Raw genomic sequence first — 52,481 nt, forward strand, 5'->3', positions numbered from 1 at the left:
TTTTTCAATGTTGCACGCAATGGAACGTTTTTTTTTTGCCACTGGACATGTATCAAAGCAGCAGTGCACATGCACGGTGATGAATTAGTGACGCCGGTCGCAAAGACGATTTCTTCGCAAAGCGAGTGACGCATAGTTTGCATTTGGGGGAGGTAATGGGTATGGCTAGAAAAATACAGGGGTGTCCGTATCGTTTCCTGGGCAAATTAGCTTGCAGCTGGAGAGCTTTCTGTGTCTTAAGAGAGCAGCTCTGTCTGAGAGAACATAGACTTATACCCATTTTACACCAGAGCTAAAACCCGGGTTATTGCAGGGTTAACCCGGGTTGGTTCTAGGTTTAAAAGGGGCCAGGGTTGAAATTCCCTGGTCACGTGACTCCGCAATACAACCCAGGTAACTTGCAGGGTTTAACAGGGGAATGACCCGTGAAACCCTGCAGTGTAAACGGGTAACCCGGGTCTTCCGCCCCGGGTCCCATTTACAGCATGGGGACTTCCTGGTCACCTCCAAGCGCCGCGAGAAGTGTTCCACTGCACCCATGTGCAGTGTGAACGGTGCCGATCCAGGAATAACCCATTTTTGTACATTGTTTTGCAGATGTGAGATGCCAACAGTGGGCATCTCTATTATACTTGCCGACTATTTTTTTCTCCTCCCCGGGAAAAGTCCGGAGAGGAGAAGCAGCTGTGTCGCAATGGGGGGCTGGGAAATGACAGTCCGTGTCATTAAGCCCCACCCCTTCGCAGTAAATTGCCACAATTCGCGCAGATTTAAATAGGGGGCAGAACCAAATGACGCAATTATTGCAGATTTGCATAATTAAGCCCCGCCCCCTACACAGGGATCTGAGATTGCTGCGGAAATTCTCCCCATTCTGCCCACTTCACTAGGAAGTGGGCAGGAATGCGCGAGAAATGCATACTCTACCGGGTGTGCGGGGGGTTACCCGAAAAATCGGGAGCCTCCCGCGTCTTCCGGAAGAGTAGGCATGTATGATCTCTAAGCTCAAGATGGCATGTGAGTCATTACCATATTTCGCTATTGCACAGCGAGCAAAATCACATCTACAAATGCATTTGCGTACATTTCTGAATCAGGCCCATAGACGGCAAATACATGCAGATGATGACTGGTTGGCCTATTCATCAATACTTAAAATTGTGAAGTGATAAATTAGTTTAGAATTCGCTTAGTTTTTTTCTAAATTTTCGTGTGTATTCATCATAGTCATTCTACTTAAGTATCACATTCCCAAAAAAAAAATGTTTGCGTAAAAATTCTTTCTGATGTGATACTTTCCTACCCTGATATCTATTATCTAACGCTGGCATCGGGCTGCAGTGCACATTGCGCAGCCTCCCCCTTCAGAACAGGAACCGGAAGTGTTGGAGGATAAAAGGAGTGTAAAAGGATAATTAACTAATACAGGTTGAGTCTCCCATATCCAAAATGCTTGGGACCAGGGGTATTTTGGATAACGGAATATCCCGTAGTTTGGAATATTTGCACATCATAATGAGATATCTTGGGAATAGGACCCAAATATACACACAGAATGCATTTATGTGTTATATACACCTTATACACACAGCCTGCAGGTAATTTTATACAATATATTCAATAATTTTGTGGCTCAGTTTGTGTACATACATTAAATTCATTTATGTTTCATGTACACCTTATACACACAGCCTGAAGGTAATTTTATACAATATTTTTAACAATTTGTGCCTTAGACAAAGTTTGTGTACATTGAACCATCAACAATCAAAGGTTCCATTATCTCAGTCATGCCAAAATTATTCCGTATTTCGGAATATTTGGATATGGGAGACTCAACCTGTAATTGAAATAATGAAAAGAGGAAGAATATATAGGTTTAAAATAACAGTTTTATTAAACAATTACCTGTTTTTTAAAAATATATAATTTCAGTTAGATAAATACATACTATACACACTTACTAGTGCCCCATAGGATAGCAGCGTCCGTCCTAAGCAAGCAGCGGCGCCAAATTGAAGTGACGGGCCCCGCAGCTCAGAGGGGAGACATCAGGAGACGTGCAGCATTGGTGGGGGTAAGATTTCAGCTACGGAGGAGAGGGCACTGCAGTCTAAAAGGGAATCGATATGAAATAACGGCGGCCGCATGGCCGGCAGCTCGATTCCCGGCAGTGGCAGCCCGACAGATGGACAGATCCCGGCAGCGGCAGCCCGACAGCGCTGGAAATCCAGATCGTCCTCAGGTAAGTATATACTAACCTAAACCCCCTAACCCTAACCCTCCTTAGGGGTGCCTAACCCTAACCTCCCCCCAAGTGCCTAACTCTAATCCCCCCTGTAAGTGCCTAACACTAACCCCCCCTTCCCAGCTGCCTAAACCTAAGTCCCCCGGGGCGGTGTCTAACCCTAAGTCCCCCCCCGGGTGCCCTGAACCTAACCCTCCCCCCTGGCGGCTGTCTGCTCGCGGCGCCTGGCATCCCTTAAATCGGGATGCCAGGCGCCTGTCTCCCGGCATCGGGAAAATGACAGGCGTCTAGTTATAGACGCCTGTCATTTAACCCACGCCAGGATAAAGCAGTCGGGAAGCCGGCTGTCGGGATCACGTCAGCCAGTTTCCTGATTGCATCCCGTCTAAACGGCAGCTTGTGAGGTCTTTCAGAGGCTAAACGCCATCTACAGATGGCATTCATTAACAACATCAAATACACATACATAACACAGACACATACATAACACTGTACGTACCTGAAGCCCCGCTCTTGCACCCGCTGCCGTCTGACAGCTCCTCGTGCTTGGCACTGTGGGAGAGAAGTCATAACACCCACTGTGGGAGCCGGAAGGCAGAGCTCAGGATCGAACCCCAGCTACAGGAAAGGAGCTGCCGGGCGCCCACTGGTAAGAAAATGTCAGCGTGTGCCTGGTAAATTGAGAAGGCAGTGGCGTCTCTCCAGCTGGGCACCTCCCTGCTGTGCAGGGTTGGCTGACCGCATCGTGTCGGCCCTGCATGTAATGTCACCCTCTCAGATCACAGGGGTTGGATCTCTCTTTGGCCACACATGTCCATTTATGTGTCAGAGGTTCTGCATTTTCAGTTGCACTGTGGGCCTGACTCAGAGATAAACCAATGCCGATGTTTACCCAATTGAGCGATTATTCATGGTCTGTGCATGCGTCAACTACCATCGCGCATGTGTCAAGTTTCATGTCCGATGTCCCACACAGTGAGGATTTATTTCCAAAGTAATTGTGGGCGGCAAAGGGGGAGTGGTGATGAAAACTCAGGCATGTTGTAACGATGATCATGGTATGTCTCTTCTTGCAACTACGATCCTTTACGCTGAAAATATGGCTCTGGTGTCCCAGTTCCGGCGACGATTCTGCACAACCATATGGTTACTCAGAAGTTCGATAATTGACTGATCTGCGACCAAGCTGCCTACGGCATCTCAATACAAATGCTGGCAGCTACCACATTTGCATATTTTCGCACAGCCGCTGCATTCATAGCTGCGCTGAATTAGCACACATCTCTGAATCAGGCCCTGAGTTTAGATAGTGACAAATAACCAAGAGTAAGTAAGAATGGACATTAATGGTCCATTTCCATGTAAGCACAGAGGAACCTCTCGTCTGTGCTCTCAGAGGCATTGGAGAGGATAAATATTATCAAAGAGTTAAAGGGATGTTTCACCTTCAGCTGCTTTTAATTGATTAGTTTCTACATGCCCTGCATAAATAATATTTACTTATGTAATGCTTTCTATTCTGCTATCCTTTTGTTTTATCACCTGCACTTTTCCAAGCACAGATGTTTATTTTGGTTACTGGTTTATATTTGTGTTTCCTCATAAGTTTCACTGGCCGTGTAAAGCCGGGATGTAGTCAAAAGGTCAACATTGACAATGCCAACACCACAGTGCCGACAGTTATGATGTCGACATGCAATGTGTTGACACTGGAGCCGAAGCAGCCGCCTGTTGATATTCTAACATGTTAACATTTCATCACTGTCTACATGATGAATGTTGACATGGTCAACGTTGTCATTATGACCATGTTGAAATTTTCATATCAACATGATGAATGTGAACATTATGACTGTTGACATATCTAACCAAACCCATAAAACCATGTCCCACATTTGGACATAGCACATTTGGCATGTCACGAAATGCTCTCTGACTTGAGCACTCTGCATTGACAGACTCTGCTAAAGATGTTTGAGTCTGACCAGCTGCAAGGTCATTAAACAGACCAAAGAAATGTATAAATGTGCTCCAGTGACTCCTCAGTAGAGGGCAAGTTACATCTGCTGGGTCATTAACCTCTTAATGAAGACATCGCCGGGACAGCAGCATGATTTGTAATAAACAATTACGGCAGTCAGTATACCCAAAATTGTTGTTTATGGGCTACTGTATTAGGATTTTTCTGAGAAGGATCCTCCAGATTTCTCTCTGGTCCCCTCTCCCACTGATGCATGCACCGGCAAACAACGCACATGCTCAGTGCGCACAGAGGAACCCAAACCAGGAAGCAGAGTGATAGCGTAAGCCATCATTCTGCCTCCAGCTCTACAGAGCCCATCTCTCAGTTACAGCTTCTTACTAAATTTAAATTTTTTCATTGCAAATTTGGGCATAAAATATTTATTACATCTGCATTCATGAACCTGTAATTGCACCTAGATTTCCACCAAGGATCAAGATGGTTTGTAGAGGAGAAGAAGTTTATATCAGCCAATAGGAGAAGTTTTATGGAGTGTGGGCAATTCTTGCAAAGCGCAGAGTAGAAGCACACGTGCAATTTATTTTCAGTGGCATAGCCAGCTTTTCACATGATGAGTAACGAAGATAGAAAAATCAGCACCCCGGGCCCATCCCGACTGGACATTAATGAAGGTTCATGCATCCTCAGAATAATGCATTGGAGCCAGCTATACAAATGTCCTATTACATCTTCTATAAATATATATATTTACAACTAGTAAAAGACCCAGCATATTCCAGGTCACTTCAGACTACCCGCTATTCCATCCCACCACGCTCTATCCTGCCCACTGCTCCGCACCCACCCCCTCTCTGTCCACTGCTCTGTCCCACCATGCCCCCCGTCCCGCTCATCCCCCCACTCTGTCCAGCTCTGCTCCCGGCTCTGTCCCACTCCACACCCAGCTCACTCCCGTGTCTATACATACCTTACCCATTCACTGCAGGTCCTCTCTGGCTAGGGCCTGTACCATCACCCTAGAAGTGATAGCTGTTGGAGATGGGACCAGGGCCAGATTAACAATGGGGTGGATGGAGGTACAGCTCCAGGCCCCCCAGCTACAAATAGGCCCTTCATCATTATAGCATGATGATGGCCAGCCACCAGCTGGCCATAAATCATAAATATTAAAATTTTATTTTTATTTTCCTCACAAATTTTATACTTTTACATATTAGAGAGATATTGGTATTGATAGTGTAAAACACCCACATGGCACTGGCCACACCTCCCCCACTTGTCATAATAGGCCCTTGAGCATATTCAGCCCTAGGCCCATTTGGCCTTTAATCCGGCCCTGGAAGGGACAGACTATAGGAGATTATTATAAAGATTTAGTTTTGTCTTTTACTGATTTCTAAATTCTCACTGTTGACTGTACTGTTATCTCTGGACTCTAAGACCTCTTTCCTCACCTCACAGTGGAAGCAGATCTTGAGCTATTCTCCAAGTGAATATCTCCTTGTGAAAGCAGCAGCAGCAGAGGGTCTTCTCGCGAGAGCTGCACTTGCTCTGCTGCATTCTACCACCACAACCTCACGTGCCAAGCAGCATGGGGCTGCCAGGACCTGTAGTTTCTGTTTACAGCTCACATGTCACTGAGCACAGGCAGACAAATCGGCCTTATCAAATACAAAGTCACTTTTGGGCCAGCTGCACAAGCACAATTTTAAAGACTTTTTCACTACCACCACCCCCAGGCTACGGCACAGCTTGTTTTGTGGAGCAGAGCAAACACAAGGGGCAAAATGTACTAAAGGTCGATTTTTGGTCGATGGCAATTTTGGGTCAATTTTCGGCCGATTTTCCAAATAGGAGATTCACTAAAGTTAAAAATCAACATACAATCGACCTAAAAATAGGCTTCACAACCAGTTAGAACACAGGTTCTCAAACTCGGTCCTCTGGACCCCAATTTCCATTTCTCCTCACAGTGGGCTCGATTCAGACCCGCTCGCTGGATGCGTATGCAAATTCGGCTGAGAGCAAGGTAGGCGATTGCACGGCAAGGCATAAGCACGCCCACTATGTCTTGGTGTGTGATCACTCTGTGTATGCAGACGCCCACCAGCCTGTCTTTAGCTGCCCAGTAGCCCACGTCATCTCCAGGAAGTGTATGTAACCATGGGTACATCGGGTACCATCGGATGTGAACGCAGCGCTTGTGGTTGACTATACCCTACCACAAGCACTGCAAGCTCTTCAGTGTGGAATTCAACCAGGTGACGTGTACTATGACGATGCCTGTTAATTATGCACGCCTCTGAAGCGGCATTAAGATGCTCAGGCACGTCTGCGTTCGCACCTCCACTCCCCCGTTTCTAGTGGCCTGCCCCTGTTACCACCCACAAACAGTTTCTCCTGTCACTCACTCTGCTGGGCTGTCTATGCACAGCGAGCGAACGCTTCCCGATCCCTCGCAATGGTTCGCGCACGCGCACAATGTGAAAATCGGCCAGGTACGAGTGAACGCATCCTATCGAGCGGGTCTGAATCAGGTCCAGAATCACAAGTGAAATAATTAGCTCCACCTGTGGATCTTTTAAAATGTGTCATTTAGTAATGAATACACCTGTGCTCCTGCTGGGGGACATGGAAAATGTGACCTGTGTGGGTCCCTGAGGACATCGGCCTAACTATCTATACTTTTACATAGACGACTACCGGGGCTTTACTAACGGTCGGTTTGGAAATCAACCAAAAATAGACCACAAAATAGACTTTTAACTGACAGGTTCGTATTTTTGACTTCTAAACCAGCTTCTATTGGGCCATGCTTCATGTGGTACACCGTGGCTGTAGGAAAAATTTAATTTAAAGGCTATGATCTGTTCTGCACTTTCCTGCAGTAAGCATATCACCCCCTGACTAAGAGGACCCAGAAGCCTGATTCAGAGGAACAACTGCAGAGCCTAAGCAGGCCTTTGTTCTTACATGTGTGATTAAATCTCTATACATTATCTGTTGGCGAGGTCATACAGATGTTCCGTCCAGGGGCGTATCTATAACGGGTGCAGGGTTTGCGGGGAACACGGGCCCCTGTGTCCAGGGGGGGCCCCGCACCGCACATCCTGCACCCATAATATTACTTAACTCTCCGGAGTCCCATGTTGGTGCGGGGGTCCGGCCATGTAAAACGACTGGAAAATGTCCCGGGGCGGCCATTTTGCCATCAGTTGCGCATGCGCAGTACAGGGAAAATGGCCGCCACGGCCATTTTCCCGGTGACCTGTGCATACACTATAGACTCTGGGCACACTCTAGTGCCCAGAGTCTATAACTCCGGCGCTGGCCACGCACAGCTCAGTGCGCTGCTGGCCGCTGGGCGGAGAGGAGGGGCCCCTTGTCAGAGACTGCATACGGGCCCCCTGCTCTCTAGAAATGCCCCTGGTTCCGTCACGTGGTCACATGCCGAATCAGGGCTATACAAGCTGCTCTATGTTCTGGATTTTTTTGCTATTGTCAGTTTCAGGGAGTGCTAGAAATATTGCAGGATGCTTTTACCAGGCACCTCACACAGGTTATGGATGTCCCCTCTGTAAGACCTACATCTGCTTTCCCAATCAGGAGTCACAGTGGCATGAACTAAAGGTAGCCTTCTATAATCTCGCAGGCATGCCTAATGTCCTATGAGCTATAGCCTGCACACACATAGAGTTGAGAGAGAGGCATAGGACATTTATATACATGAACAGGCACTGCACCTATTCTGAATGTGCAAGTGGTGTGTGATGCAATCCAAAAAATTATGAGTTAGCTATCCTGGTTCTTGTCACGATACCTTCAACCTCAGTACGTCTTCCCTCTATGCAAGGTTTGAGGCAGGCCAAATGCCTGAGAATTGGCTGCTGGTTAAGAGAAGTACATAAGACAGATTGCCAACCAGGATGAAACACATGTTCGCCAGAGTATACAGTATGTGATGTTAGATGTGTTTGTGCAGTTGTTTGGTGCTGGTGGTGGTTATTCCACATTTGGTACAGCTTAACCAGTTCTTAGAGTTATTGAACTAGGTAGAACAACAAGTAGCAAAAGACACAGGGAAATAACAGGTATAAGTGAAGAAACAGCCTGGATCTTAAGGGCATTGCTGGGTGTAGTAGTGCATCAAGCATCTGGGTGGTAAAAGTACTGGTGGTTGTTAGCACTATGCCCCCTCTCTAATAAGGTGGTGGTGTGGTATACTTGAGGCAGCTTTACAGACTTTGCACACAGCAAACAGATGAAGAGACTTAGGGCTTCATTCAGAGCCGGCCGTAACGGTCTACGACCGCATGGCCGCCTCAATGTTTGTCCAGTGTGCATGCGCACGAGGGAGCCGGCTCCTTCGCGCGCATGCATGAGACCCGCTACGACCGACAGCGCCGGTCATAGCGGGTCTCTTTCCAAAAGGGGCGAGCTGTCGATGTTGATTGACAGCTCGCCCCATTTGGAAGGCGGGCCGGGGGGGTGGCAGCCCAAACGGAGGCGTTCCCATGGGAACGCCTGCTGTTTGGGGGAGGCCCCACTGACATCACTAGTGATGTCAGTGGAGAGCTTCCGGCTCTGACAGAGCCAGAAGCTCTCCAGGACTTACGACAAGTGAGACCCTACCCTAGGGTCTCGTCGTAAGCCCCGATGGTCGCGATGGTCTATGACCATCACGACAATCACCCTAGCGGTCGTTAGAGCTGTGGGTGTAAACCCAGAGCCTAACAACCAAAACAGAGGCGGCCGGTCAGGATGCAAGCAGCCGCCCAGTTTCTGAGCGACCGCTTGCATCCTCCGACCGCCTCTGAAGGGCCTTAAGGTGTCTACACACTTGGCGATTTTTTACACAATCCGGCCAATTCTGACGCATTGGAACTACAGATCGTGTAAAAAATGCTCAAATCGTGAGTCCCCACTCACGATCACGATGCGATGCGCATCCCCGCTGGTAGCACATCGCATCTTCAGATCTGCCGTGCTGTAGGGCAGTTTTGCCAATCTGGGACACAATGCACTGGATGCACGATAGATCTTAAGTCAGATTGGACATTTTTTACTCGAAATCATGTATAGGACTGCCGGGGAGCTACCGGGGGAGAGTTCAAGGGAAATCATACATCGTGAGCAGATCGCCAAGTGTGTAGGCACCTTCATAGTTGCATCTGTCCATGAGGAATGCCAGGGAAAAAGATGTGTGGAAACGCTGCATATGTGCAGTAGCGCATGTCAGAGGTTGGACCTCTTGCTGAGCTCCAGCAGGTCCTAGAGACCACCGGCTCAGTTACCTGTCTGGAGATTATGATTTTTGCACTAATGCTAAGCTGGCAAGGGATGGATGTTGTTGTGAGGCTTACCTGTACAACACTTGTTCATCAGTTTTCCCAGTACTTATTCACTTTATTGGGTATCAGATCCACATGGGTGCATGCAAGTTAACATGACTTGTTTGCATGCTCCAATTGGTGCACCTTGTATATTTAATGCTTGTTCTCATACATAATCATTGTTATAGGTAACATTGCTGTTACTTGAGGTCTCATATTATTGCTGCTCATCTACTGTATGACAAGGGTCATCCAGCTTCATCAGAAGCATAGCTTGAATAGTCGACAAAGGCTCCGTATATACCCCATAAATTAGGGGTATATATGGAGCCTTTGTGGACTATTCAGGCTATGCTTCTAATGAAGCTGGATGACCCTTGTCCAGCGAAATGCGTTAAGAGATATATTAACAACCTTAAATGGATTTTGGAGGTGCCCCTGACTGTGTGGATCTAAGCGTCAACTTTTTTGTCCTATATGGACTTTGTTTACAGCTACAAGTGGACTCTAACTGCAGCCCCATTACATGCGGATTCAATGCTAAGAGGACTGTGATTTCATCTTTGCATAAAGCCACTTGGTAAATATTTGCTGCACATGAACTTAGTCGTCTGGTAGCAAGTCCTAATTAATACAACTGTTCCACAGGAGGGTCACAAACCGTTTATGATATATTTATACATGTTCTTATATTACCTTATTTTTCATATTGACTTTTTATTGTAATAAATCAGAATTCATTTTGCATTGGCACATCCATTTCTCAGTTTTTAAACACCTCATTAGAGTTTGTTATAAGTGCTGGTTTTCATATTTCTCTATATCTTGTACTGTGTACTTAGGGTCTGACACTTCCTTACCAGCTGCTACATGATAGCGCACTGAGCTACTTTACTAATAATTGAACTGCCTCCTCTCAGAGGCATCACCAGGTCTGGTGACACCTGGTGCGCGCTCCGTATCTCTCTCCCGAACAGGGGGCGTGACCTAACAAAAGGGGGCATGGTCTGGCTGGAAATCCCTCCGGAGGTGTTCCCAGCATCCCCAGTTATGCTGGGCTGGCCCCGGAGACTAGTTCCTGCACTGTCAGCTCCTCCTCTGTGACAGGAGCCGAGTGCTGCAGGAGACTGTCACACTGCAGCAACCAGCTCCTGTCACTGAGGAGTGTCACCCCTCCGAGCCCCTCCTGAGGCCCGCGCCCTGCCACACCCCCATTGTGAGGCCACTGCCTCCCCTGAAGCTTAATCTAATGAGAACTTTATACCGACAGGCTGCTTTCTGAACTGGTGCTCATCGCAACTCTAAGCAATGGACTTATAACAATTTCATATATTAGCACTCTCACTTCAAGAGCACACAAGATTCAGACCCTGCTTTACAAAGTAACACAGAGCAAGAATGCCAGCAGTCCCTCATCTGTGGACTTGGGGGCTGATTCAGGGATGGACTCTATTTTGGTTATTTTCACAGATGTCCGATTGTTGTGAATCTGCACGTGTGCAAGGGCTGCACTGCGCACTTGCAGATCACTGGATGCAGTTTGCAGTATCGCTCGCAGTGGCCCAAAAGGCGCAGCATGATTGACATGCTGCTGACGTTTCAGGGCCGCAACGGGCAGCATTACAGAAAACAGGGCATGTCTCCCTGTATTTGGGTGTGCCATACCCCGTGGCTACATCCTAGGATGCAGCTTCACTGGCCCCGGCTGTGTGATTACACTGGACATCCTGAGTCACCGGAGCATACCTCCCAACATGACCCTCTCCAGGAGGGACACAATGCTCTGGTCCTGGACTTCCCTGGTAAGAGGTGGGGCTGCAGCACAGTTCAAAATTCAAATAGGGGAGACACACCAACTGTCATTTCACACGCTGCCAAACATCACTGGCTGGGACTCACTGGCAGTTGGTGTGACTCACCTATTTGAATATTGGACTGTACTGCAGCCTCCCCTCTGGAGCCTCCACCAATCATAAATTACCAGGGAAGTCCAGAACCAGAGCATTGTGTCCCTCCTGGAGAGGGTCATGTTGGGAGGTATGCCGGAGGGTTACTCAGATGTCCAATGTTCACGGACGCAGAAGTGGATCAGAGAAGCCGGCAGTGGGCGTCTTTTTACTCACTTGGTTTTAGCGTAATTATGCACAGCCGCAGCATACAAAGACACATTGGCTTGTTCTATAGCGTCCACCTCTGCATCAGTCCCTTATTCCACAACACGCTGAATTTGCTAATATCACATAAAAGCAATTTCATTTTGTTGCTGATTTGTTCAATTTTGAAACCATAACACGTGAGGTCTGCAGATTCTTGGCAATATCTTCCCTGGCTAATCTGCTATGTTTGTCACAGCGCCCAATGTTCAGCTCATGTTCAGCTGGTTGCTTGGCAGTTAGTGTTTTGTTTTTCTGCTTTGCTCACCAGGCTTGCACTAGCAAGCAGGAGCCGATGACTATTTCTGCTCAGCTAAAAATATAGTGCAGCTCCTCTCTTCAAAAGCATGTGTTCTTTGGCTTATATCGCCCTTTAGACAACTTATGCCTGAAAAATATTGACCATGCACTAAGGCATTTGTGGTCTGTTTATCATTGGTGGCAAAGGGGCCCATTAAACTTTTGCTTCTTCAGAAAATTATTTTTATTGTCAATTTATTAAAATCCTCTTACCAAGGCAGTGGCTATGATAAGAACCCATCCCAGGGAAGAGAGAAAAGTACAGAGATAGTTCTGGGTAGGATGTATCAGACAGAAAAATCTGGTAAATCTTCAGAAAATGACAGAATTCTGCAGTTTAACGCATTAGATATGGATGTCATATGTATAAATAGAGACCGCGGCAGAAATCGGAGAAGCTTACCGTGGGCAGGAGTCAATACAGCAGTCCCCGCATGAATCACGCTTCAGAGCTTGAGCACCCTAGCTATAAAAGCATACCTGCCAACAATCCCGATTTCTGCTAGACAGTCCCGCTTTTGCGCACTGTCCCGCTGTCCCACCTGGGCACACAGTGTCCCATGGGTAAGGGGGAAGGGAGGTTGGGGGGCACTCTGTCACAGTATAAGAAGAAAGGTATACAGTGATTGCAGTGAGTTTTGTGGAAGTTGTCTTGCATACAAACATAAAATTTGATGGAAGATAAGAATCACATGTCCCATCCAGGCTGCCCTTTTAGGGTTTTGGTATTAGAAGTTAGAATTGGATTAGGGTATTAGGGTATGTTTAGGGGTTAGAGTTGGGTTAGGGTATTAGGGTTAGTTTAGGGGTTATGGTATTAGGTTTAGGGCATTAGGGTTGTATTAGTTATTTGGGTTAGAGGTTAGGGTATTAGGGTGATGATTAGGATGAGGTTTGGGGTTAGGGTTGAGTAAAGGCCCCCATTCACGGCACAATTTTTTACAAGATATGGCCGTTTTTGATGGATTGTAACGACCAATCGTATAAAAAGTGGTTTTCATACATGATAATGATGCCCATGTGCGTCCCCGGCGTCGAGTATCGTCATCGTAGATCAAATGGTTTTGCAGAAAGAATTTGACCGATCCTGTACGATATGGCACACATATCTTTTTGCTGATGTACGATGTGATGTACGATGTGGCTAGAAGGGGGCCCCCGCAATTTAGTTGCCCCGGGGCCCTCACAAGCTTTAATACCGCCCTGATCATATCTCAACATCTACTTAATAAAATTTAATTTGCAACAATACTTGGATTATGTTTTGGGATGGATAACGCAAAAAAAAAACAACAACAACAGTTTAATCTGGTGGCTTTCTAACAGATGGGTGGTAAACTATGAACTGGGTATTCCCAGTTACTGCAGGTCAGAAGATCTGTAGACTGTAAAAGGTAATTTACTGTAAACAGGAGCGGATTGGCCATAATACCCTTCAGGAATCTTCCCGATGGGCCAGTCAGCTATTGGGCTACTTAAGGATTATTTCTGTTTTAATTAAGTGATGGCATTGGTTTCCATCCTGGTGGCTGTCCCCTCACCAGGAACCAGCCATTCTATTACATGTGCTGCCTGAATCAGCCCTCGGCCTATCTATTCGGCTCCTTCCTGCTCCCCAGTCACACAATACAGGAACAAATATGGCCAACGCTCATTAAATTCTGCATTAGCCCCTAAGTATGAATAACAGTTACCCAGCAGAAATGTGATCATGGGGAATTGGACAGATATAAAAGATTTTCTTTTGCTCTTTTAGTGGTGTCAAGTTTTTACTATTGCCATCACTACATTTGTACAGTGATATCATAGAACAGTGGTTCACAAACTCGGTGTTCAAGACCTCAAAAAGTTCATGTTTTCCAGGTCACCCAGCAGGCGCACAGGTGTAATTATTACTCACTGACAGATTTAAAAAAATATCCACAGGTGGAGCTATTATTTCAGACCATCCAACATGACCCCTTACATCCGGTACAAATTGTTCTGCTCTGGACTTCCTTCTTAATTGATGATTGCAGACACTTGTCTCATCTATTAGCTAGTTCAACACAGGTGTCTGCAACCATTATTTAGGTGAGAAGTCCAGGAGCAGAGTATTTTGTACCGTGTGGAAGGGGTCATGTTGGAGGGTAGGTTATTTCACTTGTCATTCTGTGGGAACATGCACTATTTGGGGTCCTGAGGACTGAGTTTGAGAACCTGTGTCATAGAACATCTCATTGTTTGAAAAGTGGAATCACCCAGCTCAGCAATGCAAAAGTTTGTTTTAAAATTGGTTTGTAGTGCAGATGGTTTAGACATTTGTATATGCACATATTACATGATATGCTAAACTATATACAGACTCATAAACACACATTCTTTTCATAAAAAATAAAGATTTGATAGAGCATTGCCCTGAGAAAACTGAACATTTGCACACGTCACTGTCCCCGCTGTTCCCCACTGTCTTTCTCAGCCCTCCATATTGCATATTGTTTCTGATACAGGGCCTCCTGAAAGGTTTTCTCCACTTGCTTTGTGAATTCAGGTTTTCCTTCTTCCAAAGCGTTAATGAGATTCAGTGGAAGGGGCGTCTTCTCTCTTGGCAGGTTATTGTCTTTTGGTCTTAAAGGAATCACAGTGTTATGTTTATGATACATGTGAATGGAATTAATCAATGTCGCATGGGACTGAAACTCGCACCAGGTCTCCCTGAGGAAGTTTTCTGTCAGTAATAGAATAGTCCAGGCTGAACCATTCACTGCATTATCCAGGTTATTCAGAATCTGCTGACCTGCCGGCATTTCTCCAAATATGAGTCCTGGCTTAATGCAGAACTTGTCTTGCAGCATGTTCTTCACTCTTGTTGCCTCTAGTATATCAGTTTCTGCATGCAAAATGACAAATTTATAAAACACATTCTCATTTCTTTCCTCATTGATGTCCTCTGTTTGTGTTGCAGTTGCCATATCCTCTGGAGAGCATTTACTAACTGCATTAGAGTGGGTAGGTTCTACTTTAATAATGCTTTGCTGTTTATCTCCTTCACAAGTCATTGGGGGAGGTTTTCTTTGTGGACTTCTATTTCCCATAACACTCATACATATCACTTGCAGTTGCTAGCAATGAAAGGTGGAATACTGAAATACAAATAAAATTGGTTATTTGCATCCTAGCCGTAAAACTGAAGTCCATACAAAAACTTTTTAATTAATCTCCACTAATTATGTGCAACTGTGTTATGAATTTTTTTCATGCCTTCTGTTGCAAAAATAAGGATTCAAATCAATCTATTTTTGTGCTGGAGATATCAGTTTACATGTATCAAATCAGTTTGAGAAGATGGTTTCCCCTCACTACTATGAACAACTACAGTATAATAGAAATGAGCAGATAACCAACTCTAAGAATAGTTTGTATATGCTGCATTGCTATAACGTTGCAGAGAGAATCAGAGCAGATACAAGGCTTCTCTGTGCCCAAGGCAAAACTTAATTCTACCACCCACTAATACCCACTTTCCAAACTTGACTTTGTAAATATAACTAATAACTCTTACCCCTTTTCTGGCTGGCTGACGAGGCTGCAGTCCAGATACATTGATGTCTGATGAAGAATGCTGTACAGGCTCTACTGCTGCCCAGGGGCACATGTAAGGTTTCTAGAGTGGGGTTTCCAAAAGATAGATATATGTAACAAAGTAAAAAAAAAACTTAAGGTGCCCATCCACTAGCAGACATGAAAACGACTGCACGATAATTACATTGTAATCGTGCAGTCGTTTGTCAGTCTGTGATGAGCCTACACTGAACAAGCAGTCATTCAGTGCAGGGTCATCAATCATCTACAAACATGCTGAACCTGACATTATCATCAGATTGTCCAGCATGTTTGCACGATAATAGATGCCTAAACAACCAGCGGGCATGCGCATCGCTGGTTGTTTAAGACATTTTTACAAACGATTTGCAAGCGATTTATGAACAATTGAACGATAACGATATCACTATCGTTCAATCGCTCACATAAATTGTCTAGTGAATGGGCACCTTTAATGCATTAACCCAACACTGATTTATTTGAGCCCTATTATGCACTTGTTAAAAGGCACTATTAAAGTTGTATATCTGCATAATATATAAAGGAACCAATGCAGTGTTGACCAGTAGTTGGCCATAATTGCTCACGGAAAGCGTATATATGGAACTAAGGGCCCAATTCAGAGCCGCTCGCAAGCGGCCCGATGGTTGCCCACAGCGCACGCGCCGTGTCTGGCGTGCGCGAGTCCCGCTGAGCGACTGAAGTTCAGTCGCTATGGGGCTCGCAACAAGACGGGGAGGCTGTCAATGTTGATTGATAGCTCGCCCTGTTTTGTGGGTGGGTAGGGGGGGTGGCCGGACAAACGCAGGCATCCCCTTAGGAATGCCTGGCGTTTGTAGGAGGGCTGACTGACATCACTACTGATGTCAGTAGTGGACTTCCTGCTCTATTAGAGCAGGAAGTCCACTCGGGCTTGCGGAAGCTAGACCCTACCCCAGGGTCTCGTTGCAAGCCCGATGGTCGCGATAATCGCGACGGTCTCCTGGCCGCTCACACAAGCTGTGGGTGGTCTCCCACAGCTTTGCGAGCGTCCAGAGGATAAAAAAAACCTCCCACATTCAGAGCGAGCGGCTCTGAATCAGTGCCTAAATGCGCATATTCACCCCGTATGAAGCAAAGCTTCCCCTATTTGTACATTTGGTTTCAATGTGCATTTTCAGCAGCCCTAACCTTGGTGCAAAAGATCCGTCTGGTAACAGATGTAATTATGCATAACTCTGCACAGTCCGCAATTCTGTCTACATGACCTCTCTGAGCTTAGCTTATGTAAGAACACCGTTACCACCAAGTGAAGTCCCTCCAGCTGCAAGTAGAGATGTGACTGAGATGCGTATGATGCAGCATTGCCCAGATTTGAGGGAATTCAATAAGCTGCATTTTGGCGAAAAGTTTTCACCTGCGCTAAATTTTCGTCCAAAATGCTTATTGCACAAACCAATTAGCTGCGACTTTTCGCAGGTGTAAATTCTGCATAGCATAAAGTCGCAATAAGTTATCACCACCTCCTGAGCAGTTATACTGCAAGTTGTGCAAAACCCTTACTTTTGCTAAAAAAAGGTCACGACTTGGTTCAGAACCACTAGGACCCCCCAGTGCCTAAAGTGGTCCTAGAGTAGTGGTGGAACTCACCCCCCCCCCCCCCCCGCCCTCGGTGCTTTTGAAAAAAAAGGGACACACCACATAGTAGTGTCCCTAACTCATGTATGACACTCAGCAGTGCCCCTTTTACACAATGCCCACATTTGTGTCCCTTATACACAGTGCCCACAGTAGTAGTGCCCCTTTATACAATGCCCACCGCAGTAGTGCCCCTTACCCATAATGCCCACAGCAGTAGTGCCCCTTATGCAATGCCCATTGTAGTGGTGCCCCTTATGCAATGCCCCAAGTAGTGGTGCCCCTTATGCAGTTCCCCCAGTAGTGGTAGTAGTGCTGCTTATGCAGTGCCCCCCATAGTGGTGCCCCTTATGCAATGCCCCTTATTCAGTGCCCCCAGTAGTGGTGCCCCTTATGCAGAGCCCACAGTAGTGGTAGTGCCCCTTACGCAGTGCCCCCAGGCGTGGTGCCCCCTATACAGTGCCCTTTATGTAGTGCCCCCAGTAGTGGTAGTGTCCCTTATTCAGTGACTCCATTAGTGGTGCACCTTATGCAGTGCCCCCAGTAGTGGTAGTGCCCCTTATGCAATGCCCCCAGTAGTGGTGCCCCTTATTCAGTGCCCCCATGAGTGGTGCCCCCTGTAGTAATGCCCCCTGTAGAAGTAATTCTCCCAGTAGTAATGCCTCCTGTAGTAGTGCCCCCTGTAGTAATGCCCCCTGTAGTAGTAGTGCTCCCAATAGTAATGCCCGCTGAGTAATGCCGCCAGAAGTTATGCCCTCTATAGTGAAGCCACTGACACATAAAAAAAATACTTACCTTAAGCCCCGCTCCTGCGTCCGCTGTCTTCGGTCTGCCTAGCTGCTCCTCTGAACTATGGGAGAGACATCATGCACACTATGGGAGCCGGAGCTCAGGGGTGAGCTCCAGCCTCCGGCTGCTGCTGGCTATGCGGAGAGGGAGCCGGATACCTGCTGGTCACAAAATCTCAGCGGGATCCCTGCGGTGCCGGCTGAGCTGGGTTGGAGGAGACGGAACTGGTTCCGTCTCCAACTAGAAGTGACATAACGCAGTTCCTCTATGTTCCGGCCCACTTTAACCCCTGGACACCCCCCTTAATGACAAAATGAGCAAAAACATTTTTTTAATTAGCTTCATTTGGCCAATAATGACATGTAATTTTTGGGGTAAAAAAATAAAAAGTGCTGGAAATATCTACATCTAATAAAATAAATAAATATTGTTTTCTTAGGATTGTTTAGCTGTGTTTGTGTAAGAGAATTTGTCATGGCAACCATATAGACAGTAAATGAAAGTAGCGATTGTTCAGTACTTAAACGAGCAAAAGGTTACATTAAGGTTATATTAAAGGCTATTTTAACAGTGTAGAATTATTTATTATGAGCTGGGTCGGATGAGACGGAACTGGTTCCGTCTCCAAATAGAAGGGACATAAGGCAGTCCCTCCATGTTCTGGCCCACTTTAACCCCTGGACAACCCCTTTAATGACAAAATAAGCAAAAACCTTTTTTTAATTAGCTTCATTTGTGTTCATTAGAACACATTGATATCATACTTACCGATTTGTCATTTCTGCAACTGATTGCTGCTGATGGCGGGGCTGAGCATCTCTCATCACGATGCCTCCTCCACCACATATTGCTGAAAATGATGAGTATTTGAAGAGGAGTCGGGGCCAAAATGGGGCGATTCTCATAAACTCACATAATATTGGCCTACTCCATTCCCATGGACCCTCGAATTGCGAGTATGCTCCCCGTCCTGCCCAATTCAATAGGATAGGGTTGGAATGGGGGAGGACCACCTACTCTAAAATTTGTGAGTCTTCCAGATGTTCCAGGAGAGTAAGTATAATTTACACAGGTCAGATAGCTTATTGGACATGTTTCAGCAGGACCTAATTTAGTAAACATATTTCTAGTGTATTCATCAGTTGAGAATGATTTTATAGTAAAGAGCTCAGTGAAAGTATTTTATTATTAAATATAGCTTAGTGTGGTAGAATCCAGCATGGTATAGCTCAAACTTACCTACTTTTTAATGGTGCCCTCCAGGACATCTCTGTGTGGGGAGGTCCGGGTAAGTTGCGTGGCACAGTAATAGTGTAATTGCAGTTCCCCCACACCCGTTGCATAATGCCATGATTTAGGGACACAATTATACGATTTAAAGCGTCATCAAGGCCCCATCCTGTCCACCTCATTAGAGAAGTGGGACGCATCCAGGGGGGTTGTCTATTTGCCTGGAAAACTCCCCCAAATTTGTGAGTCTTTTGGACATTTCAGAAGAGTAGGCAAGACTGTATAGCTTGTGGGACTTGGTTCATTATAGCAGCAATGTCTAGCATGTTTTGCTATACTCATGTGGTATTATGGTATACATGAGCAGTACCTTCTTTCATACACACACCTGCACACATCTGGACTTTCACTCTGAGTAGGGCAATATGGGGAACATAAGGATAGGTGGGCTTAAGGTCTTGGAAATGAAGTGCACCTTAGTGTGTATGTGTGACAAGGAATTTAGACAAAGTACTACTTCCAATGGGGCAGGCACTGATCTGAATGATTAAATGTTCTCTTTATAATATGGAAATAAACAGGTAGTAAGCGCTGTGTAGCTCACTTCCTGTGGCACATTCTGTGGCTGCCTGTGTCCCTCCTCTGCAGTAGTAGACTAAATTGCATGGGATCCTTGATGCCCGTCTCACCAGGTGCCCTGATGGCATCCTCCAGCTACTTGCCAGATCCCCAGTCAATTTGCTGGCACTCCTTCTCTGTGTGATTCAGGACCTTGCTTCCTGCCGTCTTAGGTCTCAATGCTTCACCATTATGTCCAATACCACTGGAGCCCAGACTGCCATCCCACACTGCCAGGTGTCACACCCTGCTGGAATCAAGTCCAGTGAGATGCTGGGGGATCCCAAGCATCTGACACACTACCGCTGCTGGGAGGTTGTCTGCACTAGCCTTTGAAGACTCATGATTATAATCAAGGCCTACTACAACAGGTATTACAACTTCCATGTCAGCTATTGTGTCCTCTACCCAATCTGGAGGTAATGTCTTCACAATCTAGACCCAGGAACCACTCCTGAGGCCCTTGAGGCACTAGATTATCCCAGATCTGGCTATATGACTGCACCACAGCCTGTAACACATGTATCCTGCAGCCAACTAACATGACATGCAAAGACTAAATCCACACTGTCTATATCCGATACTTGCAAACTACAGGCCATGGCTCTCATATGTTAATGCAGATTTAACATGGTGGAATCTCAGCTATACTTACATCAGAGTCTGTACATGCAGCACAGGTAATAAAACAGTAAAAATATTATCTCTGCACTTATTATGTCTAGCATTACCCATGTAAAGTGACATTTTAGATGTACTTCTGGAAAAATGAATGTATCATAAACAGTTGCTGCTCACTAAATGTTATTATTATTATTATTATTATTATTATTATTATTATTATTATTATTATTATTATTATCCATCATTTAGATGTATAAAACTAAACAAACCAAATAATATTGCTCTGATTTTGATAGAGAAGTGTGTGTAATAGCTGCTATATAAAACAATATTTTTATAGATCTCTGCTGAAAAAACAAACGGAAATTCTCCTGTTGCTACAGTCTACATATTTTCCTAACATGCAATTAAATAACAGGTGCAGCCTATGAGTGATTATTTGATTTAATATTTATACTCTAGAGAAAAATAATTGCTTTAAGTTTTAAAACTCAATATTATGTGCAAGCCAATACCATGTGCTGACATTTTCCCGATCAGGGAACAACCATACTATACAGGGGGAATTACTAAGAAATACTTTACAACTAAATTATATTTTAGAATCCATCTGCCCTATGCTATTTTCCAGTGTTCCTATCTTAATTAGATAAACTCCCTATGCTATTTCAAATACCATAACAAACATGTAGAGTAATTAGCAGACCACAGCTTATACTGTATTATGTGACACTGAGGATTGCTCTACAGGCATTCAGCTTAGCATGGGCTGGTATGGGACGATCTAGGTTAGGATCTCCACCCTTACATACAGTACAAGCCTCTGTCTTATGGCCTGAGTCAGCAAGGATCGCAGTTGCTAATAAGCATGCAATCGGACAATTTTTGCTTACTGCGTATGGGTATACATCACAGTGCGTGTGCGCGAACTGGCCACTGCGATTGGGACTGCGATCACAACGGCTACACAGACCCATCGCAGAGTGATTGACACCTCCCAGTGTGAGAGTAAATACCATACATGTAGAGTAAATACAATATTCAGCCTGAGGCCTCATAGCGTGTGCTGAAGTTAGCAATTCCTGAGTGAGGTCTGACCTTTCTTAACTGTACGTAAGGGTCCGATGTTACACAATGTTACATATTATTTTGCCATGTTGCTAAATTATAATGATGTGAGTAAGGGGACATGGGCGTCCTTATGTTAGGCTGCGATCGCAATGCAAATGCAATTATTTGCATATCACCGCTGTTGCATTCGTATTAGCAGAATACCGATCCCTGCTTAATCAGGCCCTTAGCCATATACCAATCCTGTGGGCAAATTGGCCAATCAAGATCACATATATTTGAGATAAATATCAGTGATTCTCCTGCAAAACATGGGACCACAGACATCCAGAATACTTCCCAAGACTTCTAGGACCAGCTCGCAAATGCAAATGACGAGTGAGCAAAACAACAGCACACTTTATGCTGTCAGTGATGGAGCATAGATATCTTGGTTGCTGGGTCCCGTTTCCAAATGGATGGAGACTAGAGGGCAACTTGTCTGCAGGCTGAATCGGAGCCAGTAAAAGTAGCACCATACAGCCACCTGGCCGATGCCATATATATATTATAATATATATATATATATATATATATATATATATAGTGACATTTAGTGTGTAATATAAGGGCTGATTTACAGTTGTACGCAAACCTGATGATTGAAGATCTGCACATGTGCAGAATCTGTACTGAGCATGTGCAGTGCCCGGACGTTGCAGCCTGTTTGACAGGTTGCAGCTGTTTGGGGGCAGTGGCAGACAGCATTCCAGAAAACGGGAGCATGACGGCCCCGTTTTTTGAGTGTGGCTGAAGCCAGTGAAGCTACGTCCTAGTATGCAGCTTCACTGGCTTCAGCTGCCTGTAAATACCGGTTATCCTGAGTAACCTGTAGTTTACTCAGATGTTCATGCAGAGTGATCCCATGCTGCAGCAGCGAATCACACAAGACGGATCCTGTGGCATTAACATATTTTAGCATCGTTGTTGCATCCAAATCCGGTTGCACTGAGAGAATCACATGACAGAATTTTATATGGCCGCGCCCATGCAGCCGAAAGGTTTGGTTACAATTTGTGACACAGTACTTAGCAATGCCGCATACGACCAAGGTATGCACAGATGACTGTGAGATTGCACTGCTGGACATGATAAGTTGTGCTAAGACCACGATGTGTAACACAAACCACACTCAAAACAAAATCCCCACCAACAAGGTAGCAGACCTGAAAGAATGTGCAGAATGGGTCCTGAGCACCATTACTAGAAGTTTTAAACTCACCTATAGCTTTACCAGAAAACGTAATGTGACGCTCTGGCTAAAATGATTCTCCGCCACGAGATTAGAAGACGTGGACCCAGGTTTAGGAGGGAACAGAAGGTGAGGGGCCTGGATTAGTATCTTCCTCATCCACCAGTACCGGATGTTGGCGAGACCTGACCAAAGACACGGAGTCTAACCTACTGGGTTCAGTGACCACTCCAAGCGGTATTTGGCCTTAAGCTGCACCCAGTAGGCAGGTCGCGGCCTTTTGGTCAGGTATATGGCAAGCACAGGAGAAAGATATTGGAGGTTTGAACTGAAGTGATGGACAGAGAACACACTTAGTGGTTTCAGTCACAATACTGGCACAGGAGATGATATACTAAGTACACACACTGTGGCTTTAGACGCAGCACTGACACAGGAGAATGGTATCACAAGATGGTACTTGAATGATGTACTAAGTACACACACTGTGGCCTAAGACGCAGCACAGGAGAATGGTATCACGAGATGGTAGTTGAATGATGAACTCAGTACACACACTGTGGCCTCAGGGCCTGATTCAGAGGCGCTCGCTGTTTGCGAGCGCTCGCTCTGAATCAGGGAGGGGGCTTTTGTTTTGTTTTTTTCGGCCTCCAGGCCACTCGCTAAACTATGGGTGACCACCCACAGCTTTTGCGGGCGGCCTGGCTATGGTCACGATTATCGCGACCATCGGGCTTGTGAGGAGACCCTGTGGTAGGGTCACAGCTCTTGCAATTCCGAGTGGACTTCCTGCTCTAATAGAGCTGGAAGTCCACTACTGACATCACGAGGCGACGCCTGCGTTTGTGCAGCCACCCCACTTCCCCGCCTACAAAACTGGGCGAGCTGTCAATCAACATCGACAGCTGCCCCGTCTTGTAGCAAGATCCATTGCGATGCAGCTGCCATCGCAGTACGGGTCTTGCGCATGCCGGTTGGCGGCGCATGCGCAGTCGGAGACCACCGACCCGCTTGCGAGCGCTATGTGCTCACGAGCGGGTCTGAATCAGGCTCCCAGACGCAGCACAGGAGAATGGTATCACGAGATGATGATGAACTCAGTACACACGCTGAGGATTCAGCCGCGGAGCTAGCACAGAGGATGACTCTTAATAGATTGTACTCAGAAGACGTTCTGACTACACACACCATGGAAAACACTAGGAGCAAGTCACTAGAAGGAAAGGAGCTTGGAACCTGGAATGCTGCAAAAGCAAGTTTACACTGGAGGTAACAACGTTGTACAGGCAACTTCCTGTTGTTCAGAGCCCGGTTAAATACCCTAAGGTAGCAGTCCATTGGAGAACACTGTCAGCTGACCACAACCAATGCTACCATTGGGTAGAGGGTTAGTCAGGTGAAAACAGACTGTCATGGCTGCGTCCATGATGGTAACTGCAGAAACCATCACGGAGCAAGTACATGGATCTCCTAGCAGACCCCAGGTATAATCCTCAGCACGTCACTCGCTGCCGCACCTGGCGTTTGACCGATCTAGAGATCAGGGGAAGCCAGCACTGAGGTGAGTAACAGCCGATCCTAGGCCGCAACCTGACACATAATTTGCATTTCTGATGCTCTGTGCTCACATCTATAAAGATGGGTGTGAAATTCATCCAAATTTTTATCATTTGTATTCAAATGTTGGCTCTGACCTTATGGGCCTGAATCACGGGTACACGCAATGTTGATGTCTGCGCAGTTTAGCAATTTTTTGCTACTGTGCATGTGCAAAATATTCTAAAAACCCTTACGGTGTATGCGTTACCCTGTGTGTATGCACCAATGTGCTGTTGCATATGGTACTGGTGTGATGTGACTGGGAGGTGGCCTGAAGCCAACGCAAAGAAATTTGTCGCATGGACGCATTTTGGCAGTATCACGGGCGCGTCAGTGAAAGCGGATGCGTTTCCCAGACGCACAGCCACAGCCACAAAGGCCATGTTTAGATGAAGTTCAGGAGGAGACACTGCACCTGCCATAGGCTGGTGCAAGTGTCAATGGTGAACTCGATGCTGTGCTGATGGTGAAGCGTTTAGAACAGAGTGCACAGACATTGAAAGTGGGCATCTCAGGGCTTCCACATTGCGGCGCACGCTAGTACACAGGAGGCAGACCATCTAGTATTTGCATATTATTGTCACTGCCACTCTGCAAGGAGACGCAGCCAAGTCTGCATTAGCATCTACCCCTGAATCAGACCCTATGTCACTTTCACACTAGGCGGTTGAGGATCCTATACTGTCATCTGGGATTGATCCTTCCTGCATCAAAAGCGCAGTCAATCGGACCACTGGACTTTACGAGGGTCCCCATAAAAGGTAGTTTGAGCTTCTCAGAAAGTGATATACAGTACATACGAATGTGCAAGGTCTGAGATGTTCCCGCCAGCATCCGTAGACGCTGCAATGCCGCTTGGTGTGTCTTTCATTCGCACACTTGAAACTTGCACTTGCCTTATGGCAGTTGCAGTTCCTCTGTCTTAGTATGGCCTCCTCTGTAAGTGGTTGAGCCTGTAACACTCCCAGAAGCAGGATATATGTTAATCTTTTAGCCACCCCCGTTACCTCCCAGCCAGCGTCCAGCAATGCCCCTTATATTTCTGATTCCGTACTTCCAAATCTGTACGGTGACTCTGTATGTACAAAATCAGGACACATGCGTGGGGCATGGAATATCAGTATAGCGTCCAACTAAGCATCAGACCCATGATTGTCTATTTGTCATTTAAAAAACAAAAAGTAACAAAAAGTAACATTCCACAGCTGTTGTTCCTTTGTCATGTGTCCGTAAGTTAATGGATATTACAAAACCTTTCTGTATAAACATATAACATAGCACACTGTACTCTAAGGAAGACACTGGTTATGTAACAGTCTATAAATAAAAGCAGTATCTATAGTCTTATGTATAACCTATACTTAGTGCTATAAATTATAATTAAAGTCTGCTCCATTGACTCATGCTGCTAGATTTGTTATGCCTTCTCATAAACTTAACCTTTATGTAATTTAAAAGTACATAATATATTTGTAGAATAAAATGATTGGGTTTTTCTCTGAAAGCAATCATAGACCATATTTTCATGGTATCTGTATGTAAATTGTCATCAATTTCAGTCATTTCTGCTAAAATATATGGCATTTAACAGTAATAAGATTTTGTACATATCTGGTCGATTGGTCAACAGTAAAAAAAAAAAAAGGTCAACATTTGGAAGGTCGACACATTCTGAATGTCAACAGTCAAAATGTCGATATGGTCATTAGGTAGACCACCAATATGTAGACATGTATTTAGGTCGACATGGTTAAATTGTTGACACACTCAAACTGTCAACATTTAACATGTTTATCATGTTGACACTAAATTGTGACATGTTTTTTTGATGATTTTTTGGGTGAGGGTTAGGTTTAGGGTTAGGCTTAGGTTTGGGGTTATGTTTAGAGGTGTTTAGGGTTAGAATAAAATAACAATAAAAGTCAAAAATGTTATCTCAACATGTTAAATGTTGACCATTTGAATGTGTCGACCATTTAACCATGTCGACCTAAATACATGTCTACATATTCTTGGTTGCCATATTACAGGTATTGCAGCTGCTAACGTGTTAGCAGCTGCGATAGCATATCCGACAGCAGCTGAATCACCCCCTCTGTTCTGCAGTGATGTCTGAAACTCAAGTGATTTTGGAAGCTATCTGGATTTCTGTTCTGTAAGTCAGTCTGCTCCAGATACACCCCATTCCAAACGGTATGAGAATACGCCTACGTGCACTGTCATTTACTCCTAATTTCCATAGTTATCCAGGTTATAGGCGAGGACAATATTAAAAAAATGAAGACTGCAGGTGTACTTCAGGGTACAGTCTTCAACCTGGGCAACGCCGCGTATCCCAGCAAGTAAACAATAACACCATACTTTGCATTGCAACTTTGAATGTCATACAGTCAGGTGCATAAATATTGGGACATTGACAGAATTTTTATATTTTGGCCTCTATTCACCACCACAATGGCTTTGAAATGAAACAAACAAGATGTGGTTTAACTGCAGACTTTCAGATTTAATTTGAGGGTAATTACATCCAAATCAGGTGAACTGTGTAGGAATTACAACGGTTTCTATATGTGCCTCCCACTTTTTAAGGGGCCAAAAGTAATGGGACTATCAACTCAAAAGCTATTTCATGGACAGGTGTGGCCTATTCCCTCGTTATTTCATTATCAATTAAGCAGGTAAAAGGTCTGGAGTTGATTCTAGGTGTGACACTTGCATTTGGAATCAGTTGCTGTCGACTGTCAATATGAGATCCAAAGAGCTGTCCCTGTCAGTGAAGCAAGCCATCATTAGGCTGAAAAATCAAAACAAACCCATCAGAGAGATAGTGTGGCCAAATCAACTGTTTGGAACATTCGTAAAAAGAACGCACCGGAGAGATCAGCAACACCAAAAGACCCGGAAGACCACGGAAAGCAACTGTGGTGGATGACAGAATAATTATTTCCCTGGTGAAGAAAAACCCCTTCACAACAGTTGGCCAAATCAAGAACACTCACCAGGAGGTAGGTGTATATGTGTCAAAGTCAACAATCAAGAGAAGACTTCACAAGAGTGAATATAGAGGGTTCACATCAAGATGTAAACCATTGGTGAGCCACAAAAACAGGAAGACTAGATTAGAGTTTCCCAAATAACATCTAAAAAAGCCATTACAGTTCTGGAACAACATCCTATGGACAGATGAGACAAAGATCAACTTGTACCAGAGTGATGGGAAGAGAAGAGTATGGAGAAGGAAAGGAACTGTTCATGATCCAAAACATACCACCTCATCAGTGAAGCATGGTGATGGCAGTGTCATGGCATGGGCATGTATGGCTGCCAATGGAACTGGTTCCCTTGTATTTATTGATGATGTGACTGCTGACAAAAGCAGCAGAATGAATTCTGAAGTGTTTCGGGCAATATTATATGCTCATATTCAGTCAAATGCTTCAGAACTCATTGGACGGCGCTTCACAGTGCAGATGGACAATGACCCGAAGCATACTGCAAGAGCAACCAAAGAGTTTTTAAGGCTAAAAAGTGGAATGTTATGCAATGGCCAAGTCAATCCCCTGACCTGAATCCGATTGAGCATGCATTTCACTTGATGAAGACAAAACTGAAGGGAAAATGCCCCAAGAACAAGCAGGAACTGAAGACATTTGCAGTAGAGGCCTGGCAGAGCATTACCAGGGATGAAACCCAGCGTCTGATGATGTCTATGCGTTCCAGACTTCAGGCTGTAATTGCCTGCAAAGGATTTGCAACAAAGTATTAAAAAGTGAAAGTTAAATTTAGGATTGTTTAGTTTGTCCCATTACTTTTGTCCCCTTAAAAAGTGGGAGGCACAAATAGAAACCGTTGTAATTCCTACACTGTTCACCTGATTTGGATGTAATTACCCTCAAATTAAATCTGAAAGTCTGCAGTTAAAGCACATCTTGTTTGTTTCATTTCAAAGCCATTGTGGTGGTGAATAGAGGCCAAAATATGAAAATTCTGTCAATGTCCCAATATTTATGCACCTGACTGTATATTGTGAATACTTTCCATGAAACAATACAGGAAAATCAAGCTCTTCTGCAAAGAGGAAACATAATTTACTACATTAGAAGATTTCTATTATTTTTTTTAATATTGGATACATTTGCCCAGCATTTTACACCTGAGCAAACAACTAATTTGTAGTCATTTAGGGGCCTATGTATCAAGCCATTATTTACATAATATTATGCAGAAACTGCAGTTTCTACCTAATTTTATGTATTGTTCCTATGTACTAAAACACAATGCTGGAGATTTCACAGAAATCTTTGGCAAAGTCCTAATTAGCGCTGCAGATCGCAGTCCTCATTATTATCAATGGGATCTACAATCTGACCCCTATATACTAAACTCCAAAAAGTGAAGCTTTTTGGAGTTTAGCCCCGGTAGTTTACAGATGGTGTAAACTACTATAAGCATATGGAGGCTCCAGGTGCAGGAGAGAGATTTCTTGATCTCTCCCCCGCAGCCCCCGGCCAGTTCCGGAAGCTGATGCTGTGTGCATGCGCAGTGTCAGCTTCCCCCATGGGAAATAACTCGCGGGGACAGCAGTTACCGCAACCACTGACCCAGCAAGTTCCCCATTGTACATAGTGGGGATAGTTTTATTAAAAATTAAAATATCCCCGGCGAGTTAGGTAGGTAATAATCGCAGCTGGTCTGTGATTATTAGTACATAGACCCCTTAATATGTAACAGAATACTCACTTACCAAAATATGTAATATACATTTTTCATATCTTGTAACAAATTCATATGTGCATGTGATATTATATCATATTTAATGTGAATATTTACTTCTTGTTTTAGAGTTTGATTATATTCTTTAGTGCGATGTAGAGTTTTATGCTTCTGGCTGTCAACTAGGTCTAAACTTCACACAGCTACTTAAAAGAAGCCATGTTTTCAACACCCAAATGTAATATTTCATCACTAGCAATTATCTAATCATGTTTTTCTAACACACTTATCTGTTTATCAATGCTACTGTAGTTAATAAGATAGGCAATACTCCCTTCCAAAAGATCCAATTCATAATATAAACAAACTTATCCTACTTATCAAATTGCTTTTTCAGTGTTTGTTTCTCTGGATCCACCACTGCTTCCTTTATCATTTAGAGTACCACAAGGTTCAGTCCTACTAAGCTCCTTTGGATTTCAGTGTCATCTCTATACAAGTGAAATCCAAATGTATCTATCCTTTATGGATCTTTCTTCATCTTTGTTAGCCCACATTACTGAATGTGTTTTTGCCATTTTAACTTTGATATCTTCTCGCCATAATAAACTCAATGTTTTAAAAACTGAGCTAATATTACCACCATCCAAATGCAGCTGGCTATACTCTTCTTTTAGACAAATTCATAGGTGACAGCATCCAGAGGATAATAACACTTGTCAGTAGCCTGTTTTTCTAATCTACTGTAATTATACTTTGATTCTCTTGATTAAACTCTTGTTTGGAAATGTACTAATGGTGAGGGCACTTATAGACAGGTGAGATGTACTTTCTTCAGTGGCATAGCTAGGGTCTTTGGCGTCCAGGGAGAGATTAAAAATGGCGCCCCCCCACTGTGTGCGCATGCCACAAAAGTGGGCATGGCCACATGCCACAAGGGCGTGGCTACAGGAAAAGGGGGCATGTCAACATCACTATGGGAACATTGGTTTCCATTCCATATGCACAGTAGTGCCCCTTATGCAATGCCCCGAGTAGTAGTGCCCATTATGCAATGCCCACTGTAATAGTGCCCCTTATACAATGCCCCCAGCATCAGTGCCCCTTATGCAATGCCCATAGTAGTAGTGCCCCCAGTAGTAGTGCTCCTTATGCAGTGTCTCCTGTAGTAGTGCCCCTTGTACTGTGCGCCCAGTAGTGCCCCATATACAGTGCCCCCACTAGTGCCCCTTATGCAGTGCCCTTTTAATAGTGTCCCTAATGCTGTGCCCCCCATAGTGTACCTTGTACAGTGCCCCCAGTAGTGCCCTTTGTACAATTCCCCAAATAGTGCCCCTTGCACAGTCTCCCCAGTGGTAGTGCCGCTTACACATAAAACACAGACACACAGAACACAAAACTATACTTACCAGAATCCCCGCTCCTCCCACTCGGCACTATGGGAGAGATGTCATGACATCTCTCCCTTCACCCACTGCGGTGACCCAGAAGGCGGAGCTCAGGAGTGAGCTCCAGCCAGGCGCCAGCCCTGAGTGCAGCAGCCAATAAGAGTCTGTCTGACTCTTATTGGCAGCTAAAGCACACATACCTCCGGTGTTTTTGTTTTAGTGTGTAGATGGTGTAGTGCCGTGGACCACACTGACCTGGACGGCACCCGGCATGCCCCCCCCTTCCTCGCCAGCCCTGGGTGCAGCAGCCACTAAGAGTCTGTCTGACTCTTATTGGCAGCTAAAACAAATGTACCGGCTGTGTGATTGTTTTAGTGTGTAGACAGTGTAGTGCCGTGGACCACACTGACCTGGATGGCACCCAGTGTGCCCCACCCACCCAACCCCCCATCTCCCGGTCCAACAGCGCCCAGGGCACGTGCCTCACTCGATCCCCCCTAGTTACACCACTGACTTACTGTAAATAAATTAAATCACTTTCATTGTGTAAAACCCCTTTAGACTCTGTGATATTTAGTGTACTGCAGCCCGTAAGTGTGATTAAGATTAATACCTTTAGTTCAGGATTGAAAGATAATTGGACAATTTAAAAATGCCTATGGGGCTCTTTTGTTTATGTCCGAAAGGGTTTAAAGGGTCACAGAGAGGTCTTATCCTGAACGATAGAGGAAACCTGTTCCTGTAAGACTAGTGTCCATGTCAAGGACAGGATCAAGCCCATGGCCATAGGCTTAACCTTATCTAGTGGTTGCCCACTGTAAGTTGACCCAAGCAATGACAGCAAGGAACGTTAGAGTTGGAGTCTAGAAAATGCTGACCAGAGTCCTGAGTGGGAGACTAGTGAGAGTCATGTAGAGCTGCAGACATTAATACATTAACAGGCATGCTGGGACCAATAGTGCTTCTAGCCTGAGACAAGCTGCTTAGTGAAGCTGGGAAACCCAACCTGTGTGGGTTGGGCATGCTGGGACCAATAGTGCTTCTAGCCTGAGACAAGCTGCTTAGTGAAGCTGGGAAACTCAACCTGTATGTCTAGTGAGGAGGGTGACCTGACATTAGGAGATCACGGGGAGTTGCTGTGGAGGACATATGCGTACCCAACCCGTACAAAGCTGTAGTTAGGCTTAATTTTTTAGGGGTTTGCATCTAAAAGCCAATATAGGCTTTCTAGTCTGTGCATTATATACTAAAGAATGATAGGATCATCCTGTCACAGCTATGTATATACCTTGTAGTTAGAGACTAGGGATGACTATCGACCATCGATAGTTAACATACATCATGGTTTCCTACTGATGGTTTTGCCATCGATGGCAGATGGCAAAATGGAACCCGATGGGTTTTCTTTTGCTCCAGACATGCTTAGTCCCGCCCTCTGGTGGCCCGCTAAGCCTCGCCCCCAATTCTTGATTGGCCCTCGGCCTGCCGAGTACCCGGCAGTGGTGGACATCGAGTGGTGCAAACTATCACTGGTTCACCATAGATGGTTATTGTACATCAATGGTTATCACCAATGGTGACACCTCACTGATGGCCATCCCTATTAGAGACTCTGCTTTCAGTATATTTATGAGTATGTATGGAAAGAAAGTCTGATATAAAAAGGTAATGAAGTCATACTGCAAAAATAGCCAGTTCCCAGAAACATGACAGGGCATACTAGTCTGATTTAACGGAATCGGTATCATTTACCGCCGGACGCATGGCCGGCGGTTTGAATCCCGACAGCAGCATCCTGGTAGCAGTGAAAATCCCGATCGTCCTAAGGTAAGTATTTGCTAACCTAATTCTACACCCTAACCCTCCCTTAGGGGTGCCTAACCCTAACCTCCCCCCCAGTGCCTAACCCTAACCCCCCTCTGTGCCTAAACCTAACCTCCCCTTCCCCGCTGCCTAAACCTAAGTCCCCCGGGGGGGTGCCTAACCCTAACCCCCCCTTCCCCTAGCCTAACCCTAACCTCCGGCGGGGGTGCCTAAACCTAAGTCCCCCCCGGGAACCCTAAACCTAACCCTCCCCCCACTGCTCGGTGCCCAGCGTCCCTTCGATCGGGATGCCTGGAGTCTGTCTCCAGGCGTTTGTCTAATGACAGACGTCGTGATTTTGACGCCTGTCTTTAGACCCTTGCCGGGATTAGACAGTCGGGAAGCTGGCGGTCGGGATTACGTCCGTCGGCTTCCCGACTGCCACCCGATTTAGCAGTTCTCTACATAAATGTAACTGATAATATGGTGATCATTTCTTTGTACAGTATGTTCTGATTTGCCAAAACTGACAAAAGTTTGATCTACTAGTCCAATCATTTCTCAAGTATAAAATAACAATAATTACATTAGCATGGCTACAATTATATCATATACTGTAGTGCTGTCCATGAAATAATGCTAAATAATGTACCACACAGTACATACACATACAAATCAGTCTGAAGTTACTGGCTATACAGAACATATTACAGAAGACTGAGTACATACTTCTCTCTGCCACTCACCTGCAGTTCTGTAGCTCCCTGTAAATAGATTACAGCTTCATTAAGGCAAGGCACCACAGGCGTCCCAAACTCTCATAGATACACAGTAAATGGGAACAAGAAGAGTATCATTGGAATATAACAAAGGAGTACGTATAGAGAAATAGTCATGATACTTAGAAATGTCACACTAATGGCATTTCCACTTACATCATGTGACCACAATGAGGAACAGGAAGCGTACTGATGTGGCATTACGTTTAAGGTTTCTTATTCTTAATTTTGCTCTTAGCTCAGAGGTTCCCAAACACAGTCCTCAAGACTCCTCAACAGTTCAGGTTTTAGAGATATCCATGGTTGAGCACAGGTGGTTAAATCAAATTGATTGAGGTACTAATTAAGTCACTTGTTGTCAAATATGGATATCTCTAAAACCTGAACTGTTGGTGAGCCTTGAGGACCGTGTTTGGGAACCTCTGTCTTAGCTAGATTTTTAAAGACACATATAGTTGTATACACTGTTTTTAACCTTTTTAATTTTCTGTTATCAATGATAGCAGCGTGTTTTAAAAGAATAATAACAAATATAACAAAAATATATGTATACATATGTGGCTATGCTGCCACCTTCTGGTGTAACAGAGGACTGCTAGGTAATGGAATACTGCCTTAGTACTGTAGAAAATGTCTTATGCATGGTATTTTTTATCAGCTCTATAACTTTAGCTTTCACTTTCTTAGAATGATCTGGTCCTTATTTTCACAGCTTCCCCTCAGATTCAGTATATGACTAGCGTTATTTAAAATAGGGGGTCTTTTAAAGGTGACCTTTAGTAATGATTCTCTGGTAGAGGGTAATTTAAAGCAAATTGTTAGGGCAATATATTTCATCTGTGTGAGCTTCCAAACCACAGGATGGAATACTTATGCAAGTAGAATTGTTCAGTTTTTATTTTATTGAAAAAACAACTCTGCAAATAATGAACTGGTTCACAATAATACGGTTTGGAACATGTATGTAATACAGATGTTTTAGGGGATTGAATACTTTTGCAAACCACTGCATTTATCTATCTACATACAGTTAGGTGCATATATATTTGCATACTAAAACAATTTTCATAATTTTGGCTCTGTACACACCCACAATGGATTTGAAATTAAACAATGGAGATGCAATTAAAGTGCAGACATTCAGCTTGAACTCAAGGGCCCGTATTCAATTAGCCACGGTAATTTCGCCACCGCCAGCGGAATCTAGTTTTCGCCTACATCACGTGTTTGGCCGTGGAAACTTATCGGGCGTGCCCCCGCTATTCGCCGTATTCAATTCCAAAAGACGCGAAAACGGAACCCAGTGAAACTCTAACAGGCGGAAAGTGCTCTCAAAAACGGGGAAATCAGCCTGACACCCCCCCAAAAATGCACTAACATTGGGGATCAATGTAGATGCCCCCGAATAACCCTAATAAAGCTGTTCGGGTTTCCTAAGGTGTGTCAATTTCTTCTAATTAGTGTCTTTGCACAAGTGGTGAAGAATGGCATTAAGCAGTGTTTTTCCCTAAAGTGAAGTTTTAAAAAACTTGAAAAATGCACCTGTTGCAAGGATCCCGCAATCCAAAAAACACCTGTCCCATACTTGGGGACCCCCAAGAATCTATTTCGCTAATTTTTAAGTGTGTACCCCCTCTTTGAACTTTTTTGCCTCCATTTTCATTGTCTTTTTTTGGGGTATTCCTCACTTTTTTAAGGGATTTTTTGACGCAGTTATCCTCTGGGGGGCTGTCCCAAGTGTGCAGAGTGGTTTCCGCACCTTTGCACCTCAAAACCGCAATTCTGCACTTTTTTCCGCCTGATATTCATAGGCAAAACTTTTTAGCCTATTACATTGCATTGACTTTCCGCGTACGCGAAAAGTCTTTGCAATTGAATACGGCAAAATGACGTCATCTGCGATACTTTTTCGTGGATTCCGACATTTTGCTGCTAATTGAATACGGCCCAAGGAGTTGAACAAAAATATCATATTAAAGTGCAAACATTTAGGAATTGCAACATTTTTATACGCAGTCAGGGGCTTAAATGTAATTGGACAAATTAACATATCATAAATAAAATGTTAATATTTAACACATTGTTGAGAATCCCTTACAGGCAATGACTGTCTGAAATCTGGAACCCATGGACATCACCTAACGCTGATTTTCCTTCTTTGTTATTCTTGCCAAGCCTTTGCTGCAGCCTGCAGGAGTCTTTAGTAGTTTGTTCATGGGTCTTTCTGCCTTTAGTTTTGTATTCAGCAAGTGACATGCATGCTTGATCAAGTTGAGATCAGATGATTGACTTGACCACTGCAGAATATTCCACATGTATACCATAACAAACTCCGGGATTGCCTTCCCAATATAATTTGGGTCATTTTCCATCAGTACTGTGAGACGACATCCGATCAACTTTGCTGAATTTGGCTGAGTCTGCGCAGGCAGAAATTGGACTTCGCGCTTAATGCCTATTAATTAAATGGACACAACTCAATCATACATGTGTTAATATACAATTTAATCATAAAACACTTAAAGTATCTATTATATACCTATAAAACTAATGACTATTAACTTACATATATGTTATTGTTTATACATCTAGTTAGCATTTTACAAAGATAAAAGACCTTAATAATATATATAGCTACAATAATATAATCAGCATCACACATACAAATTATACTAAATAGCCCATAAAGATGTGTGTAATCAGGATATGTCCATACGGCAATTCTTTCTAAAATAAAATCTTGTATTGAAAAAGGTTTTGTGTGTCTAGAAAAATAAGTATGAAGTCACGTCCAGGTGATTTGTTCCTTATCCAAGATGGATGGTGATGTATCACCTTAAATAAACGGCAATGCCAGACTTAAGATCCAAATCCACACTGTAAGCAATGAATAATATCGGATAATTGTATCACACAACTATATCAGTCATTCCTTGTTTAGAGGGATACTTGTCCGTTTGGAATGTAGAAAGCGTGATTTATGTATCTAAAGAACCACGGCTACAATAGTTCTGTGCACTGCTCGGGATACTAACGGCACAGCTGACGTATGACGATCTCTCTCTTTTTTTCGTTTTTTTTTTAGTTTCTGTTGAGTCTGTGCAGACAGTATATCCCTAAACACTTCAGAAGTCATCCGTCACATCATCAATAAACACTAGTGACCCAGTGCCATTGGAAGCCATGCATGTCCATGCCATCACACTGCCTCCATCATGTTTTACAGATGATGAGGTTTTCTTCATATCATGAGCCATTCCAGGGAGTATATTTACTAAAGGTCGATTTTAATCGATTTATAATCAAACAAAATCAATGTTGTGTTTCTGGGGCTAAATTACACATATACTATTACTAATAGACAATATTTGATTTGGTTTTTAAGTATTAGTAATGTGTGATTTAGCCCTAGAAACATCGATGTTGATCAATTTTCATTGATTTGAAATCTATGATAATTGATTAAAATCAACATTTAGTAAACACACCCCTAAGCCTTCCACGTATTTTTCTCTTTTCATCATTCTGGTACAGGTTGATTATAGTTTGATCTGTCCAAAGAATGCTGTTCTAGAACTGGGCTGGCTTTTTTAGATGTTTTTTTTTACAAAGTCTAATCTGGCCTTTCTATTCTTGAGGCTTATAAATGGTATGTGGTGAACCCCTGTATTTGCAGGTAGACTTGGATAATGATATGCCTACTTCCTGGAGAGTGTACTTGGCTGGATGTTGTGAAGGTTTTTTTCTTTACCATGGAAAGAATCCTGCGATCATCCACCACTGTTGTCTTCCGTGGACGTTCAGGCCTTTTTGTGTTGCTGAGCTCACCAGTGCTTTCTTTTCTATCAGAATGTACCACACTGTTGATTTTCCACTCTTAAGGTTCCTGCTATCTCTCTGATGTTTTGTTTTATTTGCAGCCTAAAGATATCGTTGTCTGATCGACCAGCATGTGCTGGATGATCTTTATCAAACATCCAGCACATGCTCCATTCGCCCAACAACGATCGAGGGTCCCTATAGTAACCAGGCTAACCTGGTCAATATCGACCAGGTTGGCCTGCATACACGGGCGAAGGTTGATATCGATATCGACCATCCATGTCTGCGCATCGTTTGATCGTTTCAGAGGGCAAAAAAAGGTTGATTTAAATGATCAAACAATCAACCAAGAAATCTGACCGTGAGTATGCACCGTAAGGATGACCTGTGTCATTTGCATTGAGCGCTCCTTTGACCATATGTTGTGGGTTCACAGCAACAGCCTTTTGCCTTCTTAATTGATAAATAAATAAAGATTGAGTAGCCCACTCCTGTACATGAAACAGCTTTTGAATCAATTGTCCAATTACTTGTCCCTTGAAAAAGTTACAGCTTCCTAAACTCTTTCTCCAATTTGAATGTGAATACCCTCAAATTTAAGCTGATAGTCTGCATTTTAAAATCATATTCACAATATAACTGTAATTTGAATAAGTTTTGGCAAACAGTTAAGATAAAAAAATTGTGTCAGTGTCCAAATATATATACAGTCAGGTCCATAAATATTGGGACATTGACAGAATTTTCATATTTTGGCCTCTATTCACCACCACAATGGTTTTGAAATGAAACAAACAAGATGTGCTTTAACTGCAGACTTTCAGATTTAATTTGAGGGTAATTACATCCAAATCAGGTGAACAGTGTAGGAATTACAATGGTTTCTATATGTGCCTCACACTTTTAAGTGGCCAAAAGTAATGGGACTATCAACTCAAAAGCTATTTCATGGACAGGTGTGGGCTATTCCCTCATTATTTCATTATCAATTAAGCAGGTAAAAGGTCTGGACTTGATTCTAGGTGTGACATTTGCATTTGGAATCAGTTGCTGTTGACTCTCAATATGAGATCCAAACAGCTGTCACTATCAGTGAAGCAAGCCATCATTAGGCTGAAAAATCAAAACAAACCCATCAGAGAGATAGCAAAAACATTAGGTGTGGCCAAATCAACTGTTTGGAACATTCTTAAAAAGAAAGAACGCACCGGAGAGCTCAGCAGCACCAAAAGACCCGGAAGACCATGGAAAACAACTGTTGTGGTTGACAGAAGAATTATTTCCCTGGTGAAGAAAAACCCCTTCACAACAGTTGGCCAAATCAAGAACACTCTCCAGGAGGTAGGTGTATATGTGTCAAAGTCAACAATCAAGAGAAGACTTCACAAGAGTGAATATAGAGGGTTCACCACAAGATGTAAACCATTGGTGAGCCACAAAAACAGAAAGACCAGATTAGAGTTTGCCAAACAACATCTAAAAAAGCCATTACAATTCTGGAACAACATCCTATGAACAGATGAGACAAAGATCAACTTGTACCACAGTGATGGGAAGAGAAGAGTATGGAGAAGTAAAGGAACTGCTCATGATCCAAAACATACCACCTCATCAGTGAAGCATGGTGGTGCTAGTGTCATGGCGTGGGCATGTATGGCTGCCAATGGAACTGGTCCCTTGTATTTATTGATGATGTGACTGCTGACAAAAGCAGCAGAATGAATTCTGAAGTGTTTTGGGCAATATTATATGCTCATATTCAGTCAAATGCTTCAGAACTCATTGGACGGCGCTTCACAGTGCAGATGGACAATGACCTGATGCATACTGCAAAAGCAACTAAAGAGTTTTTTAAGGCTAAAAAGTGGAATGCTATGCAATGGCCAAGTCAATCCCCTTACCTGAATCCGACTGAGCATGCATTTCACTTGATGAAGACAAAACTGAAGGGAAAATTCCCCAAGAACAAGCAGGAACTGAAGACATTTGCAGTAGAGGCCTGGCAGAGCATCACCAGGGATGAAACCCAGCGTCTGGTGATGTCTATGCGTTCCAGACGTCAGGCTGTAATTGCCTGCAAAGGATTTGCAACAAAGTATTAAAAAGTGAAAGTTAGATTTAGGATTGTTTAGTTTGTCCCATTACTTTTGGCTCCTTAAAAAGTGGGAGGCACATATAGAAACCGTTGTAATTCCTACACTGTTCACCTGATTTGGATGTAATTACCCTCAAATTAAATCTGAAAGTCTGCAGTTAAAGCACATCTTGTTTGTTTCATTTCAAAGCTTTTGTGGTGGTGAATAGAGGCCAAAATATGAAAATTCTGTCAATGTCCCAATATTTATGGACCTGACTGTATATATGGACCTAACTGTACATACATTCATACAGGGTCATCACTGGCAGAGATCCAAGGTTTTTCACCATTGATGGCTGAAAGGCACAGAGTTTAGACCCTTCCTGCTTGGCCCACCACCTGCCGTTCCCCACCCAGGGATATCCATCCCTAGTGACAACCTAAGTCCTATTCCTTGCAAGTTCTCTTCTCCCAGTGGAGATGATTACTCTGATACCACTAAAAATATTTGTGTTTCCAAGCTAGGAGTGGACTGGCCCAGTGGGGAGCCAAGGTAACCCCAGGTGAGTCCCACTGATTCAGAGCCCCACCCTCTACTAGAGGAGGGTGGGATCCCGGACACCACAAGAGGTTGCAAAAAAAGCAAACATAAAAACAAAGTATGGCAGGTGGCCATCTCGAGTTGATGGAGGGCTATGTGAAGCGCCCTACTCCTGTGCCGACACAGCAGTCAGTGTAGCGCATAGATTCAGAGCGTGCTGGTCTGTTTCTCCCTCAACACAGTCCGTCCTCTAGCTTATCTGCAGCCTTAAATGAGTAGGAGAGAAGGAAAGTGCTGCTCTCCTTGTCACCTGGGCCATTTACTGTACAGTACTGCCCTCCTCAATTCTCCAGTCTGTTTATCAGTGTCCAGTCCTGCTCATCAGTATCCAGTTTTGATGTTCCTCCTAAGGTCCTTTTACCGCCTCCTCATGGCTCACTCGAAACTCCACCTGAATGGTTCCCCATACTCACTGCTTCATCCAGACTGCTACAGCCTATTTTTTTTATCCACCTCTGGACTGACCATCTGCTATTATTTTTAATATTACTATCATCTATTTATATGGCGCCACAAGTGTTCCGCAGCACCTTACAATGTATGTAAAACAAATAGGTGACCAAAGACTTACAGTACAATACAAAACAATACAGGACAAGGACATGGAAAATATATATTGCCACATTAGCAACCATAACACCCACATAAGCAGCAGAGCTTAAGCAACCAAGGGGCCCATTTATCAAAGATCATTTGAGGTAAATTCCCCGAAAACACCTGTTTTCGGGGGTTTACCGCAAATACATAGTATCCCCCGAATGTATGAAGGAGGGACCGCAGTAGGTATCTCCGATACCTGCTGCGATCCCTCCATTGCCGCCGGCAGCCACCTCCCCCATAGGTTTCTATGGGGGATGCGATGCTGCCAAATGTATCAATATCGGGAATGCTTCGCATTCCCGATATTGACCGCAGCAGCTAACGCCATCTGCAGATAGCGTTAGCCACTGTGTCCTATGGGCACTTACCGCATGTGAGCCGGCGGAGGGATCTTCCAGATCCCTCCGCCGGCAATTGGCGCCACTCATGTGCAGTCCGCGGGACTGCGCATGCACAGCAGCTCGGAATGCGCTCGGAGCCCGTCTCCGTGCATGTGCCGGGTCATACATTCGGCCGGTATGATCGCATTTTGCAATGCAATCATGGGCGATACTGCATGCCCTGATCGCATTGCAAAATGCGATCCTTAATAAATGGGCCCCCAAGTGTTAGGTGCCCTAGTGGTGAGTAAGAAGTAGATGAAAGTAAAGTAGGGAGAAGCACAAGAGGGTAGAGGGCCCTGCTAGTAAGAGTTTACATTCTAAAAAGGAAGGGCAGACAAACAGGTGTGACACAGATTGTACCTTCCTCACTCTATAAGAACTTGTGGTAACATCCACCTATGCATATACCTTTTGTCTTATCATTTACAGTCAGGTGCATAAATATTGGGACATTGACAGAATTTTCATATTTTGGCCTCTATTCACCACCACAATTGCTTTGAAATTAAACAAACAAGATGTGCTTTTACTGCAGACTTTCAGATTTAATTTGAGGGTAATTACATCCAAATCAGGTGAACGGTGTAGGAATTACAACGGTTCCTATATGTGCCTCCCACTTTTTAAGGGGCCAAAAGTAATGGGACAAACTAAACAATCCTAAATCTAACTTTCACTTTTTAATACTTTGTTGCAAATCCTTTGCAGGCAATTACAGCCTGAAGTCTGGAATGCATAGACATCACCAGACGCTGGGTTTCATCCCTGGTGATGCTCTGCCAGGCCTCTACTGCAAATGTCTTCAGTTCCTGCTTGTTCTTGGGGCATTTTCCCTTCAGTTTCACCCACGCACGCAGGGGGGGTTTCCGAGTCCCTGGAAACCCCCCCTGTTCGACCCGGCGAGCAGCGCTGCTTAATAATTTTTTTTTTTAAGAAATACTGTGACACTGCCTGGGCTGGCTGTAGGGGGAGCTGCAGCGCGCAAGCCCCTCCCAGCCAGTTCCCAGGCAGGCACCGTGACATCAGCGCCTCTCAGCTGTCAGCGGCGCTCTGTGGACTGCCGCGCCTCTGGAGCTGTTGAGTTCGGCGCCGGGCGGCCGCAAGATGTAAGTGGCCGTCGAATTGTTGAAACTGCCAGTATGTGTCGGGGGAGCGCCGGGGATCTTGCGGGCGGGCCGGCGGCGGAGGCTGGGAGTCCGAGTATTTTATTTTTTTGAATGGTGCGGCTCCATTCAAAAAAAAAAATACTCGGACTCCCAGCCCCCGCCACCCGCACGCCCACCCCCTCCCCTTATTATATTCTACTTATATTCTACTGCTACTGCTATTCTGCTGCTGTGGGGGGGTGGGGGCGGGCTGGGAGTCCCAGTATTTTTTTTTTTGTGACTGCAGCCAGGTGCCATATTATTCTACTGCTGGGGGGGGGTGGTAGGTAGGGCGACGGGGGCTGGGAGTCCCAGTATTTTTTTTTTTTAATGCAGCCAGGTGCCATATTATTCTACTGCTGGGGGGGGGGGCGGGCGGGATATTTTTTGGAAACCCCCCTTTCAAAATCCTGCGTTTGCCACTGAGTTTTGTCTTCATCAAGTGAAATGCATGCTCAATTGGATTCAGGTCAGGGGATTGACTTGGCCATTGCATAACATTCCACTTTTTAGCCTTAAAAAACTCTTTGGTTGCTTTTGCAGTATGCTTCAGGTCATTGTGCATCTGCACTGTGAAGCACCGTCCAATGAGTTCTGAAGCATTTGACTGTTTATGAGAATATAATATTGTCCAGAACACTTCAGAATTCATTCTGCTGCTTTTGTCAGCAGTCACATCATCAATAAATACAAGGGAACCAGTTCCATTGGCAGCCATACATGCCCACGCCATGACACTACCACCACCATGCTTCACTGATGAGGTGGTATGTTTTGGATCATGAGTAGTTCCTTTCCTTCTCCATACTCTTCTCTTTCCATCACTCTGGTACAAGTTGATCTTTGTCTCATCTGTCAATAGGATGTTCCAGAACTGTAATGGCTTTTTTAGATGTTGTTTGGCAAACTCTAATCTGGTCTTCCTGTTTTTGAGGCTCACCAATGGTTTACATCTTGTGGTGAACCCTCTATATTCACTCTTGTGAAGTCTTCTCCTGATTGTTGACTTTGACACATATACACCTACCTCCTGGAGAGTGTTCTTGATTTGGCCAACTGTTGTGAAGGGGTTTTTCTTCACCAGGGAAATAATTCTTCTGTTGTCCACCACAGTTGTTTTCCGTGGTCTTCCGGGTATTTTGGTGTTGCTGAGCTCTCCGGTGCATTCTTTCTTTTTAAGAATGTTCCAAACAGTTGATTTGGCCACACCTAATGTTTTTGCTATCTCTCCGATGGGTTTGTTTTGATTTTTCAGCCTAATGATGGCTTGCTTCACTGATAGTGACAGCTCTTTGGATTTCATATTGAGAGTCGACAGCAACTGATTTCAAATGCAAATGTTACACCTAGAATCAACTCCAGACCTTTTACCTGCTTAATTGATAATGAAATAACGAGGTAATAGCCCACACCTGTCCATGAAATAGCTTTTGAGTTGATAGTCCCATTACTTTTGGCCCCTAAAAAAGTGGGCGGCACATATAGAAACCGTTGTAATTCCTACACCGTTCACCTGATTTGGATGTAATTACCCTCAAATTAAATCTGAAAGTCTGCAGTTAAAGCACATCTTGTTTGTTTCATTTCAAAACCATTGTGGTGGTGAATAGAGGCCAAAATATGAAAATTCTGTCAATGTCCCAATATTTATGCACCTGACTGTATGTGGAGATGTATGAAACCATTGAGAAATAAAGTGGAGAAGTTGCCTGTAGCAACCAATCATCTTCTAGCTATCATTTATCTAGTACAATCTATAAAATGACAGAAGCTGAGAGGTTGCTATGGTTAACTTCTCCACTTTATCTCTCTCTAAGGTTTGACACATCTCCCCTCTTACAGTTTACACCTATTTTACCTTCAATTTGCTATTGGTTTTGCATTTGCTGTTTATTTGTGCTTGTTTCACCAGCTAACTACTTGTTTAACACTGTTTTTACACGCTTCAGATTGCCACTATGCTTCCTTTGTTGTTACTAGGATGTATTTTTACAACTACTTGCTTATCTACCCACATCATCTGCCACTTTACCTTTTGTTGCTCTCTTTCTGCTTTCATCAGTTATCTCCCTCTATTCTCCCCTCCTGCAACAGTCCTTTCCAATGTTACTCTAAGCACATACCCTCCTATTCACAACTGCCCCTATCATCACATTTTTACGCCATCTCCATGTCTCACACTACCTCCTTTCCAGCTTTCCCCTCTCCTACCAGCTATCCCTACTCCTGTCACGTTCCCTTCCTCCCTCATCCCCTTTTGCTAAACTCGCTGACCGCACTGACCTCATCTTCATCTCTCCTAAGCCCTTTCTCAAGTGCTCTCTGGAGTGTCAGGTCAGTCTGCAGCACCCCCACTCATGGCCTCTTATCTCCATCTCCTTCAGTCACACCATCACAGAGACCAAGATAACTTCCTCAGTCTCCAATTACCTCAGTCTCTGACACCTCCAGGTCTGACAGCTGTCATGGTGGCTTGTTGGGATTCTCCTATACCCCACTGCATTTTTTGTTATTCCTCTATAACCCTTCCATTCTTCTCCTCCTTTGAAGTCCACACAGTACACTTCTTCCATCCCATATACCTCCATGTAGCCACCATCTATTGTCCCCCCTGGTCCCTTCTCACAATTCCTAGATAACTTATCTACCTGGTTCCCCCTATTTCTCTCATCTGACCAACCCCTCCCTCATCTTAATTGACTTTAACGTCCTAATTGATGACTCCCCCAATCCTGTTGCCTCCAGACTTCTCTCATCATTTGACCTCTCACAATGGACCTCTTCCCCCTCCGACAACAATGGTCCTCGACTTTGTCTTCTGTCACTTTGGAGCTGTCTCCGTCATAATCTTGATGCCCGCAATCACTCCACTTTCTCCTCCATGCTCTCTCTTCTGTCAGAAGAATATAATCACGCAGGTGACTTTTCCCTTTCCCTCACCGCCTGTCAGTGAGCCCCTACCACTGCATTTCCCTGTGGGCTCTTTATGATCCTGTCTGGAATTATCCCCAGCATCTAAATCACTGCTACTCTATGACCAACTCGGAGTGTCACCTCCCTTATAGAGCCCGCAATACCTGATTACCAGCTAAGTCAGGGTAGAAAGTTGGCAGCTGTCGCTGCAAACAAAATGTTACCTTCTTGGGTGAGTCTATATTCCTGGAAACCCCTCCTCAGTGCATCCATGGGTGTTTTGTGTCACCGATCTGTTTATTTAGTGAAAGGGATTCATAGGAAGCTGTGAGGTGGGGAGGTTTCCAGACTTCTGGAAACCGCCTAGTGTGCCACTGATATATATACATACAATTAAAACCAAAAATACATTTGTAACTCAAAAGAAGGGCTTGCTATTTGACTGATGTGAGTCTGTGCTGATTGTAAGCAAAGTGCACAGAAAATAGAGAAATCATAAAGATAATTTATGCAAATGCCAGCACCACCCTACTGCTCATAGACTAGCAATGCTATTAGCCACTATGTTAGCAATGCAGCTTGTAATATGCCAAGTTAAGTGGACACTATCATGGGAGTGTGCAGGTGTCGGCATCATTGATCCCACTGCCTTCCCTACTTTTTATACATGCATGTTGAAATTATTGCTGCTTTAATTCTGCAGCTGAAATCACCAGAATTACACCGCTTCACACATCTCACATCCTGTTACATAAACCCCCATAAGCACAGCACACTTACACACTAATATATAAGCAAACTGAAAACGTAACTTTGCTTAAGATATTGTTAGTAGGTGACAAATCCATGTAAATACAACAGCAATCTTCCACCATTAATAATATAAAGTCCTTTTATATAACTCTCAGGCATAACTTACACATTTGCAAATTGGGGAATGGAGACAATGGGCACTAGTGCATGATGTACATGTCCACTCATCATGAGGGCATGTCCAACAACTCATTAGGGCATGTCTAGAGGTTCCTAAAGGCTGGTCCACACCCAGCCCATCCTTAAAAACACAACTTGAATGTTGCACACACCAGTGGGAGGTGTGTATAGCACCTGTAGCAGAGCAGCAATGAATGGTACATAACATCCAACCTGCTGTCCCCAGGACACTGCTGTCCCAATCAGGATAGCAGGACAGAGCCCCAAACTCATGCCGAAATCAGGACAGTTGGGAAATATGTTCAAACATTGATACTGCGGTAATGAACGTACTTATTTAATTATCTACATACATAGTTTTCTCTCCTATATGTTCTATTTCATTTGAACCACAAGTAATGCACTGTATTTATATTCACATTTTGATGTATGCTTTATTTTGTTTAGTTCAATGAAATGCATATTATAAAAAACAATATTTCCACTTAAGTCACACCACAGGTGGTGAGATTCCCTGTTGTAGAAGCATGGAAACAGCTTGTCACAGCAAGTCTACATCATTTTCACATTCTGTATACTAAGCCTAATTAAACTGCTTTTTGTATTTAATATGTTCTCTTGATTTACGGCATTTCTCAGGTTAGCACAAAGGAAAAACAGATGTGTCTAAGTTAAATGGATGCAAATAAAAGGAAATAAATTGTATAAAATGGTACAAATTTACTAACACCTCTCTGCTTTGCTTTAGATGCAGGAGTCACCTTACCGCCCTCATTTTCACTATCTATTGGTAGCATCACCATCTATTTTTCATGTTCCCTGTCTAGGAGTTATCATAGACCTCACCCCCTTTCATATAAGCCTCACATTCAGGCCCACTCCCGGTCTCGTGCATTCTACCTTAGAAATATCTCTAGGATCAGACTCTCTGTCACCCTGGAAGCAACAAACACCCTCATCCACTTACTGATCATCTCCCTACTGGACCTCTGCAACCTCCTCATCTGGCTTCCTGACTTCTGCCTCGCTGAACCCCAATCCATCTTCGACGCTGCTGAACGCTCATCTTGCATTCCAACAGACCTCCTTCTGCCTCCCCTTCTCCACCTGACTCTACACTGGCTCTCCTTCCCCTACAGAACAGAATTCAAACTCCACATACTCGCCTATAAATATCATTCAATTCCCCCCCCCCATCTCTAACCACATCTCGCTCCACACCCTGCTACTGACTACCTTACATCACTGCCGCCTCCAGGATTTAGCTTGTGCTGCTCCTCACCACTGGAATACTCCTCCTCTCCTAAGCTTTATACTGCCTCTCAAACCCCATTTCTTTATTAGTCTACCATCTCTCATCCTAACTCTTTATGTTCCTTGCACACTGACACATCCCTCTGTGTCACCCGTTTGTCTGCCCCTCCCTTACAGGTTGTAGTCTCTCACAAGCAGGGCCCTCATTTTCTCTTCCTTTGCTCACTTACACCATAATCTCCTTACCTTTGGCAACAATGGCTCTGTACAGTCATGGTCTTCCGGTGCTGTATGATTTGGTATGACGACTGTATATACAGTAAAGTTTGTCTTGTATCTTCCGCTGTTCTGTACAGTAATTTTTTCGCACTTTATATCTTTTGTTTGCACTGAATCCGTATATACACTTTGTACGGCACTGAGGCCTCCTTGTGGCACACTTTAAATAATAAGACTAATACTGTAATAAAATAGAGGAAATGTACAGCATGGTCTGCACTTACTTTCTCATTTTTACAATCCCACAAATTTAAATTTACTCTATGACTTTTAATATTGATAGGTATACCAAATACTTTGTTCTTTATTGCAGATTTGGTGCAGTAAATATCTTGGCCACGTTAAACTGCGTGTAACCATGCAATTTTTTTTTCCTCGAGAGGAGAATCAGATGGGACTTTCTTTTTAAAGTATATTGGCGTCAATTACCCTTTATGCTATGGTGGCTTGCTCTGGCCATTAAAATTTTGATCTGTTTTTCACGTGAATCATAAACCAAAGTTGGCATATTTATTACATTAAAAACTTGGGCCTCACATTTTATTGCCATCACTCGACTCATGGGCATATTTAAAATTATTGTGCAAGTATGGCATATTTGTAACTAAAGTATGAAAATTAAAAAATACAACATCCCTAAGCTCTCTATCATAGTGCAGTCCATTTTCAAGAGTTTGGGACCATATGGTCGAACTTGCTCCCATACATTACGGGGTTTTCATTCCAACCAGCCAGATTGGACAGATAAATGTATAGTGAATTCCCAGCATAAGGTAAAGTACATGACTAAAGCTAGGTACACACTAGTGGGCTAATAATAATTGGATGACCGGCCTCATTTATTGTAGAGTGTGTTTGATCAGTGAAACGATCATTCAAACATTTAGAAAACATACAAAAACACATTCCTTTGTTTACCCATTCTATTGGTCAAATGAAAATCTCAGCCTGAATTTCCAGAAATCGTGCAATCTCAATAATATGCCCGTATTTCCTATGTTTTCCTATCACTAGGTCATCGTCCTTGTGGACAGACATATGCAAATTCACGGTGAAAATCACCAGGTATTTCATTTCAATTTTATAGTGTGTAGCAGATATCAGGACTTTGACAAAATTATCGGTTTGATTAAAAAGAAAAAAATAACGCACAGTACGTACCTAGTTTAAGGCAGATTTTCTTCACCCCAGAGAATATCAACCAAATAATAAAATCTAGAATTGGAAAGTTCAACCTGTTGGAAAAATCAAACTACAGCTGTCTCCATTACCAGCTCTACCCACATCTACCTATAATCCCAACCTCCCCCTTCTCTACTGTCTTGTGTAACATGTTGTCACAATACTACTGTAACTAAGGACCGGATTCAGACCCACTCGCTAGGATGCGTTCGCTCGTAGCTGGACGATTTTTGCATTCTGCGACTGCAGTGCGCAAACCAGTTTGAGAGATCGGGAAGCGTTCGCTCACTGCGCATAGACTGCCCAGCAGAGTGAGTGACAGGAGAAACAGTTTGTGGGTGGTGACAGGAGCTGCCCATTAAAAACGGGGGAGTGGAGATGAGAACGCAGGTGTGCCTGAGCATCTCAACGCTGTTTCAGAGGCGTGCTTAATTTATAGATAGCGTCATAGTACATGTCACCTAGCTGGTTTTTACAGTGCTCGCGGTAAGGTATGGTCTGCCTCAAGCGCTGCGATCGCATCCGACAGCGGCTGAAAATTCCGATCGTCCCGAGGTAAGTATCAACTAACCTAATCCCCTAACCCTCGTTATGGGTGCCTAACCCTAATCCCCCTCTAAGTGCCTAAACCTAAGTACCACGGGGGGGTGCCTAACCCTAAATCCCCCCCGGGAGCCCTAAACCTACCCCCCCACCGCGGCTGTCCGCAGCAGCGCCCAGCATCACTTCGATCGGGATGCCGGGCGCCGGTCTCCCAGCGTGGGTAAAATGCCAGGCGTCTACAATTAGACGCCTGTCATTTAACCCTCGCGGGGATAAAGCAGTCGGGAAGCCGGCTGTCGGGCTTACGTCCCCCTTGCAGATAATTGAATAGACTCCTAAACATACAAAACATCATCTTCACTCCTCCTAGAGTAACCACCTCCCCTCAAAACTCCCTCCTCAGTCACTAACACAACAAATGTTCTCATTCAGTGTGCTGAAATATTTACTAAGAGCCATGTGTTAATATAAGGATAAGTGTAGGTAGATCATTTACCTAGGGTATAATATATGCATGTTTAATGTTTTTTTATTAGCTGCACGTTCTACTTGTGCATTATTCAACTTGCATTACAAGTTTGCTAAAGAAATTTAAAAAAGTTTAGTTGTAGACATATGCGACCTCATAAGTTAATCTTTCTGCTAATGCTGCAGCCTCACCCTGCAACAACTTCATAGGGCATGGGTTCCCAACCACCGTCCTCAAGGCACAACAGTAGGTTTTAAGGATAGCCATACTTGAGCACAGGTGACTTAAATAGTACCTCAGTTATTTTGATTTAACCATCTGTGCTCAAGCATGGATATCACTAAAACCAGGACTGAAAGTGTGCCTTGAGGACCGAGGTTGGGAATCACTGACATAGGAGGATGATCTTTAAAAGCAGCCACTTTAAGGCAGTTTGTCTTTAAAGTCAGACTTAAGTCTACAGCTACGGATTACGTTTAAACTGGCGTTGATCTGCCATGAAACAAGTCACACTACCTATGATATCAGGTGTGCATGTAACAACATAGCTATACCATCATGTAATACACAGTATTACCTTTTAATCTCACATGAAGTATACTTCAGCACTTCTCCCCCAAACTTAGTACTACAGCAGCATATATCACCTCTTCTCTATTAGGCTGAAAGCTACACTGCATATTTCTGTTCAGTTACATAGATTAAATGCTATAACAACAAAAATAACAAAAAGTTCCATTGTCTGAGCAATATCAACCCTTTTATTTCATCTTCATATCGGACGAAGACTACATTACATTTGTTACAAATGTATTAGTTGCACACAGAATTGCATTATGTGAATGATGAACACTGACAAGTTTTTTAATGAGAAAAATAAAAAAATATATACCGCAGTATACGAATGCTGCACACTTTAAAGCTGTGCTTTTTTTCTATGAAAATACTCACCTAAAATTACAATTTGAGAAGATTTCTAGTAATTTCCACGCATTGTACTGGTCTACAGATGCTAATTTTATTCCTTTCCCGAAATGATTTCACTGATTTCTTTAGGATTCTGGAACTAGTTAGAACAATTAACCAAATTACCAATGTGCAAGTACTACGTACAACAGAGTACCATCAGGAAAAAAACAACTCCCTGCTCTCAGCAGACTGGCAAGATACCATAAACTCTCATATATTTACCAACAACTCTGAAAAAGTTATAGAGATCCAAATAAATTTTCTATGGCGCACGTCAAGTCAGCAGCTGTTTAAGATGGGGAGTGTTAATCTCCTCAATGGTATATAAAATTAGAAATAATGAAAACAGCACTAGTGGATCTGACGCAATTAAAATCGGTTGTAATTAACCAATGAAAACAAAAATATTAGTAACCATATGAGATAATGCGGCTTGGTTTCACATAAATAATATGTTTATATATACACATATGCTCCTGAGGAAGGTGTGAGTATCTTCCACACAGAAACGCGTAGAGCCTTCATAAATGCTGTTCCCACATTCATTTGGAAGGCTGTACCTCACCATTGCTTCTATCATTCATCTGGAAGTACAACGCTCGATCCGTGAAACCCCAATTGGAGCTCCATATTGTTTACCGGACCAGTATAGGAGTTGGATTGTTTGGAAAGTCATTTGACCTGGGATTGAACTATGTGAAGACTTTTTGCTTAATGGTCTACGAATTCCTATATTACAACAACTCTCTCCTCCTTCACCGGATCATTCACACACCACGGTACACTAATGACTGAGAGTTATGGACTATAGCTTCCTTGGGTCAGTATGGTAACATGTACTTTACTATCTGAATCAGATGATTTTACTTGTGCTCATATAGTACGTGCCAATCAGAACCATTGTTTTATTCACACTTTATATCTATAATTATCAATAAACATTATTTATGTGAAACCAAGCCGCATTATCTCATATGGTTACCAATATTTTTGTTTTCATTGGTTAATTATAACAGATTTAAATTGTGTCAGATCCACTAGTGCTGTTTTCATTCTTTCTGAAAAAGTTATAGAAACTTTAGCATACCACTCAATATTGGAACTCTCCAATGAGACACACCAAGGGGCACCTTAGTGGGAGGTTGTTGGTTTATTTTTTCCCTTGAAAAAGAATCATTAGTAAGAAATCAAACTTTAGAGCTAAACAGTGCTGTTACCATCATCTTATAAACCACTGAGGATGACTGATATATAGCAAGCAGTTGACTCTTCAATTTATTTGTGTGTCTATATTTAATCTAGAGCTGTTGGCATTTTATTTTTATCAATTCAAGCAATCAAACTTGTGAAAATCACACACACACAGACAAAAAAAAAAAGCTTACAGTGTAGGTGTAAATGAGACTTAAATCAGAGAAATGTGTTCAGGACATGAATAGAATTTCTTCCTGCCATTACCATGCAAAGACGACAACCAGAATTTCTGGAGCAGGGGGTGCTTGAATGTAAATAATTTATTCAAGGCAGCATATGCAAATCATTAAATTAAGTTATTCATCCTTATAAATGGACAAAACATTGCAATCTTGTGACTTGTACACATTCAACCAAACCAAATAAATATTCCTGCACTAGAAACAAATATTTCCTAAAAGTCTCTCTTTATTTTCATGTATTTCTTATATAACAAGGTACCCTTATTTTTATTATATATTTTTTTTGGAGGTGCAACTACTTTAACTTATGGAATACAATTTTATTTTATTGCGCAGAAAAGAAACAAAAAGCTTTCTATTCATGTAGGCACCTGGGACCAATTTAACAAACACAACTTTGTCCTTTCTGCTCCCCATTCTATATCCCTCCTTCTCCTCCGTCCTCTTTGTTTTTGCCTGGTTATGTTCTGTGTATACGTAAACTGACTTTTATGGCTTTGGCCTCTGGCTACACAACTGGCTTCAAAACTGAAGATTTACACCCATTTTAATATTGGATTGTATCCTTGTTCTCTCATGTTTCATGGATTGATGTTTTTCTGTCATGCCGTGTTTTCAGATATATTTTTTCCTGTTACCTCTAGATTTCCCATATTAGGTTGAATAAAAACATTTTTAAAAATCCAATTTTTATTATACATATTTCAAATAACTAACTCATTAAATCCTACTGGGATCCTATTAGGGAAGAACAGCTAAAAAATAAAGTTCATAGAAAAAAAATCAGTCAATATAAAAATTAATCATGGCCAC

General features: G+C 43.6%; 1 protein-coding gene across 2 annotated transcripts; it reads right to left on the reverse strand.

The window, feature by feature from the left end:
* Nucleotides 1–13,779: 13,779 nt before the first annotated feature.
* TICAM2 (TIR domain containing adaptor molecule 2) lies at nt 13,780–33,186 on the reverse strand. Of its 2 annotated transcripts, XM_088477700.1 has the most exons (3): nt 33,030–33,186; nt 15,560–15,661; nt 13,780–15,140 (listed from the first exon to the last, which is right to left on the reverse strand). In XM_088477700.1, the coding sequence occupies exon 3, from the start codon at nt 15,099–15,101 to the stop codon at nt 14,442–14,444; it is 660 nt and encodes a 219-aa protein (XP_088333826.1). In that variant the 5' UTR covers nt 15,102–15,140; nt 15,560–15,661; nt 33,030–33,186; the 3' UTR covers nt 13,780–14,441. The 2 variants fall into 2 exon arrangements, with proteins under 2 accessions (XP_088333826.1, XP_088333827.1); XM_088477701.1 differs by lacking the exon at nt 15,560–15,661.
* Nucleotides 33,187–52,481: the final 19,295 nt, after the last annotated feature.

This window comes from Taudactylus pleione, unplaced genomic scaffold, assembly GCF_031769625.1.
Source record: "Taudactylus pleione unplaced genomic scaffold, aTauple2 ptg000202l, whole genome shotgun sequence".
Lineage (NCBI taxonomy): Eukaryota > Metazoa > Chordata > Amphibia > Anura > Myobatrachidae > Taudactylus > Taudactylus pleione.

Coding starts and splice junctions, on each gene's coding strand:
- TICAM2 (XM_088477701.1), bottom strand. CDS start 15,101: ATGAGTGTTATGGGAAATAGAAGTCCACAAAGAAAACCTCCCCCAATG.